General features: G+C 36.7%; 1 long non-coding RNA gene across 1 annotated transcript; it reads left to right on the forward strand.

Annotated features, from left to right (window-relative positions):
• Nucleotides 1-29,604: 29,604 nt before the first annotated feature.
• On the forward strand, nt 29,605-47,174 carry LOC125406576 (uncharacterized). Its single transcript, XR_015739120.1, has 5 exons — nt 29,605-29,698; nt 31,614-31,741; nt 36,914-37,015; nt 42,204-42,304; nt 45,077-47,174. It is a non-coding gene; the product is annotated as an uncharacterized LOC125406576 (long non-coding RNA).
• Nucleotides 47,175-67,542: the final 20,368 nt, after the last annotated feature.

Here is a 67,542-nt window from a genome sequence, read left to right on the forward strand (position 1 = left end):
TCTATCTATCTATCTATCTATCTATCTATCTATCTATCTATCTATCTATCTATCTATCTATTTTAGGGCCACCTTATTACTTTGCTTCTCTAGGATCATGAACTATAGGCTTAATATCCTTAGTTTATAACTAGTATCTACTTATGAGTGAGTACATACCATTTTCATCTTTTTGGGCCTGGGTTACCTCTCTCAGGATAGTGTTTTTTAATTCCATCTATTTGCATGCAAAATTCAATGTCATTGTGTTTTGCTGCTGAGTAGTACTCTACTGTGTAGATGTGCTACATTATCTTTTTTCATTTTTTGGTTGAGGGACATCTAGGTTATTTCCAGGTTCTGGCTATTGCAAATAATTTTGCTATGCACATAGTTGAACAATTGCCTTTGTAGTATGATTGAGCATTTTTTGGGTATATGCCCAAGAGTGGTATTGCTGGATCCTGAGGTAGGTTGATTCCCAATTTTCTAAGAAAGTGCTATACTGATTTCCAAAGTAGTTTACAAGTTTGCATTCATACCAGCAATGGAAGAGTGTTCCCCTTACTACACTTCCTCTTCAGCATAAGCATAATTGGTGTTTTTGATTTTAGCCATTCTGACAGTTGGAAGATGGTATCTCAGAGTTGCTTTAATTTGCATTTCCCTGATGGCTAAGGATGTTGAACATTTCTATAAGTATCTTTTGGCCATTTGAGATTCTTCTGTTGAGAATTCTCTGTTTAATTCTGCACCCTATTTTTTGATTGGGTTATTTGGAATTTTGATGTCTAATTTCTTGAGTTCTTTATATATTTTGGAAATCAGTCCTTTAATTGTAGTTGACAGTTGCATGCCTGGGGCAGACTGAGGGGACACTGACAATGGCACCATGATTTATCCCTACTGCATGTACTGTCTTTTTGGGAAACTATTCTCTTTGGATATATACCTTTCTCAGCCTAGATATAGTAGGGAGGACTTTGGACTTTCCCCAAAGCAATGTTCCTTACCCTTTTGAGGAATTGACGGGGGTGGGGTGTGAGGGTATGTGTGGAAGGAATCTAAACAAAGAAAAAATGTTAAACTTTTGATGCTATTTAAATTAGAAGTTACCTTTGCAATTTAAGTTATTTAGATTTTTCTGGTGGCCCCAATTTTTATGCCTGGTGGGATTTTTGAAGATATGTAACACAAACACACACACACACACATGCATGCATGTGTGCACGTGCCCCCATATATATAATCTTTTCCTCTCAAGTCTAGTGTCTAGTTCAGTCACAAATGAATTTTGGTTTTTATATAACTTGAATTAGTTTTCTAAGCCAGTATCTTTTCTTGATCGCTTCTATCTAAAACTTTACAAAAGAGGACTGCACTCCCAATTTAATTCAATTATTTCTTTTTCACTTTTTTCCTCTTAATTGTAGCTTGGGGGTGCATTTTAATATGTGGGGATTCCTACCTGCCAAGATCAGCGTAATAACTTATTGCCTGAGCTCAGAATTGGGAGGACCAGCAAACATATTCTAGACATACTTGTTTTCACCGCCTTTTCAGACTCCACACTATGCAGATTCTGCATGTATATTTTATGTCTACATATATATATTGTTTAATAATTGATAGAACCAGATACACTTGCTACAAGGCAATGTGATGTTCTCATTTGGTCTAGTTTGGTAGAATCATTTTCTGTCCAGGAATTTACTGCAGCAATGTGCATGGTAAATATTTAATGGCAATAGCAGCATCGGAGTCTATTTTTCTTTGAAGAGTACTTAATTATGTCAATTTCCACATGATGAAATGCTAAAGTAAAGTATCATTTGAATTTGGAACAACTAGGTGAAGGTGTAGAGGTCCTTGTATATGCCTTCCCAAACAAAATGCAAATACGTGCATCTAACGAGACATCGGAGCAGAATGTCAGCCTAATTTATTGAACAATACTCATGAAATGACAATCTAAGTAATATTTTCATTGAACCTAATTTAAAATATATTTAGCCCTTTCAATGAATTAAGGATTTTTTTTGAGTTAAACATGTATAAAATTGATATAAGATTTAAAAATCATGTTCTACAAACTTTGGTATCTGTGTATGGGGGTGCATAGCATGGAGATGGACGACAGATATCAACCTCAGTGCCATTTCTCAGGAGTGTAATCCACCTTGCTTTTGCTGTTTGTTTGTATCTTTATTTTATTTTTTGAGACGAAGTCTCTCATTGGTCTGAATCTGAGCAGGTAGTTGAGTTTGAGGACCAATTAGCTCCAGGGACCTTCCTATTTCTGCCTCCCTGACATTGGGGTTACAAGTGAACATCACCATCGACAGACTTTTGACATGTATTATGGGGATTAAATCAAAGCCCCCATACTTGAGTCACAAGCATTATACTGACTGAGCTAACACTCAGTCCTTGTTTCTGGCCTGCATGTTAAATAGAATTGGATGTTGATATTTGACAATTTTGACCTAAAAATGGCAATATGCTTATCAACTCTGATTCTATTAGCACAGAAATACTGATGATATAGGAACTATAGTTCTGTTAATTCTTTCTTGTGAATGATAGATCGTTCTATATTCTGGACATTTTTCTTACATTATCTCTACAGCATTATACACCAAGACCTTGAGAAATAGAAAATCAGACAAGATATGCAACAAAGTTCTGCATGGCTTTTGCCTTAGTATACTTGTGTCCTTGTAAAATGGTTACTTCTTACTGTCCATATGTAGAAATAAAATTCTGGATTTATAGTTAGCATTTAACTAAGCAAAGATGTGAAACCTTGTTGACAGTATTTCTGTCCCACCTAATCCTACAGTAATTCAATCCCAAAGAAACACACAGACGTCTACATTATTTATAAACTGCTTGGTCTATTAGCTCAGGCTTCACATTAATTAATTCTTGTAATATTAGACCATAATTCTTGTCTGTATTAGCCAACTGGCTTGGTACCTTTATAAGTGGCATTCTTATCTTGCTTCCACTGCATCTGGGTAATGACTGCAGACTGACTTTTCCTCTTCCCAGAATTCTCTTGTTCTCATGGCCCCACCTCTATTTCCTCTCTGGTTGCCCTGCCTCTATTTCCTGCCTGGTTGCCCCACCTATACTTCCTGCCTGGCTACTGGACAATCAGCATTTAAGTAAAATAGAGGTGACAGGAAGTAGAGGCAGGGCTGTGAGAACAGGAGTATTCTGGGAAGCAGGAAGCTCCCTCTGTAGTTCTGCCCAGATCACCAAAGAAGCAAGATGTGAGCTGCCCTACTGAGAAAGGTACCGAGCCATGTGGCTAACATAGATAAGAATAACGGGTTAATATAAGCTACAAGAGCTAATAAGTAGCCTGAGCTAATGGGCCAATCAGTTTTATAGCTTATGGAAATCTCTGCGTGATTTTCTTGGGGGCTTGCCAGCTGTGGGTAACTGGGCAGGACATAAACCCCAACAAGCAGGCCCCTTCATGTTACAAGTGGGCCAGGGCAGCTCCTTCAAGATAGTGTCTTCTATAAATGACAGGAAAGCTTCATTCATGAAATATCAATAACATGGTTGCATAAGAAGATGTGCATGATGAACATACTCCATTAACATGCCAACATGGCCGTGGAAAATTTCTCAAGTTTCCACAGCTAGATAATGAGCTACAGATGGTAGATGAATACTGAGCTGTATTCATTGACCTGGAAAAACATTGTTCTCTGGGTCAATTCTTAAGATACTATTTAAGCTGGTGCAGTGATAAGCATGTAATCAGTTCCAGGCAATTTATGGGGGCTTAATTTGGGGATGTTTTCTGGTGGTTCTGAGAGCAATTTCCAAAATTTCCAAAGTTTTAAGAATTATTTGTAAATACTTCTTCTGATGAAGCTCCATTAATTCAACTAGAAAGTTTCCCAGCAAGAAAGCTAAGTAAACATCAGGACCTGATGATTTAGAGTGTTAGAACCCTCATTAGACAAAAGCTGCTACTAATGTTCATGTTGTGCCTTCCCAGTTTACAGTGGTCTGTTGTCAGGGCAACAGAGAAGGCATGTGAATAAAAGAAAAGTCTATTTTAAGGATAACTTTTTTCTTTTCAAGTATTATTCAGACACTGCTCTTGTGTTGAGAATCTAATTTATTTATTTATGTTGTGTGGGAGACTTCTTCTGGATATATAACAAACATGTTTACACCCCCCACAAAGGAACCCACGACAGAACAAAATTATCAGTTAGAGCATAGTCCAACTTGGTGAACCAATGCATTTTTGTCAGGTTTAGGAATAGAGTATAGGTGAAGTTACTTATAGGAGCAAGGGTGATTCACAGGTGAGGATATAACTGAAAGGCTACCTCAAATGCAGGCAGCAACTCCCAAAACTACAACTCTGGAACTCTCTTCACAACTTTCAGGATGTTTTGATAGTTCTGAGAAATCTTCTGTAGGCAGCTGGGCTGGTTATTCTCTACAAACAGTAGTTTTCTGTTTCTATAACTCCAAAGAGTAGTCTCAAAGAATCTTACATATTTCAACAATCCTAGACATGAAGTTTGTTTATTCTTGTCTTTCATGAGCCACCTCAATGAGTTAGTAACTGCTATGCAATAATTTCTAGGGAAATAAGTCTTAGTAATCACATCAAAATTCAATTAACATTTAAAATTCAATTCTTGGTATACAAAGACATATAATAGTGCCATACAGCCACACATCCATGATACACACATACATAAAGCACATTCATGTTACATACCCATGTACGGAGATGCAAATATGAATTTATAAAATTTAAATAATTCAATCAATTATTTCTGCCCCCAAATTAGTACAAAACACCAACATATTTTAGTGTATACACGCACACGCACACACATGAGCACATATACACACACACTATTGCTGTATTTAAAAATTTCTGAAATTTCATAGCATGAAATACTCCATAGTTGTTAAAAGAGAAAAGGGAATATGAAAGTAATTTGTGACATAAATTAGCCAATTGATCACCAGAGTTATTCAGCTGACCACGTGTCCCTGTTTTCTGTGAACTACCCATGTACACATCTCCCAAACTTTCATGTTCTGTCAAGAAGCATAACCTTTCCTGACGGAGAAAGATAAACAGGTGGCCCATTGCTTCTACCATAACCTCCAAATAAGCTCATCATATGAGAAAGGGCAAAAGATGCGCATTTTCACTGATTATTTTATCAGTGATTGAAGCCTAAATACTAGCATTGCTTCTATATTCCATGACTTTTAAATATAGGATATATATCCTATATTTTAAGTTTATTTTACACATATATATTAATTTAATATATATGGTATAATTTTAAATACACATACATATATGAGTAATTATGAAAGCAAGAATGTATGCACAAACCCAAATGGTCCAAGAAATTATATTTGTATCTTTTGTCAATGATTACTAATGACTTATGTGATTAAGCTACTTAATTTATATTTTAGTGGCCAGACAATCCAAAAAGCCTGGTCTCTGGACACAAAACTTCATTGGCCACTGGACAATAACTGTCAAGTCTCACGTGTTGTGTTTTCTGATTCTTTATCCTGTATCTAATTCTTCGATGTTCATTGCACCAGCATTATTCAGAAATCGATGTCCTATGAAGCCATTTGTAAAATAAGTGCAGAAGAGAAAGGTATAAAATACTTGGCTAAGATCAGAGCCTTTCTCTTTTGATTTGATGCATGTCAGTTTTTCTTGATCCTACCTTGTTACTAGATTCTGAGTCTTACTCAGACTCCTCGTGAAGTGGTCATGATTTGAATATATGCTGAAAACCTTGTAAATAGGTCCTGGTTCATTTAATATTTTTAACTGACAAGTAACAGTATTTTTACATTTGTGTAGTACAGCATGATGTTTAGTTACATGTGCATTTTACTGAGATATTTTTTCAACCACACTAATAAGTCTCTAAACTCACTTATTATTTTTGTATGATGCATTTCAAAATATTAAGAATTATTTTGAAATATGTAATAAATTTTAATTGAGTTTAATAATCATGTGAAAAAATTGTAAATTTCAACCTTATAACAGATCCTGCAGATAAGTGGTTGCCAGGAATTGAACTCAGGACGTTTGGAAGAGAAGGCATTGCTCTTAACCACTGAGCCATCTCTCCAGTCCACTGAGCCATCTCTCCAGCACTATTTGTAATAGCCAGAACCTGGAAACAACCTAGGTGCCCCTCAATAGAAGAATGGTTAAAAAAAAGTGTGGAACATATACACATTAGAGTTTTTCTCAGTGGTAAAAAACAATGACATCTTGAATTTTGCATGCAAATGGATGGAAATAGAAAATGCTTTACTGAGTTAGGTAACCCAGAAGCAAAAAGAGGAATATGGTATGTATTCACTCATAAGTGGATTCTAGCCATAATTAAAGGACATTAATCCTATAAATCGTGACCCTAGAGAAGCTAAATAAGAAGGTGAACCCAAAGAAAATCATATAGTTATCCTCCTGAATATTAGAAGTAGACAAGATTGCCAGGCAAAAGTTGGGTGCACAGGAGTGGAGGGGTGGATTAAGGGGAGATGGGTAGAGAGAAGGGAGAGGGGAGGATTCGGGAGAGCTTTGGGGGAATGGGATGGGTGGGATGGAGTATTGGTGGATATGGGAGCAGGGAAGTAAATATCTTAATTAAGGAAGCCATTTAGTGTTTGCAAGAGACTTAACTCTAGAGGTGTTCCCAGGTCCAAGGAGAGGTTCCCAGATTGTTCCTTGGGCAGCAGAGGAAAGGGTGCCTGAACTGGCCTTGTCCCATAGCCACACTGATGAATATTTTGCATATCACCATAAAACCTTCATCTGGTGATGGATGGAGATAGAGACAGAGAACCACATTGGAGCACTGGACTGAGCTCCCAAGGTCCAAATGAGGAACAGAAAGAGGGAGAACGTTAACAAGGAAGTCAGGACCACGAGTGGTGCGTTCACTCACTGAGATAGTGGAACTGATTTTACGGGAGCTCACCAAGGCCAGCTGGACTGGTAGTGATGGAGCATGTGATCAAACTGGACACTCTGAATGTGGCTGGCAATGAAGGCTGACTGAGAAGCCAAGGACAGTGGCACTGGGTTTTGATTCTACTGCATGGACTGACTTTGTGGGAGCCTGGTTTGTTTGTATGCTCACCTTTATAGACCGGCATGGAGGGGGGAGGACCTTGGACTTCCCGTGGGGCAGGCAACCCTGACTGCTCTTAGGACTAGAGAGGGAGGGGAAGGTGGGGAGGGGGAGGAAAAAGGGAAGAGGGGAGGAGGTGGAAATTTTTAATAAATAAATAATACAAAAATTATAAAAACCCATTCCTATTTTCTAGATGAAAATTATTTGGATACATGATTCTCATTGTTTTTTTTCTTTTTTCTCTTCCTTCCATTTTTCTTTCTTCCTTTCTTTCTTCTCTCTATTCATTTTGTATGCATGAATGTTTCCCCTGTGTAACATGAGGGCTGGCTTGTTGGGGTTTCTGTCCCGCCCAGTACCCCAACAAGCCAGCAAGTCCCAAGGAAAATCACACGGAGTCTACATTAGGTTATAAACTGATTGGCCCATTGGGTCAGGCTTCTTATTAGTCCTTGTAACTTATATTAATCCATTATCATTATCTATGTTAGCCATAATGGCTCAGTACCTTTTCCAGCGGAGGCAGCTTACATGTTGCTTCTTCAGAGGTTTGCGCAGGAGTGGCTGAGAGAGAGCTTCTGCTTCCAGAATACTCCCAGTCTCTTTGCTCCACCCTACTTCCTGTCTGGCTTTCCCGCCTATACTGCCTGCCTGGCCAATCAGCGTTTTATTAAAATATGATTGACAGAATACAGATAATTCTCCCGCACCATTTCCCTCTCTTTTTTTTTTAAACAAAGGAAAATACCCATAATCCATTTGTTGGGAATGTGGGCATAGTATTTCAGGCTACTTCCTGCTGGTTGGGGGCGCTGATAGTCTTAAGGGGACCTAAAGAAAATTTAGAGTTATAATCAAGTCATGACTGGAGTATCCTGTGAGTCTCGATCATCTCAGGCAGCAGTCTTGGATCAGTTCTGGATGTAGACCTCTGTCATCTGGGCCATCTGTTCCTATCGGAGATTTTTCAGGTGGCCTCCCTTGGTCAAAGGTGATTATTCTTAACTCTGAATAAATCCAGAGTCTCTCGTTTTCTGTGGAAACAAAAGCAAAATCTCTTCTCCAAAGTAACATACCTTTTGACTTCAGTTTTGAAGCCAAGGTATTTTCAAAATTCCTATCTTGAGTTAGTTCAGCAGCATTTATAAACAAAAGTCTTTTAGCAGTTGTTGCTCCTTCCTCAGCAATCAAACAATTTAAAGAGAGCATAATAGCATACAGTATGAAGATTCTCTGCGCATTTTCCATCTTTATGTGGCTTTATTTTAACCTCTATTTCTTTTATTTTTACTTTTACTTTTTGAGACAGGATCTTTGTATATCTTTGTCCTGGAATAACACTGTAGACCAGGCTGTCTTTGAACTCACAGAGATCCTCCTGTCTCTGCCTCCCCAGTGCTGGGATTAAAGGTGTATGCTACCACACCTTGAACTCAGAGATCTGTCTCTGCCTCCCAGGCATTGGGATTAAAGGCGTGTACTACCACACCTTGAGGTCACAGAGGTCAATCAACCTCTACCCCTTGAAGTCACAGAGGTCAATATGCCTCTGCCTCCCAGGCATTGGGATTAAAGGTGTGTACCACCACACCCAACTACTCTCTTTCTTTCATTTTAACTTTAAGAACTTTAACTTTTAGCCTGCATATACACACTGTAAACCATTTAGAGGTTTTCTTCCTCTTTGAATCTCTCTTTACTGTATATTTTTCTTTTTCTGACCACATGAGCCATTAATTTACTAAGCAATATGGAGAGCCGTGGCTTTGACGGCTAGATCCAGCTCATTCCTTAGCTTTTCAGCCTCAAGGCTGAGGTACCAGCCAGAGCTGTGTTCACTGCCACAACTCTATGGCGTTTCAAGGTCCTTGCCAGCAAGCAAGCTGCAGCATTCTACTCACAGACCACACTCAGTCGGACTGCCTGCCTGAAAGAGTCAGAGTTTGCTCTGGCAGGACAGCCCAGAAAGTCGGCATTTTAAAACAGCGCAGCTTTTTTCCTGCTACGGCTGAAAACCGAAAAGCATACGTTCAGCTTTTGATAAACACCATTTAAGTGTTTCGTGGCAGGACCTCTTAATGAGCTGCAAGGTTTTGCAGCTAAAGCTGAGTCAGGAAGCCTCTCTTATATGAGAGCCTTGCTTGCCTCTAGCAAGCAAAGTAGACCCGAGAAATTGCTGCTACCAACAAAACATGCTTTACTCTATTCTATCCAAAGCTTTCTCAAGCTTTCTGTGGATTCAGTTATCCACGTCTGGGCGCCATATGTAGTGATGGGCTGCGGGCAGGCCTGCTTTTCGTCCTGCCCGGCTCCCGCACGGCTAGCTTAGTCCCAGAAATAACAACACACAAATTGTATTCATTTAAGCACTGCCTGGCCCGTTATCTCTAGAGAGTTAGTTACTGACTAACTCTCATATCTTGATATTAACCCATTTCTAATAATCTGTAGCACCACGAGGTGGTGGCTTACCGGAAAAGATTCAGCATGTCTGACCTGGTGGCTGGCTCCATGGCTCCATGGCATCTCCATGGCATCTCAGCCACTCCTGCGCAAACCTCTGAAGAAGCAACATGTAAGCTGCCTCCGCTGGAAAAGGTACTGAGCCATTATGGCTAACATAGATAATGATAATGGATTAATATAAGTTACAAGGACTAATAAGAAGCCTGACCCAATGGGCCAATCAGTTTATAACCTAATGTAGACTCCGTGTGATTTTCTTTGTTGCTTGCCGGCTGTTGGGGTACTGGGCTGCACAGAAACCCCAACAAGCCGGCCCTCATGTTACACCCCTGCATATATGTACCACATGCATGCCTAGTGCTTGCAGAGGTCAGAAGGTTCATAATATCTCCTGCAACTGGAGTTACAGACGATTGCGAGCTGCCATCTGGATACTGAGAACTGAATCTGGGTCTTCTGAAAAAGTAGTTCGTGTTCTTAACTACTGAGCCATTTATCTAGCCTGTCTTCATGCTCTTGATCACTCCCCACCTCCATGCATACCTACTACATTCTCTTTGCTTTAACTAAATGTTTTATTTTCTCATGTTAGACCACCTGCCTGATTCAGTTTTTCATTGCTATGGCAACACAACTTATAGAAATAACTAAAGAAAGGAAAAGTTTATTTCAGCTTAAACTTTCATAAGTTGCAATTTGAAGACACATGGCAACATGTTCCTGACCTGGAGCAAAGAACAATGTCATGGAAGTGGGAGCATGTGACAACAGATAGTCATTCATTTCATGCCATGTAGAAAGCAGAGAAAGCAAGAAAGTCAGGGGCTATGGTAGTACATAGATTCTAAGGTCACATGAGGTTTATACATTTTTTTTTAGTCTATTAATGTGTATATTCAAAGAATTTCACTTTTAGAGCAGCAAAGAAAGGCTGATGCAATAAACACTTTGTTTCAAAAATATTTCTGTCACTAAGATATTATGCTATAAAGGCAAATTTTTATTCCGTCTATGCATACGGTTTTAAGTACTTCCAAGAAATTTAAATTTTCATTTCTCATATGACACATAAGCAACTCCAATAGCATCTAGTTTAAAAGCACTCCTTAATCTGAATTACCGTCTGGTCTCTCTTGTGTAAAAGATTGGATTACTCAACCAGTACCTAAACATCTCTACTTAGAAGGGTGCTCCCCACTTGTCTCCTCAGCATGTGCTGCACTCACGCTGTCCCTGATCTCCATTACGTCCCAACCTTGCCTGTGCTCTACTCTCTAAGTGGTGTCTTCCCATTGATTCTGCGACACAGCCTCTGATCCTGAAGCAATCCTTTTCCCTCACAGCCCTGTATGTGAAACCCTGCTGGTTAACCTCTCTTCACCATTGCAAGCCAAATTCACACAGCCCTCCTCTTTTTCCTCTAATTTTGAGATCACCATACTTCACTAGACATTTGTCAGTGTTCCTCTTTTCTCTGTTTACACTCTGTGTTGTCACCAAAGAATCAAAAACAAGAGAACTTACATTCCTGTCAGCTCAAAATCACTTAGCAGCTAGTCAATTCCAAATTAAGTAGACTATAAATTCTTTTAGAATTAATATACCACGAATTAAAGATATAAGGCTAAATATTCCCAGAATATGTCGTTATTTACAAATCAATTCTTCACTGTTACACACACACACACAATGTATAAAGATATAAATAAATTGCATAAATATATAGTCGACTAAATTCATTTCTTCCTTCTCAATACCATTGTATCCTGGCCGCTTTTCTCTTAAAGACTGTCCTGATTTCTTGTGACTTATAGTTTATATATGACAGAGAAAGGTCTTAAACAATACTACTATTTGGTTTATGGTTAGGTTTAAAATATATAAATATATAAAGATATCTATATATTTATAATATACATTTAATAATTACACACAATTTATGGAGTCAAAATATGTATGCATGTATATGCACGTATATTCGTATGTGTTTATATGTAACAAAATAATGAAAAGCAAGTCATGAATATGGGAAGGAAATGGAGGATTTAGAAGGAATTGGAGTGGGAAAGGAGTGAGTTAAATATGTAGATGCAGGGCTCTCAGATGAAGTTGTCAAAGAACTATAATTTAAAAACATTTGGTTTCTAACAGATGTTTCTAATACTATATATGTATTAACTAACTAAATGCATCATAGTTATCAGTGGAATTGATTTGTAAGAATCTGAAGGTAGGAATATTTGGAATTTAGTCAGTTCATCTAAAAATGCACTTTTAAAACAAAACACACAAACAAACAAAAACTGGAAATTCTTTGCAATTCGACTTGATGGTGTAGATTCTGAGTGAGCCCAAAGAGTTTCATTTTCATTTTTTATGCTCTTAAGTTTCTATAAAATCTTTGCTGACATGAATTATTGTTTCTATCTTTTCAGTCGTTTAAATCTCTTGAGTTAGGGATTTTGAAGGACCAGAAAGTGCATTCTTGTTGGTTTCTTGGTCACATTTCTTTTATCTCAGTGCTTACTATTTAAGTGTCTCTACAGATGATAAATAAGCCTTTTCAACCCCTATTTCAGCTATGATTCTGTGAAAAGCACACAGTAACTTTGTAATTTTGGAACTGATGTTGCTGCAACATCTGGAAATGTCCTGCAGCAATTTAGAAAAAAAATATGTCAAGATAGAGGTAAGATCTCACTATTGTGCTTCTTAAAAATTGACTTAAAGAATGAAAAGTATGTTCATTATGTACCAAAAATGGAATATGGTTTGGAAAATACCATTAATATAGTACTACTTTAAAATATTCCATTTACATTTATTCTCTCTCTCCCCCTCTCTCTCTTTCTCTTTCTTTTTCTCTTTTCCCATTAATGTGTGTGTGTGTGTGTGTGTGTGCACCTGTGTGTGCATGATTGTATGTGTGCACCTGTGTGTGTATGGTGTATGTATACACATGCAGCTGTGCATATGTGGAGGTCTGAGGACAACTCACAGAAATCAATTCTTTTTTTTATATCAATAAAGTTCCCGGGGTCAGACTCACATCATTGTTAGGCTTGGTGGCAAGCTCCTTTATCCTCTGAGCAAAGTCAACATCCCATAGGAATATATATATATATATATATATATATATATATACATATATTTCATATATATATACATACATACATATATATATGAAACTAAGCCCAATGAGCTCAGATATGAGTTATTTACTTCCCTTCCTGGAAGATATCCACTTATTCCTTTGTCAAATATCTCCAGAGAAGAAGTCTTTGTGCTTAGTATTAACCCTAGAAACCGAGGACATGCTTTCATTTCATCTCTAGCTTCCATCAGCTAGGTTCCTCAGTTTGTCATCCTGGCTGTATTGTAAGCCATAGTTAATTTTATCAGACTTCTTAAATGAATTGGAGTTACTAATATTAATAGCAACTAACCCAGGGATTTTTCTTTCCACCAAGGTCAATGCAAACATGCTCTAACTCTAGCAGTTCAGAAAAACAAAGCTTTGTTCTTCAGAACTTTATATAGGAAGGCATGGCATTTGTTTAATCATCACGTTGTTTCTTGCCCATTGGAGAATTTTGATACTATACAGATGAAATATATAAGAAAGGCTCAAAGAGGGTATAATTATTCCAAAGTGAGAAAAGGGGGATTAAAGGCACAATGAAATAAAGTTGATAAGGATTTTAAAGGATGGGTATAATTTCAGGAAATGGAGTTGGAGGATGAGAAGATGTTTCCATACAAAGGAGTAGGTGACTTGTTTGGCTGAGGGTAAAAACGGTGTGGGGTTGTGAAGCAGAGTGGGTAAGACTGGGAAAGAGAGGTCTGTCTAAACTGTGTTAGCCTCTGCATTCCAGCAAGTGAAAGTAGGACAGCATGCAGTGAGAGATGCTAGGAGTCCTTAAATGTGTTTTAGCACAGGAGTAACAGGATCAGATTTTCTGCACTGCTGACAGCTTTCTGCTAAAAGCAGAGTTTTACAGTGTTGAGAAATGTTGAGGCTTCATGTTAATATGAAATTCTCCTTCCTAAGGGCTGTGAAGAAATTCCTACTGAGGTGTAGTACAGATGTATTGCACTGTGCCCCAGAGTCAGGAAGAAGGTCCATTAGGGGTTTCATTTGAGACCCTCTGTCTATAATGAGTGAGATGGTGTGTTAGCTCTGTCTGGAAGCTTTTTGGATGACTGATGGTGCCAAGGCATCTAATTTAAACTTAGTTGGATTTATCTGGCCTGAGGGAGTTACTGAAATATTTTAACAGACAAGGTGGGGATTAACTATTAAAGAGTGATAGAAAAATCAGTCAGGTGTCTTGCCTAAAAGGCATCCAGGGCATTAAGCAGGTGAAAGAAAAGCACCACCAAGGACTCTTGGGATGCATTACTTAATGTTTCTGTCCTTCCTGTGGTCTAACCAGAAAGGCTACATCTATTCCATCTAGGGGCTCGGAAAAACTCACTACAGAGGTCAATGAACAGAACACTGTGTGTTGACAGCTTTGTTATCGAGCTCCTCCCAGTGCCCCTTTATAAAGTTTTGGGCACTGGCCACTGGAAATGAGAGCTACAAGTCTTATCAAGGCCTGTTCAGTGCTGTTGGGAAATATCTGGTCTGCCCATCTATTATCTGACTATCATGAGCTTGATTGATGCCAGTTTCTACTTTAACATCTTCCAACATCTGCCCCTTACATTTTACTGCATCTACTTTTCTAGCTGAGAGATCCAGCAAGTATAGTTCTGGTCCTTCTATTTAGACTGCTTTCTCTATGAAGGAAACCCAGCTTACAACTCAGGCCTGCCTCCTACTGAAGAGATTTTTATTCATGTGTAATGTATATGTATGCACTGGTACATGCTCATTTGCATGCACATACATTTGGTGGCCAGAGTTCAACCTTTAACATCTTACCTCATGAGTATCCCAACATATTTTAAGACAGTGTCTTTTACATGGTTGCCTGGCCAAGAGCTTACCAAATAGGCTATTCTTTGCTGAGTGCTGAGCCTCAGGGACCTATCTGTCTCTATCTCTCTAGTTCTGTTATAAGCACATACAAATCGACCTAGATTTGGGTCTGTGTGGTAGGAGGGGTAGGCAGGTTCTGGGAGTCTACCTCAGTTCTTCATGCTTGCAAGACAACACTTTGCAATCTAAATTATATTCTCAGCTTAGAATTCTACATTTTTGACAAACCTTTTAACTAATCCAAATAAGACATGCATAGGTAAACGCCCCTAGATGTTAAGTTATTCAAAAACACCAAATTGATTTTGCTTACAAAATTATGTTAAGTACTTAAGAGAGAACTCTTACAAAGAAACAACTTCACATATATGTATTGAAAAGTCAACAATGTGTTCACATTTTATCATTATAACATTTTGCTACGTACTTACACAAAAGAGAAATGTCACCATGCATTCAACAGTTAAGCAATTTGAAAGAACACAGGGACTGCAAAGTTCTTTGCCACCCCTCAGGTTATATGTTTAGAGAACCTGACCTGGCAGTCATTATAACTACAGACCTGCTAAGTGCATCTATTTATGTTAATGATTTTTCTGGTACAAGTTTGCCAACATGAGAAGAAAGTACTGGTCAATTAGAAAGAAGTGGAGGGCAACACATCATGCCATGATCATGACTACACAAGGAACATGAACAAAATAGAGAAACTAACATGATTTCTATAACAAAACTGCAGAACATGTTGGGTTTTCTTCAACAGTAAAAGGTATATATATTAGACATTATGAACTTTGGGTCACTTTGGCAACAATGACCACAGAAGCAATGTGACACTCAGTGACAAAAGAGTCCAGGGTAATTGCACTAGAGATGAATAAAAACCACAGAAAAATATCCCAGGAGATTGTGAAGCCTCTTTGCTTGGTGATTTGTGGTGAAATTGTGTTAGCCATGGGGCAATGGCATCATACTCTGATTTAGGGGTAACTTTAGCATTCAGATGACCTGTGGTATGTGAATACCATAAACAGGGGGTATCATCTTTCTGGTTTTTCTAGACTTCTCTAGTTATGACTTCAACATTCCCTCACTAGAAGTTCAGCTTAATGTAGGTAGCAAATAATCTAACTCAGTTATTATTATTTTACTCAAAACTCACTTCTTATTCAAATCCATATATGTATATGTGTATATAAATGTGTGTCATACTCCAAATTCACATATGTAATGTATATTTGCTTATAAATTCAAAAGATTTGTTGAGGAAATTAAAGTTCTAGGTCAGCTCCCCCAACAGTCTTTGGAGATGATAATTTACAAATCCTGTAATAATCTGCTAATTTGTTTGAATGCTATAGACATTTTTTTTGTTTTTTTTGTTTTATTTGTAATTTTATTAAATTATAAAAGTTTCCATTTCCGCCCCTCCTCCCAACACCCTCCCACTCCCCCCACTCCCTCTTCTCCTCCCTCTCCATCCCTAAGAGCAGTCAGGGTTTCCTGCCCTGTGGGAAGTTCAAGTTCCTCCCCCCTCCCTCCAGGTCCAGGAAGGTGAGTGTCCAGACAGACTGGATCCACAAAATCCAGTATATGCAGAGAAAACAAGTCCCAGTGCCATTGTCAATGGCTTTTCAGAAAGACTCTGGGTCAGCCACATTCAGAGAATCCGGCCACATTCAGAGAATCTGGCTGGATTGCGTCCTCGTTCAGTCCCAGTCCAACTGGCCTTGGTAAACTCTCATTAGATCAGTCCCCTTGTATCAGTGGGTGATCGCATCCCTCGCAGTCCTCATTTCCTTTTTCATTTTCTTCATCCTTCTGCTCCTCATTTGGACCTTGGGCGGCTCAGTCCAGTGCTCCAATGTGGGTCTCCGTCTGTATCATCATCCATCGTCGGATGAAGGTTCTCTCTGATCTTGCCTTCTTTGCTCACTATCATACTACAAAAGCATTTGTTCAACTATGTTCATAGCAGCACTATTTGTAATAGCCAGAACCTGGAAACAACCTAGGTGCCCCTCAATAGAAGAATGGTTAAAAAAGGTGTGGAACATACACACATTAGAGTTTTACTCAGCGGTAAAAAACAATGACATCTTGAACTTTGCATGCAAATCGATGGAAATAGAAAACGCTTTACTGAGTGAGGTAAGCCAGACCCAAAAAGAGGAATATTGTATATATTCACTCATAAGTGTATTCTAACCATAATTAAAGGTCTTTGAGCCTATTATTCGTGATCCTAGAGAAGCTAAATAAGAAGGTGAACCTGATGAAAATCATGTAGCTATCTGCCAGGAGATTGGAAATAGACAAGAGACCCAGGTAACCTCGGGTGCATGGGGAGGGTGGGAGGGTTGTTGGAAGGGGAGAGGGTTAGACAGAAGGGAGTAGGGGAGGAATGGGGAAAGCTAGGTGGACTGGGATGGGGGGGAGGGAGGAAGGATGGATATGGGATCAGGGAAGAATATATTTCAACTAAGGGAGTCATTTTAGGGTTTACAGGAGACTTGATTATAAATGGGATCCCAGGTCCAAGGAGAGATCCCCAGATTGTTCTCTGGACAGAAGAGAGGGTGCCTGAAACGGCCTAGGCCCAGAACCATACTGATGAATATTTTGCTTATCACCGTAGAACCTTCATCTGGCGATGGATGGAGATAGTGACAGAGACCCACATCGGAACACTGGACTTAACTCCGCAGGTCCAAACGAGATGCAGAAGGATAGACAATTTTTTTGTAAGCTGCAGTATTGTATTGTTCTCTTGGATGGAATTAAGCATCATAGCATTGTGAATATTTGAAGTTTAAGTCTATAATGACTACATTAATCAGCCTCAGTGCTATAGTCTATAGATTTTCTTTTTTTCTAAATTGAAGATTTGTAATAATCACAAGAATAGTACACTGAGTATAATTAATAATAGCATTTCCCATTCAACTATTAGACACTTTTGATATAAGTTTGTTTGATTGTCTCCTGTTACTATTAGAGGGAAGGCTATGAGTCTGGCCTGTGACTCAGGGGAGAGACAGTCAATTTAGTAGGCACAAAACTCAGAGCCTAGGCCGTGAGGAGTCTGCATACCATGCAATGACACACACACACAAGATGAATAGAAAAACATACTGGAGGTTCAGGGGCTATAGCAGACAGACTTTGAGGTAACAAGATAATGAGGTGGCCTTCCAAGTCAAGAGAATATGGTAAGCTGTTTCAAAGACGGCAGGCAGGAAAACTCTGCTCAGGCATAAGAAGGCGCCACTCCCAGGCACTAGGGCAAAGAGAGTAATTTGAATGCTGGATCTTATCTACAGGAATACCTTACCCCTCCTGCTTTAGATTTTAAAGGAGAATATAATGCCGAATCCTCTCCAGGCCTTCCACTAAACAACTGGCACACTGAATGCTCACTATGTGTTACATGGTAGGGAACAATGCATTGAGTAGATTTCTCATTTTACTTCTTTTTAATTGTGTTTTTTGAGCTATATATTTTTCTTCACTCCTCTCCCTTCCTCCCCCCATCCTCTTCCACCCTCTCACATCCCCACTCTCCCAATTTACTCAAGAGATCTTTTCTTTTTCTGCTTCCTATGTAGATTAGAACCATGTATGTCTCTCTTAGGGTCCTCTTTGTCATCTATATTCTCTGGGATTGTGAATTGTAGCCTGTTTTTCTTTGCTTTATGTCTAAAAGCAACTTATGAGTGAGTACATATGATATTTGTATTTTGTGTCTGTGTTATCTCACTCAATTTGATATTTTCTATATCCATCCATTTGCCTACAAATTTCAAGATGTCCTTATTTTTTTCTGCTGTGCAGTAATCCATTGTATAAATGTACCACATTTTCTTAGAAGTTCAGCTTATTTTATTTCTAAATATGTCCCTATAAACATCCTTATCCATAAAAAGAACTGAGAATAGTCCTCCTTTATCATCGGTGGATATGGGTTTACCTTCTGTATGAAGAAGAGTGGCTATAATTTGAAGTCTCCCTCAATATCATGAGTACTGCTTTCCCTTTCTGTTATGATACAAAGCTGCCTTTAGCTGCTTACATAAATTCAATTGCAGAACACTTTAACTTTATTTTATTTATTTTATTTCTTTGAACATTTCTATATACTCCAAGTAAATTAAATCATAATTACTTTAAAAAGATAAAATAGGACAACAGAGAAAAAGCAATTATAAACCAAAATTGAACTATCACTAAGAATTCAAAAGTATTTTTAAAGTTTATTTTTTAAAAATCTATCTTTTCTCATTTTACATATCAATCCCAGTTTCTACTCCCACCCCTCCTCCCATCCCCTTCCCCCAATATTATCCCCTTATCCACTCCTCAGAGAGGTTAAAGCTTTCTATGGGGAGTCAACAAAGTCTAGCACATTGCTTTCAGGGAGGGCAACGGTCCAGCCCACTAGATCTAGCCAGTAAAAGCAGTGGGGGTAAATCCTGGTCTCACTGGCTGTGGCCCCTCCGTCTGCCCCAGTCATCCAACTGTGACTCACATTCAGAGGACTTAGTTTGAGCCTATGCTGGTTCCCTTCCCTCAGGCTGGAGTTGGTGGGCTCCCATTAGCTCAGGTCAGGTATTTCAGTTGAGTATACTCATCATGGTCTTGACCTCTTTGCTTGTGTTCTCACTTTTCCTGCTCTTTGAATTGACTTTGGGAACTCGGCCAAGTGTTCCACTGTGGATCTCTGCATTTACTTTCATCAGTTACTGGATGAAAGTTCTATGTTAACATTTAAGCTAGTCATCAATCTGACTACAGGACAAGGAGAGTTCAGGCACCCTCTCCACTACTGCTCCACTACTGCATACCTGAGGTCATCCTTGTGGATTCCTGGGGATTTCTCTAGTGCCAGGTTTCTTGATAGTCCCATTTGGCTTGCTCAATCAAGATATCTCTTTCTTTGCTCTCTGGCACTGTCCTGCCCACATCTCTACCATTCAGATCCCTCAAATTCTCCTCCCCCATCACCTCCTCCCCTTCTCCTTCCTTTCCTCCTACCCTCCATTTTCCCCAAACCCCACATTTCCAATTTTCTCAGGAGATCTTGTCTATTTCCCCTTCTCAAGGGGATCTAAGTATGTCTCCCAAGATATTACTTAGGAGTTGTTTCAAACGTTCTCATGAGCCAGTAGTTTACTGGAATAGTTAATGTAGTACCCCCTATCCTCTAATTCTACCTAGCTGAGTTATTCTGTATCCAGTCTCCAGTCATCTTTCCTTCTGTCAGCTATGTCAGCATCATCTTGCTGAGCATCTCTGGCTTCTGCTGTCTCCATGAGCAGTGTATAGATGATTCTGTAGTGCAAAGGCCACCCTCGCAGGCATACAATAAATATACTCCAAGTAAATTAAATCATAATTATTTTAAAAAGATAAAATACGACAACAGAGAAAAAGCAATTATAAACCAAAATTGAACTATCACTAAGAATTCAAAAGTATTTTTAAAGTTTATTTTTTAAAAATCTATCTTTTCACATTTTACATATCAATCCCAGTTTCTACTCCCACCTCTCCTCCCATTCCCTCTACCTTCTCCCAATAATAATAATAATAATAATAAGAAGAAGGTTCGTGATTATCCCAGAAGCCCTAGTCACTTTGCTACATCATCATTGTTTTTTCCTATTGAATATAACACATAAATTCATTCACCTTGTGTGTTACAAGTCATTGCTAAAATATTATTTCAGGTTCATTTATTTAGAATGATTCTAGGGTGCTTGTGTTTCTTCAGTTTTGTCAGGAAGTGGCTCTAGTGCTTGTTTTGATTTCTGGAGGGAGTCAATGCTACTTTTATGTGGTCCCTTTGTATTCAAAAACAAGTGAGTCCCTTGTGGGCATCTTGTACGAATGGGTAACTCTGTTACTTTGTTCTGTGAATTTTAATCCCATCTCTCTTTCTCCCACATCCAACTCTTCCCATATTCCCCTACACCCTCTTTTATTCATTACCTTTTCTTATTTAATTATTATGCATGCATATATATGTAGTGATTTCTGGAAAATACAGATTCCTTCCCTTGCAGCAGCTATTACTTCCTACTTTTAAAACATAATTCATCCTTTCTACTGGACAAATGGAGAGAGAGAAACCACAGAAAGGATTTCGGGCTTCTGCAGTCTAACCAAGGATCTGCAAGGAAAAATACAAATGTTCCTTCCATTACATCAAATCCACTTTTGGGCACAAAGTACTAAATGTTTTGACAAGAACATAACACATCTAGGGGCAACGGCCCCAACCACAGTTTTAAAAAATTCCATTATTTCCCAAAATGTTCTTTGTTCCTTTATATCCAAAACATCACCCAACATTCTGCCTTTGCCAACTGCTCATCTGTATCTTGTCCCTATATTATTTCTTTTTTAAAATGTTGTAGAATTGTGCCATCCTGTTCTAACAAAGCAAAACAGATTCTCATGATGGTGAAGGTGAATAGGACATCTACTTGCTTGGGATGAAGAGCTTGTGCAGAGTCTTGAATAACATCAATATTCAATTTCAAAATTACCTAATCTAGGTGATAAACTAGAGTACTTATCTCTTGATAGTAAAGTGTAGGCACACATAGACACACACACACACACACACACACACACACAAACTCTCTCTCTCTTCTCTCTCTTTCATAGAAAAACTGATTTAGTACCATGAGTGAGAAAAAAATTCCACACTCTGCTCAATTATCTCCTAATTCCATCACTTGAATTATCATCATCAGCAGTACAATAATCTTCATCACCATTAGCAGCAACAGCATTACAAAGTCAACTTGAGGAGGTTTAAATACTTGCATTTTGGATTCAGTTATTCCAAGTTCATATTGGAGTTCAATTTGATACTCATATGTAGGACCCACTAAATTTGGAGAGTCAGCTACCGATAATATGATTAAGAAGGTTTGTGATTATCGCAGGAGCCCTAGTCACTTTGCTACATAATCACTGTTTTTTTCCTATTGAATATAACACATAAATTCATTCACCTTGTGTGTTACAAGTCATTGCTGCAAAATGCTAATGTTCTTAATGCATGAATAGTTAAAGTGCTTGTCACTGGAACTTTCCTAACACAGAAAACCAACTTAGTTGGGTTATGAAAAACTACTATTTAGAGTTCAAAGGGAGCATAAAAGATGCTTTCCTTATACCTAAGATATATTCTTACTTAAGGGAGTTATACATCACTGCTGACAATAATGTTACTTTAGACTTGGATAGAGATACATTTTGATTCCATATGTACTGCTTCATTCCTTAGCTTGTGATTTTTCATCTGTCAAATGGGAATAATGTTGAAATTAACATTATTATGTTTAATAATTGAAATAAATTAAATATTAAATAGATTAAAGCATGTAGTGGGTCTACACAATACCTTGCACATACTAATGTTGTTTTGCAAGCTATAATTAAATTAAACAAGAGATTTTATTAGTTTCTTTTTAGAGTTAATTGGTACTTGGGGTGATATAAACAGAAATGGTCCATTGAATAAGGTTTAGTGAAATATAGCAATTGACTTTTTACTTTGTTTAATGTAAGCTGTCTCTTTTAAGCTTCTGCTTTATTTAAAAGCATGCAAAATGGACATAAAATTACATGCTGTCTTTTGTGGCATCAGTGGCTAGATTCCTACATAAGAACATTAATATTTCTAAAATCTATAGTAAGTGTACTGTTAGAGGCCACATAATAGACATCTTTACTTTAAGAATTAATCACGTATCATAAATTCTATAGACAACTTGGTATAGAAAATATATTCTATTTCTCCTTTTATTGTTGAATATATTCATAATGTTGTGAAACAGGGGGCTTTATTTTCCAATTCATAGTTAATCAGTACTCTGTGTTAAAACAGTACCAGCAAGTGAAGGTGAAGACTGAGGGACTTGAATTCCCTAGCCCACTCTGCCAGCCTTTTACTTTGGCTTCCTCTGTCATACAGCACCCTAAGTGTTGTCTTGAACTGAGGGGCATTCTGCCTGTTCATGAGAGCTTCACTCAAATAACTAACAACACTTTGTCACCATCAACTCATAAAATGTAGAAAAAGAAAAAAAAGTCAGTCTTTAAGAGGAAGAACCCAGCCCTGAGTCATTTCAAAAATGGCCATAAATTCATTGTGTTTAAACAGAGAATTCTAGTTTCACAGGCATTCTTCAGTGTTGACCTCGTACTTTCATTTCTTAGAGTTTACCTGGATAAATTCCTAGGAGTCTCTATCTAAATGATCAGGCCCAGACCAGTTATGTCTCTTGTTTAGGGTCTCAGGGCCTTACTTACCTTTTATCTACAAAAGCACCTAACTAAACCAAAAGACAAATATGTTCTCAAAGCCCCTAACTAGCAGAGTTCTGCATAGTAGGAGGTGGAAGAAGTAGAGGAGTGCCATTTCTAGAAATGTTCTTTACACACGTTTATTATATTCTTCTTTCTCTTCATTTGTCAGTTCAGCAATGGTCAGGATAAAGCAAAACACTCTCTTGGATGTATGGATAGTTGCAGGAATTATTTTATAGGGAGGAACCACTTCCTTCAGTATCTGCATTCAACATATTTTTCTCCTATAAGCAGTCTTTACTATGCTCAGTGGTATACGTGATGGTTTAGCATCTTAAAAGTTCTTGATTATTGTCCCAAGAGCACAAGCACATAAAAAACACTAAAAATAGTGAATAAACTCTGGTAGAAAATGAGGGGCTTAACTTTTGATTTATTATGGTGTAGATGTATGTGTTAGCAGTTAGATAGCATTTGCTGCTCAATATTTCCACTGACCTTCAGATTTATCCTGAATACATTTCTTGCCTACATGTTCTTATCTACTTCCAATTCTATATTGTTTCAATAAATAAATGATCACCTAGCATGAATGAAGGGATGAGCATATGAATGAATGAATATTAGGAGAGAGATAACATGGAATGAATTAATCAACCATTGAATAATTAGCTACTCTTCCAGATAGATAGCCTGAAGTGAGGCTCAAATAAATATTTTTTAACATCAATTAAATTATTTAGCTTTGTTCCTAAATATTTCTCCCCATGTTCTACTGATTTCTACTGATTTTCACATCAGCAGAAATATGGATATTTACTGCCTTATTTTTGTCTCCCTCTCTCCCCAAGCTTTCATTCTCAAGGAATCTTTCTGACGTTTTTCCACACTCACTCCTCCTCGTTATCTACGCAACTGAAACTAGAGCAGCAATGACTTTCCAGCTTGACTCTGATGCCCATGCTCAGCCCATAGGCAACAGAGAGAGAGAGAGAGAGAGAGAGAGAGAGAGAGAGAGAGAGAGAGAGAGAGAGAGAGAAGATGCCCCAGAATCAAAGTTTTCCTTGTAACTTTAACAATCAAACAATGAGAGTCTCCATATCTCTAAATAGGAAAGTCATCAAAGCTACTTTCTGTACAAGCTTCTACAACAAACTGCTATATAGTGGACAGCTCATAAATGACTGAAATTTATTTCTCAGAGCTTGGGAAGCTGGAGGTCTAAGATCAAAGTCTTGGCAGATTTGAAATCTTCTCCATAAATGCAGACTTTTGCTGTCTTAGAATGGTAGAATGCTTATGGTAATTTTCTGGTATAAGTGCTCTGGTCCTTAATTACCTTTTAAATACTACCCAAGATGTCATTACTTAATACCATTATCCTATGAACTAACATGTCAATGCTTGACTCATTGAGGCTCACAAATGTTCAAACTATAGCTCTGAATTTGTATGTATAGTCATATTCTATCAGAACATGGAAAGCATAACCAAGAAAGAATAAAGAAAACCAAAACCACAATAACATTGATGCCAAATGAATTGTGTCCTACTTCTCAATAGCTTTCCTGATTATTTTTCTTCTGGAAAGATCAGTGCAAGCCTGTCATGATTCTCTATCATCAGCATACTTTTGAGGTACATTTTAATCTGTCTTATCTAAAGTTCTTGAAAACAACTTCTACTTTCATGAAATAATATCTCTTTTGAAGCAGCAAAATGTATATATTGTACATAACCAGAAACCAAAATGAGACTAAGAACAGAGACAAGAGTACAGGACAACTGAAGGGACTGAAGCAATTCCCAATTCAGACTCTCTCTAGATGAGCCCCAGTCCCATGTCTTCAAATCACCTTGAAACTAATAAAGCATTCGTCTCTTTTGTCAAAGACAAGAAAGCAAGATCACTTCATCTTTGAAGTCACTCTGCCTTTACTATTAGAAAAAAAAAATGCATCTACTGAAGACTTTTTTTCAATACAGCAACACAATAAAAGAGTAAGTGACTTTGTAGTGAACAAGAATATAGAAAGATAATTAAATCTCAGGGGCATTTTGGGGTCTAATGCAGGAAGAAAAACAAGCATCAAGACTTCTCTCAAAGACCCTTCCAAATGGTCATTACTACTAACACAAAGCTGAGAAATTAAAATTCTGTGCTTGATTTGTTCTTTCTTTTCAGGAAAAGGAGGTTGACTATTCATTGGGGTGGGAAAGTAGGAGGAAAACATCTCTGCTATTAATTTTTAGGTGCTGAAAGCTTGTTCATACCACCGAAGGTATTCATTTTTATAAAGATAGTTGCTAGGGAGCCAGACTATTGGAGTGAATATTTTTGTGTGTTTATAAAACTGAAGTATGCCATCATTCACCATGCTTTTATCAGCAGAATAGAGCCAATTAACTGGCACTGTTAAAATGACTGCAAAACTGTCAATTTCACCAGGGCACAAATATATAATGATGTAGATTGCTGAAGATTTTCTTCCCCTCAACTACAGATATTCAGTCTTAGAAAAAGACAATTCTATACTCTTCCTAATTCTAGAAAATTTGCACATTCAAGATTTAGGTCATAAGCAATTCTAACACATTCTATACTCTTCCTTGCATAAAATAAATCATAGGATCAAGGCCAGAAGTGGGCTTCAAAAACATGAGCTGTGTGGGTGGTCCTTCTGCTATGTGTTGCTTTTATGGGTTAATGAATAAAGAACTGCTTTGAAATTTCCTGCTTGATGGAAAAGTCTGCTGGATGTTATGTTCTTGTAGGCTGAAGATGGATGTCCCAATGGTACAGAAGAACTTTGGGTGACTGTCCAGGTAGTGAGATGTCTATGCCAATTTTAGAATTTTGGAAGTTGCTTACAATGTACTTCCTGTTTAATTAGGTAATATTATATTCTTCTGGAGTCTTTGATGGAGTTGAAAAATTTATAGTTATAGTTTTCCTTAGTTAAGATAAAATATAAAGTAAATATAAATATTATAACTATAATTATTGCTTGATAACTGTTTTGTTATATGTAATTTTACTATGTTAAAGTTAAAGTCTTCTTTTTTGTTTAAACAGAAAAGGGGAAATGGTATGGGAGGTCCCTCTGTCTATGTGTTGCTTCTGTTGGTTAATGAATAAAGAACTGCTTTGAGCCTATTACAGGGAAGAACAGAACTAGGTGGGAAAAGCTAGGCTGTATGCTGAGAGAAAGGTGGTGGAGTTGGAGAGATACCCTGGAGCTGCCACTGGATATTGACATGGTAAAATTTTGCTGGTAGGCCACGACCTCATGGTGATATACAGATTAATAGAAATGGATTAAATTATTATGTGAGAGTAAGTCAATGAGAAGCTAGACTAATGCTAGCTTGCTAATGGGCTAAGCAGTGATTGAATTAATACAATCTCTGTGTGATAATGTTGGGTCTAAGATAGCCGGGCAGTGGGAAGCCAACAAGCGGCCCTCTCCTTCTCCAACACTTGAGAAGGCCTAACGTATATATTTTACTACAATTCTGATTTTAGTTTCCTTCACCTGATTCTTTTCTGTCTCCAAATTTAAAAATATGCTTAACATGACTCATTATTAACAACATTATTTATACAGTTAATACGAATTAAAGAACAAAACAGACAAATCACTTCTAGGCAAAGACAGACCAATAAACAACTAAAACAGATCATGAAAATTTCCTAGTATGCAATATGGTGCTCATTGAATCCTGCTGATTATCTGCCTTTTTATATACTTTCTTACTACATTTTATGAATCTCCTTTTAGCGTTCCATAGTTTCAAACAAAACAAGACAAAATGTGCCATCAACAAGAATCACTGGGTTCTCAAAGACACAGACTGATTCAGAGCAAGGAAAAAAAAATTAGTGCCATGAAATATTAGGTATATCACTAAGGGCCAATGGCCATTGTGTAGATCTTTGAAAGCAGAATCAGACATGTGATAATAAGTTTGATCTATAGGGAAAGGATTTACCTGCCTTGTCAGAGCAAATAAATACAGATTAGTCTATAGGGTCAGGGATGCTAAAGGGAGATAAGTTTCATGGGTAAAGCTGTACAAAACCACAGAAGGCAACACATTCTTCCCTGAAAATATTGGATTCCATTCATGCTGGCATGACCTCAGCATGAAAGTTATACTATGGAGAGTTGTCACAAATTAACCTGACAGAGAAATAAAATAGTCAATTATAGAAAGATAAGAAAATAAATTGTATCTTCTTCATTTTACTTCCCAAATGAAAAAGTGAAATTTATGAAGTTCTATGACCCATTCAATGGAATGGAAACTCAAAGAAGTATCATAAAACAAGACCTGCAGTGCCACAGGACAGAGAAGCTGAGGAGCTGGGGATTGACCCAACATCTGGTCTATGCTTCCCCTTTCACCACCGCCCCACACTTTTAGGATATTAGGAAGATTGTTCAGAAAACAAGAAATTGTTTGACTAGAATTTGAAGAAATTGTTTGACTAGAATCCATGCTTTCCCATGAAGGACTGATACCCTGTGTTCAGACCCTCACAGTCTACATAAAAGCCACACTCAGGCCATACTCAGTGCTTACCAGCACATCCCTACCAGTAGATGGGAAACTAAGGATCCCACTGAAATTTCATAAAGCAATTCCTTTGGTGTGCACAACAATGAAGAACAAGAACGATTCTTCATACAACCAGGACAAACAACTACAGTTGTTTGACCTCCAGAATTGCAACCCTGGCACATTTGTTCACCATCATGTCACACAAAATCATGCACATAACACCAAATCTATGCATGCGTGCATGCACACACAAACACACATTCGTTTTCTCTTAGGAAAAACACTTCTAAGGATAATGTTAGGAGCAATAACTGATACCTTAGAAAGCATTTCTTATTATTTATTTATTAAGCTACCTCTTACTGACTGCATGATTGGAAAGTCTATCTGTAACTTAGTTTTCTCACTGACTTTTTAGGCTGGATATTGCTGTTACTAATAAGTGCCTTTTTGTAATACATTACTAAATAAATAAACTTTTAATAATACGTTAGAAGTCCTGTAACCAGTGACTAGAATAAGAGTTTAATGCATATTAATTCCTTATCACATATTATTCATATTTCAGGATGTGTGTGTTTCACTTTTCAGTTTCATAAAGTAGGATATGCTCAGGATGTTTCTTGCAGGTAAATTTTCCCCTTGTGACAATTCCTTGCAACCTTGATGATAATGCCTCCACCCCCAACAATTATTGTTTAGTAAGTGACAACTGACTGATATTCATGGGCTTTCTTAAGGTAAATTTAATTTTTATTTTACAAAATTCAAGTATTTGGGTTTGTTTTGTTTTTCTGTAATCCCACACACTGGTTTATCAGTCTGTGGAAGAAGCAGAAAGATAACCTCAGGGGATATCAGCTGGTCCTAGCTTAGACATTAAAGAACACTGTGAATGTGTAAAATTGCCTTTGGCAAATACTATTTACAGACCCTCTGGCACAGTTATGCTGAAATGATAAGAAATGTCACAGTAGCCTACCACAATGAATAATAAACACTCCCTGCCTTTAGTATCAATGACCTACTTACTCAGAGCCCAGGCTGCTTATGGTCACAATAATAGAAAAGAGAAAGGTTTTTTTTTTTGCTTATTCTTTCATTAATATGCTGCAACTCTTCCTATTAATTAGAACAGCGGTAGAGTCAGAGGTAGACCTTAGTGAGATTACCTACATTTTACATTTACAATATAGTTTATTCATTTTAATTAAGTGAGTTCTAAGTATAACCACTTATAATTCTTCCACCCCATGAAAATAATTAAAAATGAGATTAGTTAGCACATTTCTGTGACATCATTAAAAATTGTTCATATAAGAATAAAATTTTCCTATTGTCTATTTTGTATTTACTTGGACCTTCTGTGATGAGCGAGACTTAAGTAATAAAATATTACATGACTACTGACCTCAAGAAAGATTCTATTTTTCTTAAATTTTTTTCCACATCTACAGATTTCTCTACTCTTCATTGATGCTGGTTATCTTCTGGACACTCATTACAATGCCTGAAAGCATATTATAAACTATCTCTCTGAATGTGCTAGTTCCTTCAGACTTCATGGTAGGCTGATATAAATGGAGCTACCTTATTCTTCACTTCCTTATAAATTGTGTGTTTTTGATCCTCCTCTGAGGGCTAAAGAGATTTCAATGGTAATAAATTAATCATTAATAATAATCTTATTAATAAGATATCAACACAGAAACCAACATAAAAGCCTGTAATGAGGAAGAAAATCATGAACTAAAATTGATGGATTGGTGAGTCTCAGTTTGTGAATCAGTCAGACTCACAACTGGAGAAGAACTCAATCTTGTAAGTTTTGCCCTAGGAACTCTGCCAGGCTACCACTGGAAACACCAGAAGAAAATCTCAGGATATTGCTGCAAACAGAAGACAAAGGATTTTTTTTCTAATAACGCTATAGATTGCTGTAAGGATTTTTTCATATTTATGTGGGTTTTGTTGATCTTCTCCCATATTCTCCTTTTGCTCATCTCTTTATCTCCTTTACGGTTTAAACATTTGCCACCAGTAGTTCCCTTTCTGCTTACAGAGTAAACATGCCCTACCGCCCTTGCTCTGGCCTGTAAGAAACCTTTTACCCTCTTTTCTAGTTCCCTGGCCCCTGCACACACACATGAATAAAAACTGGAAGCTAAGATTTGCAAATTAGAGGAAATATAAGGTATGCGTTTCTTTTTTTCTTTCTTTTTTTTTTTTAATTGCTGCTCCCCCCAACCCCACAACGTAGTAATGCAAGTTTTAATGAAATACAGACCAGGAAGGATTCTGGTGATGTCCACGCTCTGGAATTCCAGCAAGAGGCCACAAAACATGTCATAGGGGCTTTTTACAGACAAAATCATAGGCCAACATATTTCCGATGTGGCTTTGTTAGTTTTCAAGAACTACAAGTTCCAGCATGCCAGGAATTTACCTGGTCCTTAGGCAGGTGGGGCTTACAAGTTGACTTTTACTCTTACCCAGGGAAAGGTGATATCATGGAGAAAAAGGGACACTGCTTCTTTTCTTTCTGATTCTGTTCTATCTTCGCTGTCAGAATATTGAATAATGGCTGTCTTTACTGGGGCTACCAACTGCTTTACTGTGCTCACTTTCTGAACACAAAATCATGCCTTGAAATAATATATTATACAATGTCAAAACATTCATAATGCAGTTCACTGGATACACAGAAGTAATCGTTGTATATACCATGCTTTAATAATCAATGCAACTACATTTATGTGGTGTTTTCTGAAGTGTTAACTATTCTCAGCACTGTCAATAATAAATATAAAGGTCTGTCACAGTGCTACCTGTCCACAACACTGCTCCCTCCCTCAGACCACAATTAGAATGTATTGAGCTATGGCCCTAGTGGGAGTGAAGAGAAATGGATTAATGTTAAGACTTAGAAAAGTTTTAAAATGAGGTAATCCATGTGTACCTAACAGCAATAATTATTTTTTGTTTTCTGGGTTTTTTTGTTTTTTTTTTTTTTTTTTTAGGTATGTGTTTTACCAGCCCTAGTTACCCTTAGGAGAGGCCATTCAGTCCAATTAACAAGGTAGTCTTACTGGCTAACTTTTTATTCTAGCCTAACTGTCCTGCAAAAATGTAAATACCAACTACAGTCTATCTGCATACCTCCCAACTAAAAAGTGAGGACTGAGCAGTCATTGTGAAAGTAACAGTTCAGAACCACAGAACCCTAAAATACAAAAAATTAATCACAGGTTAGTAGAATGCTCTGTCCATACCACAACATTCTACCTAGTGCTTCTGTATGAAAAGATCATTTTGCATGAGGCACCATCTCAAACTACAAGGGAAAATGTGGTACATAGTAAAAGTCATAGAACAGAATATGAGGAGAGAGAACAGCGTTAGAAACAGATAAAATAATTATAGGAACTTTATATACCATTTTTACAATAGAGTGAATAACAGACAGGAATGCAGGAGCAATAAATAGGAACATAGAAGAATGGATAAAGAAGGTATGGCACATATACACTTTAGAGTTCTACTCAGTGGTAAAAAACAATGACATTTTGAATTTTGCATGCAAATGGATGGAAATAGAAAACGCTTTACTGAGTGAGGTAACCTAGACACAAAAAGAGGAATATGTTATGTACTCACTCATAAGTGGATTCTAGCCATAAATAAAAGACATCGAGCCTATAATTCATGATCCTAGAGAAGCTAAATAAGAAGGTGAACCTAAAGAAAAACATATAGTTATCCTCCTGGATATTGGAAGTTGACAAAATTGCGGGGCAGGGGTTGGAAGCATGGGGGTGGGGGTGAGGTGAGGATAGGGGGAGATGGGGGAAGAGAAGGGAGAAGGGGAGGATGGGGAGAGCATGAGGGAATGGGATGGTTGGGATAAAGGAGGGGTGGATGTGGGAGCAGGGAAGTATATATCTTAATTAAGGGAGCCATTTTAGGGTTGGCAAGAGACTTGACTCTAGAGGGGTTCCCAGGTGTCCAAAGAGAGGTCCCCAGCTTGTTCCTTGAACAACAGAGGAGAGGGTGCCTGAACTGGCCTTGTCCTATAGTCACACTGATGAATATCTTGCATATCACCATAGAACCTTCATCTGGCGATGGATGGAGATAGAGACGGAGACCCACATTGGAACACTGGACAGAGCTCCCAAGGTCCTAATGAGGAACAGAAGGAGGGACAACATGAGCAAGGAAGTCTGGACCGCGAGTGGTGCGTTCACCCACTGACATGGTGGGACTGATCTAATGGGAGATCACCAAGGCCAGTTGGAATGGGATTGAGGGAGCATGTGATCAAACCGGACTCTCTGAATGTGGCTGAAGGTGGAGACTGACTGAGAAGTCAAGGACAATGGCACTGGGCTTTGATTCTACTGCATGGACGGGCTTTGTGGGAGCTTTGTCTGTTTGGTCCTGGGGGGAGTGGAGAGGACCTTGGACTTCCCATAGGGTAGGGAACCCTGACTGCTCTTTGGCCTGGAGAAGGAGAGGAAGGGAGAGTGGGGGGAGGGGAGGGAAGTGGGAGGAGGGGAGGAGGTGGAAATTTTTAATTAAAAAAAAGATGCGAGGGATGCGAGCACCCACTGATACAAGGGGACTGATATAATGAGAGTTCACCAAGGCCTGTTGGACTGGGACTGAACGAGGACATGATCCAACCAGATTCTCTGAATGTGGCTGGCCTGGAGCCTTTCTGAAGAGCCATTGACAATGACACTGGGACTTGCTTCCTCTGCATAAACTGGATTTTGGCGATCCAGTCTGTTTGAACTCTCACCTTCCCCGGACCTGGAGGGAGGGGGGAGGAACTTGAACTTCCCACAGGGCAGGAAACCCTGACTGCTCTAGGGGATGGAGAGGGAGGAGGAGAGGGAGTGGGGGGAGTGGGAGAGTGTTGGGAGGAGGGGCTGAAAAGGAAACTTTTATAATTTAATAATAAAAAAAGAAACAAAAGTATTCATATAAAAAACAAAAGCTTAATACAAACATTTAAGTGACAAATGCCCCTGACAAACTTCTAAATAGAAGGATTACTGGAACTAGTGTTATATTAGTAGATGTTTCCCAAACAAAAAATCAGATAGTAGAGAAGAAATAGGTTAGAACAGAATTTTCAGAAACCACAAGACAATAACAAAATGAGCAAAATATGAACAAGAAAGATATTGGTATATGACTATTTTATAGGCAAAAACCTACTGAGTTCCATAGCTTGTCTAAGAGTAATGACTTAAAAAGTGAGGAATACAAAATTTGGGTTAATTTTTAATCGACTTAGAACCTGGAGCTTAAGTTTTTGGAACTATGGCAATGCTTTAAAATATGGAATAAATAGAAATAAAGAGAATATTTAAGTAATAGTAGGATTTTTTTTAAATCCAAATCACCACTCCACTGGATAGCCCATAGGCTTGACACCATATTACAATGCAAAACACAATTAAGTCCAATTTCAGAAGTCCCATAGTCTATAAAGGTCTCACAACTGTTTATAGGTTCAAAGTCTCCTCTGAGACTCATGGCAATTTCTTAACTATAATATCTTATGAAATCAAAATAAAAAGCAAATCCCAGACTCCTGACATACAATGGCATGATATATACATTACGGTTTCAGAAAAGAACACATGATGAGTAAACAATGTGCCAAAACAAGACCAGAACCAGAGCTGGGACAACTCCAAACTCTATATCTCCATGTCTACTGTCAAAGCGCTCTTCAGATATCTAACTCCCTTTCTGCTTTGTTGACAGCAACACACCTCTTTCTCATGGGCTGTTCCTCTTAGCAGCCTTTCTTGGCAGGTATCACATGACTTTGTAATCTCCAACACTTTGGGGTCAACAAGGCAATCTAGGCTTCACTTTTACATTTTCATGCAATGACCTTTCTAGACCTCAATTCAGGGATACCCACAACACATGCCTGGCCTCAGCAACCTTTCTTAGTCACAGAAAGAGTTTACATAAGTTCTTTCTTGTATTCTTGGCTCTAAAGTCAGAACCACATGGCCAAAGCTGCCAAGGTCTGCTACTTGCTGAGGTTGGAACATGGTTCCCTTGTTCAAAGATGTTTTTACCTATTTTTGATGTTTTCTTCACTCTCTAAGCTTGTCAGTTCTTGAGCATCCTCTATAGACCAGGCTGGCCTTGAACTCAGAGATTTGCCAGCTTCTGTCTTCTTAGTTCAAGGATTAAAGTTGTTAACCACCATACCTGGTCCTAAACCTTTCTTTAATTTCTTTTTCCTTTGCACAGGTTGGAAGTTTAGCTAGGCAGGGTCTTGCTCTGAGGTCACCACTCCCTTAGCATCAGGCTTTTCTGTAATCTGTTTACACTTCCTGGTGCTCCTTCTCTCCTCCAACTGCACATTTTATATTTTTCCTTGCTCAGCTTGCTCCTTTTCATTATAGATCTTCGAAAGTCTGTCCACCAATAACCAGACAACACAGTTGGTGCAAGGTTGTTTGGAAACAGCCTCTGCCAAAACTGTTAATCTATAACTCTTCAGTTTAGCTTCAGGTAAATATCTTTTGTACAAGAGCAAAAGGCAGCCACCTTGTTCACCAAAATATAACCAGAAATGATTTCTAGGCCACATATTAATATTCTGCTCTGTAACCTCATGAGCTGGGCCCCAACAGTTCAAATCACCGTCACTACCATTGTCTTCCATGTTCCTGCTATTAGGGCCCATTAAGGTCTGTTGAAAGTTTCCAATCACTTTTCTAGTCCAAAACCCTAAAGTGTTCCACATTCCTCCGAACAATAGCATGGTCTGGCCTATCACAGCAATACCACTGTCCGTATTACCATCTGTCTTTGTTAGGGTTTCTATTGCTGTGAAGGGACACTATGACCATGGCAACTCATATAAAAGAAATCACTTAGTAGGGGATTGGTTACAATTCAGAGGCTTAGTCCTTTCTCATTAGTAATGGAGAAAAGCATAGAGGAACACAGGCAGATATGGTGCTGGAGAGGGCCTGAGAGTGCTAAATCTGGCTCATCAGGCAGCAGAAAGGATGAGGGAGTCACTGAGCCTAAGCTGAACTTCTGAAAGCTCAGTTCTGGTGACACACTTCCTCAAACAACAAGGCCACACCTCCTAATGGTGCCATTCCCTGTAAGACTATGGGGGCCATTTTCATTCAAACCACTTCAAATATATCCTCAGCAATGTCAAAGCGGTTCTAGGAATAAATACATTCCTAAATGCCCAATTCCTTTACCTTTGCTATTCACTAATTCATTCACATGGTTTTAAATACGTTTAAAAGATTATGCTATGTGTATTTTCAATAACTATCTAATAAACTGTTTCCTAATACTATTACTCTATTTGTAGTGGTCTTTAATCTTCTACTCAGTTCTACCACAAATTCAGATCACCGCTGTCTGCAGTCTTTGTTGTCTTTGAAGTTTTTATTAAAAGAAATTCATTTTGAAGTCATCTATTTTCTCAATCAATATTTATTTTTTTTAAAAAATTGATTTCTATTTTTATTTATGTGTGTCTCTATGTGGGTGTGTATAAGTGAGTGGAAGTCTCGGGTAGTCCAGAAGAGAGTATCAGACACCCCTGTAACTAGAGTTATGAGGCATTGTGATTCACCTTATTTGAGTGCTGGGAACTGAACTCAGAGCTTCTGCAAGAATAATACAGACTTTTATCCACTAAGCCATTTTTTCCAGCAGCAACAAATATTTGATAAGCACCTATTATGTATCAATTATTATATTAGATACTGGAAACAAACTTTTATGACAAGCAAGCATTTCTGAGCTCATGTGGTCTTTAATCTATTTGGTAAGAAATAAATATATAATCAAAGCCTTTCAGTTACATCATTTATTGAGAATTAAGCTCAAAATGGATGCATGCAAACTGAGTGGTGTGTGACTTTCAGTAGGCTATCCTAAAGGTTTCCCCAAGTTTTGTGATTTGAGCAAAGGCTTGAAGTTGATGAGAAAGCAAATCCAATAAATGACTAGAAAATGGATATCAGCCAGAAGGAGAGGAATAGGCTCAGACGGTGGGGGTATGTCCACTACAGAAAATAAATAAGCAAATAAAACCAAGCTTAATGGAGCTGAAGGTGCTCAGGCAGGAAATGGGCTCAGTGACGTGACTGGAAACCAACACCTAAGAAAATCAATAGTAATGTATGCAAGATAAAGATGTGGAGGTACTTGCTTAGAACTAGAGGGATAGACAGAAGTAGAAACTGGGCAAGACTAATACTGATTAGAGAAATATGTGATAAACCTTGAATCAGATATCTAGGCATTATATTAAATGGTTATTAAGATTCACACATATATAATTGCTCTAGCCTATTAATTTGTGATGATCTGTATAAAAAATTGCACCCCGTCCCAATTTTAGATATTTGAAAATTTGATCTCCAGTTGATGGTGCTATATTGGGAGGCCATGGAATCTTTTTGTTTTATTTATAGAGCTTAAGAAATAGCCCAAGTCATGGAGAACACAGTTCACTGTTTGAAATCAGAACTCTGTAATCTGAACTTGTGGTGTTTTGATGACTTCATCCTTCAGCAAAGTTTCAGGGAAAGTGGCATGAGATCTCTTCAGTGTTCTCTTGGATTGTGGTCATCATCCATTCTTAAATTCATTAACAGCCCACAGAAGTATTCTTTATAAAATAAAACCCTAAACCATACAAACACAATAAATATGTGTGTGCATGTATACACAATAAATATGTGTGTGCATGTATATATATTATACATACATACATACATATACATATATGAATTTGTGGGCACACATTGTGCCTGTGTTTGTGCACATATGCACTTGTAACTCCCTGTCTTTTTGATAGGACTCAAATAAATTTCATTTCAAATAAGATGTTGTAAAATTGCCAAAAAATAATGTGCTTTGGCTTTGGATGACTTCTCATATCTCATGATTTCTCAGCTATGCAGGGCTTTGGACTCCATTCTGAGATTTACTAGTTTCTCTTACTAATAATTTGTGTCTTATGGAGTTCTAATAAAAATATAAATTAAATACCAAATAGAGAGCACCCATTTCAGTCCTGATATGTGTAAAGTAAATAATAGTCATCTTAATTTTTATTTGCTAACTCATTGTAAGAGATTTTCATCTTCTGGAATCAGGAGAGTCATTGGCAGTCAACTCAATTGAATCTATTGGTTGTTGCTAATATGTATTCAAGTTTTTAGAGAGTAAGCTCTAGTGTAATCAGGGTTGCTGTGATAAACTATTCTGACATAAAATGACTTGAGAAATAAAGAGGCTATCTTAGCTTAAAATTGTAGGTTATTGTCCATCACAGCAGGAAAGTCAAGACAACAGGGTCTAGAATTGATTACTTACATTTTACCCACAGTCATGAGAAGAGAGAACTGACTGCATAAGGCTGATTTACCTACCCTCAGCCTCGTCTCTCCAGATCCAGTGACCCTGCCTTCTGTACTGTGCAGCCCATATGGTATGTATCTTCTTACTTCAATTAACTTATTTAGACAATCCTTCACAAATTGTGTCCAGAATACAACCCAATGCACAGAATATTTCATTGGGATTTCCTTCCAAGGTCACTCTAGGTTGAGTGAAGTCGGCAAGTCTAATGGTTACAGAGCCCTATGCACCTGAACCCATGGTGAAGGGCAAAACTTTTCCACCAATGAGATTGTAGCCCATTATATACTGTGAAAGAATACCTCAGTCCACTTTCAGAAGTACTGCTTAGAATGTAACATAATTTAAATAAGGGAACAATCAACAACCAGAATGTTAGAATAAACCAGGGAAATTAAGAAACAAAACTGAGCAGCAGCATAAGTATCACTGAAGGCTTCTTAACGGTTTAAGTAGTGTCGGAGTTGAAGTACCACAGAAGAACTAATGGAGAAAGGTGTGTCTACAGGTATTCACTGCTCATGGTCATATAACTCAAAGAACCTATACCCATGATGTTTTCTTAAAATGCATCAGCTCAGATAATATTAAGGCCTGGTTTCCAGAAAGTTCTAAAGATCAGTTTATATTTCTTTCTATGCTTACCTATGTAAGCTATGGATCTAAGGCTGCATCACCCTACTTTTGAAAAATATGGTCCCTGTAAAAATAAGCCATACATTCTTCCCAAAGTCTACTTACATCAAACCATACAGTGTGACAGAGGGGGTAAAAAGAGGCTTAAACTGTTCCTAATAGCAGGAAGAGTCATATATGAACAATCCTGGAAAGTAAGTCCACACACAAACCCTTTGGAAAGCCATCTTTCCGATGTTGGAGTTCTAGAAAATAGTTCAACTAGTACAGCAATGCGAAAGATGCTGCCAATCAGTGTGTAGAATATGAAGTCTCTTAAGCTTCACAGCAAATTAGATATTCATTCCCTAAATTTGAAATCTGGGGAGATCACAAGTTTAGTGCTCTGCATGCTGATTAAACAGGTCAATGTTATTGGGATATTTCCGTTGCTTGAATCAAAATCTTAAGCTAAAATTTAGTGCCTTGAAATTGGTTTGTTTTTTGGTCTCAGACACTCCCTTGGATCCCTGTCAGCGGAAGCAGTGGGGAGACTGGTGAGGACTAGGAGCGCCTGGATCCTGGAGGGTGCTCACACGGGGAAAGGACATGGTTCAGTGTGAAAGGCCCCTAAGCTTCTTTGTTACTTAATAGGCAACATATAAAATTTTTGGTTATTTAACATTTTTATGAGACACAAGATTGAGATGTCTAGTAATCATTAAACATAAGAATTTACAAGATGAGGAAGATGCCTTTGGCTTATTATCCTAGACACGTGCTTATTGTAGTACATTAAAAACATGTCTAAGAAGGCTTTGTATGCCTAATTACTTTCCGTTGGTTCAAAGAGTTATGAACTATTACTCTTTAAAATACCGTGTGTGTGTGTGTTATATGTTCACATATTTGCAAAAAACGCCCCTTGGAAGGATTTATACTCTTACTTGTTTTCTTACTCTCAAAGATTATAAATAATTACTATTTGAAGTACCATTTACATATATGTATTTGTGTCATGTGTTAATATATATTTGCACATGTCTTGGTTGATAGAAACTAGAGAAAGATACCCAACATTCAATATTCAATATTCAATTCTTTATATTTAGCATTCTACCTTTCACCATCTACTTTTCTTTTATTGAAAATAGATTTTTTTTATATAATGTATTCTGATTGTGGTTCCCCTCCCCCAACTCCTCTGAGATTCTCCCCACCTCCACTACCATCCAAATACACACCATTTCTGTCTCTCCTTGGAATAAGAAAAACAGGTATCTTAAAAACAATCATAATAAAATGACAACAAATAAACTGGAAAAGGACAAAACTAACAAAAAATAAACAAAAGACAGAAGAAAAGTATCCAAAGGAAAAACATAGGAAAACATATAAACACAGAGACACACAGATTCATATACATAGGAATCCCATAAAGACATAACCCAAGAGTTCTTCATTGAACCTGGAGCTCACTCATACAGCTAGGTTGGTTGACCAGTGGTCCCCAGAATTGTTCCTGTCTTCCTCCCAACATTGAGATTATATACATGCAGCACTGAACCCCAGCTTTTGATATTGGTGATAGAGAGTCCAATTAATGTCCTCATGGGAAGGAAACACCACCAACTGAGGCATCTTTCAGGTGCCTAAAAGTAGCATTTACTAAAAATCAAGAGAATAACAAAGTTAAGCAACTGGAATTTTGATAAATTCTCCCTCATAGGCAGTATAGGCTTCTCTCCCCAAACTAACAGGAGATGTATCTTTTTTTATTGATTTTATTGAGCTATACTTTTTTTCTCTGCTCGCCTCCCTTTCGTTGCCCTCCTGCACATCCCAATGCTTCCAATTTACTCAGGAGGTCGTGTCTTTTTCTATTTCCCATGCAGATTAGACCTATGTTTATGTCTCTTAAGGTCCTCATTGTTGTTTAGGTTCTCTGGGATTGGGAATTGTAGGCTTGTTTTCTTTGCTTTTTGTCTAAAACCCACTTAATGAGTGAGTATATATGCTATTTGCCTTTTTGGGTGTGGGTTACCTCACTCAGTAAGATGTATTCTAGATTTATACATTTGCCTAGAAATTTCAAGATGTCATTATTTTTTCTGCTATTTTACAAAATAAAACTTACTATATAAATTGTTCATGCATTTGAGTATTAGAGTTGCCTTATTCTCAACTCATAGGTCAGTACTGTTATGTTGGCGAAATTCTTGTCCATTGAGTTTTCAGAGACTAAAATAAACTTCTGTTTGTACCGTGCTCACCAAAGGGCTAATAAAGCTGGCACGATGCTGACAGTAGAGAAAAAATTGCATTCTCATCCTGTAGGCCCAGTGAGCAATGAGCTGAGCTCAGATATTTGTGAGTCATGCTAATTAGACAGTAGGGTCTCAAGAGACTGCTAAATCATGACCCTACCTAAACTGCTTGTCCTCAAGCACCGGGTAATAGCATAATGGTTCGTGAGAGAAAGGAATTTCTGATCAAATCAGCCTTCTTTTTAAACTTTAGTCTCTCTGCACATTGCAAGTGACTTTGTCAGCTCCAGTTTTAGAAGTTGAGCTTCCAAAGATATTACAATATGAAAGTCCACTGTAATTGATTCCAGTTGTCTTAGCCACAAAAATTGCTTTGCTTTAACAACAACAACAACAAAAAAAAGGTTTATGGATTTGGACACATTCTGTTGTCTGCTGCTTTCGCTTATTACACATTCAGTTTTTTTTCCCTGTTTCCAAACACAAGGGTTGGCAAATAATATAGCTCTATCAATTCATTAGATAAAGAAAAAGTTCTCCACAGGGTGGCTTAAATAACCATTTTCATTTTCTTTACTCTTAGCAGTAAAACATTTTAGATTGTAAACATACTTAAAACTACAGAAAGAAAGAATAGTTGAAAAAATCCCTCATAATCATTCAACATAATGGCAAGCACAAAGAATGAAATCGTGAAATTTGCAGGAAACATACAGAACTGGAAGCCATTATGTTGGATGAGGTAACCTAGACCCTGAAAGTCAAACCCTGCATGTTTTCTCTTATATGTGGGTCTTAGTTACTATTTTAATTTTTTATTCAAGTTTTCTTTCTGTATAACCATCTGCCTTTTTAAAATAAATATGTTCATTGTGTGTGTGGTATTTGTGTGTGTATGTGTGTGCATGTCTGAGTGTGTATGTTTGCAAGTCTGCAAGGGTATGTGTGAGGGGGGTGTATATGCATGTCTGCATGTGTGTTTGTGTGTGTGTGTGTTTTTGAATGAGTATGTGTATGTGTGTATGTCTGCACTTGTGTGGGTATGTGTGTATGTATATCTGCATATGTGTGCAGTTTGTGTGTGTGTGTACCTGTCAGTGCCCAAGTGTCATGGCATGTGTGCAAAGCAGACACCTTACAGGGTTAGCTCTCTACTGAGTTTCCACCAGGTGAGGTGTGAAGAGAAAAATCAGGTTGTCAGTCTTGATAGCAGGGCCTTTGCCTATTAAGCCATATTTCTGACATACTTTTGTTTTTTTTAATAAAATAAGAATCAGAAATTTTTGGTTTCTGATTTTTTTCTTCTATATTCATTAACCTCTTTCAAAACCATGTCTTGAAATATTCAGTTAAATACATTGTAATATCTCATTGAACCTTTGTAACATATCTAATGTTTAGCTAGTTTCTTCGGGGCATTTCAAAAATAATTTTCTATACTTAACTAATTATAGTTATTATACAATCATACTCTAATAATTTCTAAGTTTTATCTAGAATCTCTAAAATTGAAAATTTTCTTTTAGGAATGAAGAAGAAAGAAAAACATTGACTCATAGAATTTGGTTCCCAAAACACCAATGTTCACAGTAGAATCTTATTTTTCCAAAAGTTGGGTGGCTTAAGAAGTGGGTTTTACACTCTTCCTGCTGAGCTTCATCTTGCTGTAGGAAGGACATGTGCTAGTAGACATTTGTATAAAATGACCACGTGAAGGCTTTCCCACAGGGAAGCTTGCAAGCATCATAAATAGTTTAATATTTCTGTTTTGTTCCTTTTTGCAAATGATGAGAGCAAAGAATGCATAGCCTAATATGGTCCAGTATTTTTATTTCTTCCTTCAATTGTTCATTCGTATTAACTCATTAAATTAACTTATCTGTGTTCATATTATATGAAAGTATAAGACCAGAAGCTTTATTTCTTAAAATTTAAGACACACAATCGTGGTTCTGGTAAGTGTAGAAGAGAAACTGACTCAGTTAAGGGTCACTATATGAATATGTGAGGTCTTTCAGAGCCATAATCATCGTTACCTAAGCTAACACTGGTTTTAATGTCATCTCACACAACAATGGTTTTAAAATCTTTTCTCTGTGTTTTCTCTCTTTTATTTTCTAGATAGTGCTCCATGAAGACACAAAAAATCTTTTTTTTTTGGTGTGTATGTGTGGGAGGGTTGTTGGGGTGATAATTTCCGGAATTTGTCATCAATCTTAGGTTCATAGTTGAGAGTTACAGTATAACAATACTGAAGATTTTTATTTAGTATGATCATTAATATGGACTTAATTCATGGAGACTTACAGTCATTAGGAAGTAGTAAGTGTGATAAATATAAAAATACAACTTCTTCTCCATTCCTTTTCCTAATAGTGCTAATCCTGAGCCAATGAGAATGGATCCTCAAATCCCTAGAGTGATTGGAAAGACCCAACTCCAGCAAGTGCTTCTCTCACCCCTACATGTGAGCCATGGTAAATACTTTTAAAAAGAGATAATCTTATCTTTGTTAGACATTTCTTTTCCATATACAATGTTGGAAGTAAATGCAAAGTTAAATTCATAATTTTGGTTAGCAGAAGCATAATACTATAAAAGAAGAGATGGTTTTGGGCATTGAAAAAACTGATCATCAGCCTGGTAAGTCAAAGCAATGGAAAACTTTAGAGTTTAGAGGCTCCAAGTTGCTATGGAGAAAGTTTTTTTTTCTTTAAACACATTTAAGAAGGGATTTTGTTTTTAACTTAGTCCTACTGAAATGTTGGACTAGATGATTTTTTTTTATTGTAAGGGGACATTCTGAACACCGTTTGGATATAGTAGCTTTCCTGACTGCTTCCCAAATGGTGTCCATAGCAACTCTACTGCAGTAATGCTCCAAATTAAAATAGACTCTAGTCATCACCAATGTTTACTGTGGGATTCATTACATTCAGCAGGAATGTCTCTGACTGAGACCTACTGCTTAAAAATGTCTTCTCTTTCTTCTGATCACCATGCCTTCGCTGTATCCATCACTCTCACATTTTCTTCAAAGACGAAGTAAGCATTAGAATTGTCAAACCTGTAGTTTCCTAAAACTGCTTTTCTTTTGGATTGACTCTGTGAGCTGGATATTATCAGATACCATTTGTACTTAGTAGATGGATATGTTGAATTGCCTTTATAACCTTGAATTTCTAGTTAGTAAGCTCATAGACAATATGTATCTCAATATTGATTGATCAAGCAGAACCCCCCCAAAAGAAATGTTTGATATTTTTCCTGAACTTATTAAAATGTGGATGAGCAGTGGATTTTGATGTCTCTAAAATGTGATAATCACACATTAGTTTTCATCCAACTTCAGTACAAGAGTTGAGAGTCACTTTGGTGAATCCCATATGAATAATACTCTCTACAAACTGGCTTTTAAACTCTAACCCATTGAAGTTTCCTTTGTGTTTACCTCCATCTTGTCATGAAACATTAATTAAGTCAACTGTAATCTTTCAGTTTTAGTTAATTAGTTAATTTCTATAAACATAATTAAAATAAGAACATGATTCTATTTATTGATTTCTAGATATAAGAACCTTTATTTCCATACAAAAAGAATTGTGCATTTCTGTGTTGGGGAAAACGTCTAATGTCCAGGTATTAGACATAAGCTATAGGGGGCTTTCTATCTCTTTATAGCTAGAGTCAGAATCCATGCTTAAAGAGTGATGGATGTCCTTGTTCTCTTGTTTATTTGTCACCAAATAATGGCAGCAGATTGAACAACTGGGCCGCAAACTTCATGTGCACTTTAAAAGCTACTTTGTCACTCAAGGATTTGGGGGAAGAAAAAGCATGTGCAATTGCATGATCTGGAAAAAGGAAAGTGGTCTGAATTCACAAGGGATGGATGTTATGGAATGTCACTGTGAGATGTAGGCTCTTTCGGACATCCTGCTTGAAAGCTTTTTTTTTTTTTTGCTTCATGAAAAATGCATGTTTTTTATCCATTAGTTATCTGTCACTGGGAGGTGTGTGAAGATGGGACCCTGACCCTTCTTTGGTTTTTCTAATAATGGCAAACTTTGAAAGATGGGGCTATAACAAATCAGAAAATTTTCTTTATCATTTTACAAACACAGAAGACAGTAAAGTCTTAAAATTTAACTTGCAATTTGGAAAATAATTGAATTGAAATGATTTCCTTTCTTTTCTAGTAACTTTAGTATTTCATGTTTTACCTCTGTTTTTAAGATATTAAAAACAGGATATTGTGTGGTTTTTCAAACATGTTCTTGGTCAAGGGAATAACAACTGTTTTTTGATTAGAGCATTAGTGACTCAGAGCTTTGTAATCATTCAGGAACAGTACAGGATTAGTAAGATATGAATTCAATAGAGGATTAAGCAGAAGCCCAATCATTTGCGAGAGTTGAATGAATTCTGAATCATGGTGAAGGTTGAAAACTATTTGATTAACTCATGTTTATTGAAATTATATTTGGTCGTTGCTGATGTTTCCCATTTGGATGTATTATTATTTAGTTACATGCATGACCCTTCCACTTAAGCAATCCTGTTTTGTTATTTTGTTAGCCAGGTACCAAGTATCTCAGGATTTAAATCTTACCTGTTAGTAAGACTGGATACTAATAACAAACTATCTAAATCCCAATGACCAATATATCTGGGGAGAAGAATTAACAGATTAAATCATGATTACTAGCAAAAAGCACTTTTTTATTTCAATTTTATTTCCCCAAATTCAAAGAGTTTATTAATATTATTTAATTATTGAATTATTTTTACAGTACTAAAGATCGAACCCTGGTTTTCCTTCATGGCAGCCAAGAACTCTACAACTGAGAAATATTACCCACTCCCATCATTTTAATTATTGCTTTGTCAGGGTCTCACTAAAGTGCCTAAGTTAGTCTTTAATGTATTGTGTAGCCTATGTGGGCTTTGAGATTACAATTCGCGACGTCAACTTTACAGTAGCTGAGATTATAGAACTCCACCACCAGGGCTTTTTTATTCAGGAAAGAATTTTATGATCATCATACTAATTATTTCTTTACAAAATAAAATTTAAAAAATGAGGACGATAAAACTGACTCATGTTAATTTCACAAAGTCATGCGTAGCAAATTGTTCTACATTAATGTATAAATCGCAATTATAAATTCAAACTCCAAATGGTGTTCTCAGTCTACAACTCTATTTGTTACCTTCTTTTTAAAAATAATATTTCTTTAATACCACAGATTCTTTCATCTATGGCTTCCAGTACCAGGTATGGAGAGGACCTTAAATACAACAAGGCACCATCTTCCTGACATCTAAGATAAAGGTGTCACCATGCCACCGCTGGGAATGCGTTGACAGGACAGGCATGATTATAATTTATGGAGTTCACACCTGGGTAAAGCATCAGTTGACTCCCTTGTGCACCTGCTTCCAGTAGCCTGCATGGCACCTTCTAACACTGTGAAAACTAACTCTGAATGTAATGCAGTCAGGCAATTCTAAGTGAAATAAATTCTAACAACTACCATAATTCCTATTCAAGTAATTAAATGATATTGATGTTTTTTCAGTTCTTGCCAGGCATAAATGATAATGTTATAAAATATAATCTAAGTTTTATACTCTTAGGCTGCAGTATTAGTGCAATCCCAGGAATAAAAATACGATGTGGTTTTGGTAAACGAGAAGGAAAAATTTATCTGAAGACGAGGAATTTGCAGAAGAAGCCGTATGCAGGTATATAGAACTGACTAACGTATCCTTGAGATATGGATATCCTGCTTCACACACTCTAACTCCCATGGCTCATATTTAGCATGACAAAAAAAGGCTTTGGGAATGTGATTAAGTTAAGAAACATGAGATAGGAGTGTTAGTCTATATTATTTGCTGGGTGGTATGAAACTAATTTTATTTTTCTTGAAAAAAAGAAGTAGGTGCGTTAGTTAGAAGAGTTAATGTGATCAAAGTAACACTGGGGAGAAATGGCAATCCCATGTTGTTTGGCTTGATGATGGAGTAAGTGGTCAACAACCAAGAGATGCACATGGCATCTGCAAGTTGGAAGAAGGAGGACCTGAGCTCTGCTCTGGATCTTCATAGATATCCTCTACCTATGAAGGTGACTACTCCTTCATCAAAACTCTGATGGTGGTGAGTTTGGATTTATCCCACCTAGAGTTGTAAACAACAAATTCGTGTCCTTCTAAGCCACTAAATAATGGTAGCATGTCAAAGTGGGTAATGGAAGCTAACAATAGATCTTATATCGTGCAAGCAAGTTAAATTTGAGAGAAGTTGGGTGGAGGTCTCATTTTCTGAAAATGGGTGAAAAAATGACAGCTATAAAATAGGCAGAGAAAGAAAGAAATGGATTTTGGGAAAAACATGTATTCAAGTTCAACCTGTTCTTCAAACTCCTCAGGCAATTGAGCATTCTATTTTGTAAGTTAAGTAAAATTTAACTTAGTATTCTACTGTTCCAGAAAATGAGCAAGAACTTCCCACATGTTAAAACCACAGTACTGTGAGTTATGCTTAAGTTGTCTGGATAAATAACCCACTCTGTGGATCTGATTATGCTACTAACCTTTTTAATATTGTTTCCATATTGTTAAAATGAGCTTAGTGTTGTGCCTCCTTAATATGTCTATTTGGAAAAATTCTATATCTATAATGCAATATCATATATGTGATACAACAAGTAAATGTGTATATTAAATCAATTCCTAACATATGGGAATCCCCATTCCTCAAGAATATGTTTCACTATCTTGTTACAGGCTCTTTCACATTCCTGCAGTTGAGTACATTGGGACAAAGTTCCACTTCCCCAGGAGCGTTCATCCAGACTCCTCCATTTTTACTGAAAATGAGTCAAACTTTTAGAAATTTTCAATAAGTTCACCATTCTAATGACTTTCATTGTGCAAAACTTCTAAGAGATATTCCACTTGCAATTTATGAATTTTGTAATGGCAACATGCTCCCTTCCAGGATGCATTGCTTCCCATGACATATTAGCAAATATGGCCCATGATATATTTGCAAAAATGACTTCAAGAATTTCTTGCTGATGATGTAAGAACTAATGTGTACCCTTTGCTTAAAGGTATGGTAATTCTTTAAAGAACTGCATAGTTAACCATGTTTTAACATGAAACTTAGAAAAGCACAAGTATTGATTTTTCTCTCCCTGTAAGACTTAAAGAGGTAGTGACTGAGCTGGGCTGAGGAGCTCATACTGTTATAATGAAAGGAGGCTCAACTAGTAGGGGGTGTAATGAATGTAAGCCTGAAATAAATGAATTATTATAAAATATACTGTCTTTCTGCAATGAGTCTGCTATATTAAAATATTCTCTGGCACAATGTTGTCTTCTCTCAGGTATCTCCTACTGTGAACCTATCCATGATTCCAACATCACAAATCTTATCCCTGAAGACAGATTCCTAATGAGAGTTAAGGATTTGATTATTTGCTTTTAATAACTGTGCCACCCAAATTAAACTTAATGCAGTAGAGACTCTATATGGAAGAATACACCAGAATTATTGGAGGATCAATCAATATTGTAAATTAATTATAATCACAGTTGGCAATCATAGCTGCAATTACTGATTGATTAATTAGGACAGCTCTTGAAATGCCAGTAAAAATTTAATATCATGCTATATTCAACCTGATAACCATAAACTTCTATAATTACTTTTCAGATTCCCATTATTTATTGTCATATTTCTCTCTACTATTATCAGATAAATTTATTTATTTATAATTTTGTTTTAGCAAGACAAACTATTCCATTGTCTTTTGATGAAGGCACTCTATTAAAATATGTTCAAGTTATGGTGCTAAAGAAATCTAATGTCAGTTCCAAGCAAATATTTGCAAATTTAGAGCATCTATTTGTATTGCATCTCAGCCCAAGAATAGTTTTTTTGTTAAAAAAATAGAATATGTGCATATTCTACACTTTGAAAGGTAAGTAATGTTGGTGTACTAGATTTATGTGTGTAAAATTTAGGGTTTATTAACCCATTTCTGAAAGCTTCACACAAGATATTCTCTCCAACCTTCTTTGTTTAATAGCAGCAAGAGCCTAATAATATTGGAATCCATCATACAAATCCACACCTTATTGAAATTAGGAGAAGACTGATGCAAATGCAGAAAAGGATCTGATTAACAATCAAGTCTGTGTCTTGTTTATGAATCAACAATTAGGTACAGCAGATACAAATCATGACCATTGAACTTACAATTCACTCTGCAGTTTTTGAATATTGTGCAAAGTTGTTCGCTACACAGTGAAGGCAATAAGGAGATTCAGGGGCTTTTTTAGGATTTGCATAAGTTCAATAAGGGTCATAGACATTAACACAAATATAAGAAATATAAGCTTTATGTATGCAGATGATCAGAAAGAGTAGAATTTCAAAAATAAAAAAACAGTTTATAAAGTTTACAAGATTTTTGGGGAAATTCTGCTGTGTCAAGTTTGTTTTCAAAATATAAGTCCATCAAAATTCCAGTGGCAATAGTCTAAAGTTTTGGCTCATAAGTTAAGATAGTGGTGTGCTTTTCTAGGGGACTAGAGTTCACTCCTAGCATCCTGATATATGACTCATAACCTCCTGAAACTGCAGTTCTGAGGCACTTAATGTCTCTTTCTCCATGACACCTCATGCACATGTGCAAAGTAACAGATAAAAATTCAAAGTAAAAGGTAAATTTATAAACATTTCAATGATGTTCATCACAATACAAGAAGCAACCTCCAAAAATTCATAGTAAATCACAGAAGACTCCAGACAGTCATAATAGTCCTAAGCAGAAAGAATAATGCTAAAAAATAAATAAATAAAAATCACAGTGCATGATATCAAATTTCCTACAGAACTATAGAAACACAAACAACATGGACCTGAAACAAAATATGTATAAAAACAGTAAAAATAAAAGAGAATGCCAGAAATAAAACCATGCAGCTATCAAATTTTCTATGAAGAAGCTAAATTTATATTTGAAGAAAACAAATACTGATGAAACTGCTTTTCTTCTTGGAGAAGAAAGAAACTCCATTCCTAACTGCCATCCTGTATAAAAGTCAATACAGAATGTATCATAGATTTTGTTTAAGATGCAAAGTTTGAATCTTCTAAAGGAAAGCACAAAGATAGCACTATAATATCAACACAAGTAATGGATATTTGAATTCAAGTTATAATAAGGAAATAATTCATTCAGGAAGCACTAAGAAATAACAAATGGGGCTGCATAAAATTAAGTATCTTCTGCTCTTTAAAGGGAACAACTGGCAGAGAGAAAACCTAGCCTACAGAATAGGAAAAAAATGTACAAGCTAGTTACTTGACAAGAGTCAGTACCCAGAATATGTAAGAAATATATTGTATATCTAAATAGCAGGCAAATCAACAAACAGATGACAGTTCACAAAAGAATCCCAACACGCAATGAGTACATGAAAAAATGTACACCTTGATGAAATACAAATCAAAACTACTTCAATAGTTAAATCTCACCACAATGAGAGTGACTTTCATAAAGAAATAAAAAAAATATATTGGTGAGTATACTGTGAAACAGAATCTTTATACGCTCTTGAAGGTAGTAGGAATTACTACAGCCAGTTAGAAAATCAGTATCCAAGTTCCTCATAAACATGAGCCTATTTATGATCGAGATGTACAATTCCTGGAACTCTAAACAAGGAATCCCAATCATCACACAATAAAGATGCCAGTGTATTAAAGTCACTACAACACTATTCAGAACAATCTTGTTATCAAATCTGACATGATACCCATCGAAGGATGGGCGAATAAAGAAAGTGTAACATTTTTATATTCATGGAGTTTTATTTATAATATTTTTGTATAAAAATGAGATCACTGTGTTAAGTAATATAAAATAGCCCTATGTGATAGTTTGAAAGAAATTAGTACCCAAAAGGTATAGCACTATTAAGAGATCTTCAGACAGTCTTTATTTATTAAAATACAATTGAAATGTCACTACATTTCCCATTTTTATCTAAAATGAAAAGAAGGCTATAATTAATACAAGAAAACTATAATATGTACAATGACCATATACAATATATACAAGCAATAAATACATCAGCAATGTCTAAAAAAAGAGGTGTGGCTTTGTTGGAGTGGGTGTGGTCTTATTACAGGAAGTGTGTCAGTGTGGAGGCAGGCTTTTAGGTTGACTATCTTCTCAAGTGACACCCAGTAAGTCAGTTCACTTTCCTATTGTCTACAAGCTACCATATAGGACAACCGGTTACCTCTCTAGCACCACGTCTGCCCTCATGCTACCATGTCACACCAAGATGACAATAGAACAAACCTTTGAAAATGTAAGCCACCCCTACTTATGGCTTTTCCTTTATAAGATTTCCCATGGTCATAGTGTCTCTTTACAACAACAGAGTAACTAAAACACCAAATAAATACAACTATTAATCCTATTCTCTCATATGAAGAATATAGATTTTAAAAAAAAAGAAGCAGGTGGTGCTCTTAACCGCTGAGCCATCTCCAAGTAATTTTTATGCATGTATGATGACATCGCAATTAATCCATTATATTTTACAGCACAATAAGTACAGCACAGTAAAAGATATGAAAGTAGAAAAGAGAACGTTAATAGAAAAGGGGTTTGGGGTAGGAGGTAAGGGTGGTGACTGATAGGGCAGTGAATATTGTGGAATATGTTAGATTCCTTTATGAAAGAATCACAGTACAGCCTATTGTTTTGTAAAATTAATATATGATAATAAAATCATTTTTAATTACCTGCATTTAAAATTGTTTTCAGATGACAACGGATTCGTTATTAAACTGGTCCTGTATGTCTAATACCGCAAATTCTTGACTTCTAATTGCAAATATTAATGGAACAAATGTTTCTATCCATCCATGGTCCAAAAAACAGGAACATCTCATAATTTATATCTAGTATGTTAGCATAACTAAAACAGAGTCTATAATAAACAAAGCATTGAGTCCATCTGTGCACATATGTGATTAAGGCAGGGTCAGTATTAAGTAATTAATTGTCTCTTGGCCCCCAGTGTATTTTCAGCTTTGCTGTGTTGGTCTGTGTAGAAATATTCTTTCTCTTTTTCAAAGAGGTTAATTCAGACCATGAAACAAAAGCTGCTGAAAGGCAATAGACATTTATGAAGGCTGCATTACAGTAGAAATTTTGATATCATTGTACATTACATTCATATTAATAGCAAATTACCTTAGCATGAATAATAGCAGTTCACAATGAACACCAAAGGAATTAAGCATGATTAGCATTGTCTTCAAAAGCACTGCCTGCCTCTCAAGAGCTGAATTCTGAAATATGAAGTCTCTAGGCCTAGTACATCCTTAGACATCCCTGAGCTGCCAGATCACTTTTAGCCCTATCATTAAAAGCTCCAGTCTGCTAAGCCATGCAAATTCCTATGCTCCTGAGAGCATAGTAATAGGAGCTATACATTGAGCAAGTTCTGCTGATTCAACTCCCATTTCCCTTAATACAAGCTTGGGTAATGTCCATTCAGTGAAGATGTCTTTCAAAAAGAAAAGAAGAGGCTGTTTGGAAACATTATCTTTCTAACAAAAAAGTCACAAGCTCCCTGAAAGTGAAGATTTTAGTAACATAATACTTTAATTTACAATAGTTATGAAACAGTTATTCCTAAGATAGACTTAATTACATGAAATAAGCAGTTTGGAAAAACTAAGTTATATCTTGAAACTTTGGTTTTCATAAAAGAAAGGAGTTTTAAGTAACTCTATACCGCCAAATTGCCTGTTGGTGGTTCCACAACTCTTTCTTGATGACATAACTTTAAAGTCAAACAATGATACAACTTGGCATTGAATGATCTGGGCAGAGATAATTTTGTGACTATGTTTTTGTCACAAAAAAAACTATATGTTTTTGATACACAAAAACAAATTATTTCAAAGTTTGTTGAATAAGTTGTAAAGCCCTGTCAATAGTCTATCTATCCCAAGGGCCATAGGTAACTATGTTAAATATTTTCACGTTGTGATAAACTAAAATGACTTACAGGATTGCTTTACTGTCAAAATATACTAATGGTTTTTAAGGGTGGTGATGATGGTGATAATGTAGACAATAGGCAAGATGATGAGGGTGTGTGGGGTGAGGAGGGACACATTTGAGTAAAACAAGTTACACTAAAGATTGTATGATTTGAGCCTTAATACATTCGATTAATGAGGCTTCATTCCCCAGAAAGAAACATACATAGCAGATCTTATTTCTTTTTCTGCCTGGGTGAAAGAAGTAGTTAGTCTGTCTGTCCAGAAATGTATAAAGGTATATTCTGCTTTCTCCGTCTGAGAGTTGAAGAGCAGGACAAGGAAAGATTATATGGAGAAAGAGGAAGTCGTTAACTAGGACCAGAAGGAGGGGGAAGAGGAAGATGAGGAAGAGAAGAGAAAGGAGTTTCCTTTGTTACAATTTTAATTCTTTTATGACTATAAGGTCTTTCTTACCTACCCCTATCTTGCTTTGTTGTAACCTAGTTGTAACAGATTAAATGGAGGTCTACAAAAATGGTCTTTGGGGGTCATTGTTAACTTTTACAGTGCTAAGAGAAGGAGCAAGACAAAACACAGTGGACAGTGGGTACATAACTAAATAATATTATTTTTCAAACCCATAATACAAAATCATAATCACTGCGATATTAAATTGGCATTATTTTTCCATTAGTAGTTGTATTGTGGAATGAGGGCAAATTAAAAATTTTTTATAAGAAATAGTAGTGTCTACATTAACTTTAAAGTTAAAAACACCAAAGTGTGTTAGAACCACTACAATTAAATAAGGTTTGTGACCTCCTTGGTGGATGGATATAAACGCCACATACAAGGATTCCAAATTATTCAAATGTCTTGTTCACCTTCAAGATAACCATTAGAAGTCTCTAACTCCTCATTTTTTGTTTCATTTCATTTATAAACATTTTACTAATTTATCAACCTACTACCCTCTAGATGACTTAGTGATATCCCTTACTTCTAAATAGACTGCTGTAGAGTAAAAGAACAAGTGTTCTTGTTTGACCTGTGTATTCTGTCATACTCACTGAGGAACAAATCTACTTTTAAGTGAAATTTTCAATGACAGTGTTGTACTTGACATTACTAATAGATAAGGTTGGCATTTATCTTTTAAACAACAGATCTACTCACTCTAATTCTCCCATTTTTTTCTTTTTAAAACTTTTTTTTGGGGGGTCAATAATTCATTTTTCCTTGCCTCTTGTTATCTAAAATCTTAAAAGTTAGTAGCAGATTGATGATAGCTTCAAAGTCAAGTCTGCTCTCATCACTTCCTCTTTCTCTTTTCCAGTGAAGGAAGAATGTTTCTGTAGAGAAGCAGAGTGGAGCAGGGGGAAGAAGTGATTCCCTAAAGAGACGGTTTAGTAATCAAGTGTTTCCTGGTTTATATCTCTGAATACATATAGCATGTATGAAAAACAATTTATTCTTTAACTGTTGTGTGCACCACTGTATACTGTAATAGTCAGAGTGTGTTAGATTGTCGTGTCACAAAGACATACAATCTAATAGCCCCTGTGACTATTTTTCACATAAAAATCCAGCAACTGTTGAAATGAATGAGGGTAAGAGCAAAAGGTTAGAAATTCAGAAACCCCAGCACCCTCCGCAGTTCAGGAAACTATCATTGTTACTCTGTTTTTCTCTGCATTTGGCATCTAAGTTGTCTATGGCAATCATCACTACGAATGTAGACCCAGGCTACATGCCTGAAAGGGGCATCTTTAGCTTCCTGTCACAAAAAAGTCAGTTACAGAGTCACATCTCATGCATATATTGAGAATTTTAAATAATGCAATATAATTGTTCAATTTCTTTCCAAAGAAAGTCATTAGTGAAAAGGAGGATTTATGTTTTATAGAAAATTGTCAAGTGGCAAAACATTGAATATTTCTTCATTATAATAAAGTCATGCAACAACTAGGTATAGGAAAAATTATGGAAGTTGTACCCGGCCTCATTTTATCACTTCTGTTTTACTTTCTCCCTCTTCTCTCTCACTTCCCATTTTATCTCTATGTGCATAACACACACATACAGACATCTATTAAAAGATAAATTTTCCTAAGATCATAAAAAATACTGTATTTTTCTGTTAATTTGTTAAAATTTATTGATCTATTGACTGTTCTTTAACAATTTTATATTATTGTATAAATAATTATTGTATAAATAATATTATTGTATAAATGTATTCTGAATTGCATCATTTTCATCCCCCTTTCTCATTCTCCTCTGTCTCTCCAGATAAAACTCAGCTTGCTAATAATACCTAACCTATATTTATGTCCTTTTTTAAAAAAAATTACTAAATTTTGGTTGCTAGTATGAACATGAGCTACAACAATGACCTCCCTGACAAGATATATCAACAGGTATAATAATAGCTTGAATAGTAATTATGAGATTAACTATTACATTCATATTGGATTTGAGGTTCACTTCATAGGAATGAACTAAAGTGTGGTACTCTAAGTCTGGTAAAGAGTGCAAGGCTGAGGTTCTACTTAGGAAGTGGTCTCCTGTGTGTATGTCTTGTAGACTACCTCCTACTTTCTCTTCTATCAGGTTCAAAGTGGTCAGATTAATGTTGAGGTCTTTAATCCATTTGGACTTGATTTTTGTGCATAGTGATAGATATGGATCTACTTTCATTCTTCTACAGGTTGACATCCAGTTATGCCAGCACCATTTGTTAAAGATGTTTTCCTTCTTCCATTGTATACCTTTAGCTCCCTTGTCGAAAATCAAGTGTTCATAGGTTTGTGGGTTAATATCTGGGTCTTCTATTCAATTCCATAGGTCGACTTCTCTGTTCTTATGCCAGTACCAAGCTGTTTTCAATACTATAGCTGTGTAATAGAGTTTGAAGTCAGGGATGGTTATACCTCCAGAAGTTCCTTTATTATATAAGATTGTTTTGGCTATCCTGGGTTTTTTGTTTTTCCATATAAAATTGATTATTATTCTCTCACGGTCTGTGAAGAAGTTTGATGGGATTTTGATGGGGATTGCATTGAATCTATAGATTGCTTTTGGTAGAATTGCCATTTTTACTATGTTGATCCTTCCAATCCAAGAGCAGGGGAGATCTTTCCATTTTCTAGCATCCTCCTCAATTTCTTTCTTCAAAGATTTAAAGTTCTTGTCAAATAGGTCTTTCACTTCCTTGGTCAGAGTTATCCCAAGATATTTTATGCTATTTGTGGCTATCGTGAAACACCTTTCTCGATATGTGATTATCGTGAAAATCAACGAAGTTTCTCGGATTTCGCTCCCTGCTTCTTTATCCTTTGTGTTTAGGAGGGCAACTGATTTTTTTGGAGATGATCTTGTACCCTGCCACATTACTAAAGGTGTTTATCAGCTGTAGGAGTTCTTTGGTAGAGTTTTTGGGGTCGCTCATGTATACTATCATATCGTCTGCAGCAATAAGAGAATCAATGAATAAATGGGACCTCCTGAAACTGACAAGCTTCTATAAAGCAAAGGATACCTTCAGTAAGACAAAAAGGCTACCTTCTGACTGGGAGAAGATCTTCACCAACCCCTTATCAGACAAAGGCCTGATCTCCAAAATATACAAAGAACTCAAGAAACTAGACACTAAAACCCTAATTAACCCAATTAAAAAATGGGGTGCTGATCTGAACAGAGAATTCTCATCAAAAGAACTTCGAATGGCCAAAATACACTTAAGGTCATGCTCAACATCCTTAGCGATCAGGGAAATGCAAATCAAAACAACTATGAGATACCATTTTACACCGGTCAGATTAGCTAAAGTCAAAAACACCAATGATAGCCTATGCTGGAGAGGATGTGGAATGAGGGGAACACTCATCCATTGTTGGTGGGAATGCAAACTTGTGCAGCCACTGTGGAAATCAGTGTGGCGGTTTCTCAGGAAACTGGGAGTCAATTTCCCTCAAGACCCAGCAATTCTACTATTGGGAATATACCCAAGAGATGCTCTATCATACCACAAAAGCATTTGTTCAACTATGTTCATAACAGCACTATTTGTAATAGCCAGAACCTGGAAACAACCTAGGTGCCCCTCAGTAGAAGAATGGTTAAAAACGGTGTGGAACATATACACACATTAGAGTTTTACTCAGCGGTAAAAAACAATGACATCTTGAATTTTGCATGCAAATCGATGGACATAGAAAACGCTTTACTGAGTGAGGTAAGCCAGACCCAAAAAGAGGAATATTGTATGTATTCACTCATAAGTGGATTCTAGCAGTAATTAAAGGTCTTTGAGCCTATTATTCGTGATCCTAGAGAAGCTAAATAAGAAGGTGAACCTGAAGAAAATCATGTAGTTATCCTCCTGGAGTTTGGAAGTAGACAAGAGTGCCAGGCAACCTCGGGTGCATGGGGGTGGTGGGGGGATTGTTGGAAGGGGAGAGGGTTCGAGAGAAGGGAGTAGGGGAGGGATGGGGAAAGCTCGGGGGATTGGGATGGGGGGGGAGGGAGGAATGATGGATATGGGAGCAGGGAAGTATATATCTCAACTAAGGGAGTCATTTTAGGGTTTACAAGAGACTTGATTCTAGACGGGATCCCAGGTCCAAGGAGAGATCCCCAGATTGTTCTCTGGACAGAGGAGAGGGTGCCTGAACCGGCCTTGGCCCATAACCATACTGATGAATATTTTGCATATCACCATAGAACCTTCATCTGGCGATGAATGTAGATAGAGACAGAGACCCACATTGGAACACTGGACTTAACTCCCTAGGTCCAAACGAGAAGCAGAAGGAAAGAGAACGTGAGCAAAGAAGGCAAGATCAGAAGGAACCCTCACCCGTTGATGGATGGAGATTGAGACAGAGACCCACATTGGAGCACTGGACTGAGCCTCCAAGGTCTAAATGAGGAGTAGAAGGACGAAGAAAATGAAAAAGGAAATAAGGACTGCGAGGGATGCTATCACCCACTGTTACAAGGGGACTGGTCTAATGAGAGTTCACCAAGGCCAGTTGGACTGGGTGATCCAACCAGATCCTCTGAATGTGGCCAGATTCTTTGAATGTGGTTGGCACGGGGTCTTTCTGAAAAGCCATTGACAATGACACTGGGACTTGTTTCCTCTGCATATACTGAATTTTTGGGATCCAGTCTCTTTGGATGCTCACCTTCCTGGACCTGGAGGGAGGGGGGAGGAACTTGAACATCCCACAGGGCAGGAAAACCTGACTGCTCTTAGGGATGGAGAGGGAGGAGGAGAGGGAGTGGGGAGACAGGGAGGGTGTTGGGAGGAGGGGCGGAAATGGAAACTTTTATAAATTAATAAACTTTTATAAATTAAAAAAAGAGTGCAAGGCTGAAGAATTCAGAGGTCTTAGGAGGGAACCTAATACTGTGTGAATACTAAGTGAACATGGTGTCACACTTTCTTCTACATACATGCTTACACCCACAGATTGTTGTGGTTCTTAGCCTTCTTCTTCTGTAGTGGGTGACAGTTAATAGAGATATTCACAATTCATCAGAATGTGGATAATATATGGTTATGGAGTTCTTGGCCCTAAATGGAACATAAACTATACACAAAATACATCCTAAAGCTCAAAGAACACCCAGAATATTGAGATGAAAGAATGTAAGATTCAGAGGTTGGTGAAACATACTACTGGAAAGCAGTTTCTTCTAGTATGAGATGGCCATTCCACCGTTTTCAAGTATAGGGGTCATTGCTAATGGACTCCTCTTTAAATCTTTGGCAGAAGATAAATATGCAAGAACTAGATCTTTTAAAAAACAATTAAAGCTACTGTAATTTCTGCCTTCTGTCATCCTATATAACCACACTTTCCACACTGTATCATGATAGGCAACGATTCACATGACATCACTGAGCATTAAGTTTAAGAAGATGCACAGTAGCACAGTATTTTTTATTTCACCTAAAATAGATTTCAGAAATGAATAACTGTAAATAACCAGGAGATAAATTTTATTTACTACTTTTGTTTGAAATAAAATTTGCTCACTTGAGATTTGAATAGTGTCTGTGTTTGACAACCAGCTCTAATAATCCTGAAAATTATTAATCAGTTATAAAATACAAATATAGATTGACCCCAAAACAACTTATCTTTATTTATCCTCTTAATTTCTAGTTTACCCCCTCATTCCCAAATCTCTTCCTGTAAATATACTTTCTCAAGATATTATTCTCTAATATCCAGATAAATTGAATAATTTCTATTCTATAGATAGAAATTTTCTCCAAATTATGAATTTTTGTATTTTATATTATGAATTTATTACTCATACAACCCAAATTATCACTCTAAAATTTCAGAGCTAATTGTAGATATTGAATAACATTTTAAATATGCATATGCATCCTGGGAATGATAATATCCAGGTATAATCCTAATATTTACCTTAAACATCTCTCCTGCACCAAGAAAATAAAGGTCAGCTGTGGTTCTTCAAAATAACCACTACGTTTTTCCTCAGCAGAAGGCAACATGGCCAGAGAAAGATGTCACATAATTTTTGAAATTAAAAAAGGAGGTAGTAGTGCTGGTCTTTGCCTCAGTGTTAAAACACTCATTTACTAAATTGTAAATCCAGGGTTGGATGTGATGAAATGAAGGTGTGGAGTACTAAAACATGAGTGAGATATTATTTCAATATTTACACAAAATTGAATCATAGCACAATTCAAGAAATTAAAACAGAAACCAGTATGAAACTGAACTCTGAAAGAACACATTCCAAGATGAAGGCTTAGTTTATTGTGTAGAGTGTGTTTAAATAAGATCATCTTTCATCTATGATGAAGATAAAGGTTAAATGATGTTCCTTAGATTTGCACATAATCTTTTAAGGAAACAAACATAAGTGCATCCAAAAAATTGTCATTATCTCTCCAGAGACTCATTTGCCAACAATTTCTATTGAGATAACTTACACATGAAAGTGGAATTTAAGTTTATTGAGCCAATGCTTGCTGGAAACATCATAGACGCTAAGGGGAAACCTTACTACTATTGCTTAGCCAAACTTATACAATCCAAATTGTCCTATAGGCATAAGTACTCAGACTTAATTAATCAGATGAGCCTGTCTTTGCAGTAATGCAGAGAATCATGACAGTTAAGTGTCAAGAAAACAAGACATCTTGGGATTTCACCCTACATAAGACTTTTGGGTATATACCTAATGGATGCACAACCGGAAGAACATGTGCTCAACTATGTTTATAGTAGCAGTATTTATCTTATCTAGATAATGCTCCTCGAACATAGAATGGATAAGGAAATTGTAGTACATTTGCACAACAGAGTACTACACAGTGGAAAAAAAATAATAAAACTTGAAATTTGTGGGCAAATGAAAGGATCTAGAAAACATCAGTGAGGTAAATCAGACCCACAAAGACAAATATCATATGTACTCACTCATAAGTGACTTTTAGACATAAAGCAAAAAGAAAGCAGTCTATCTACAGTTCACAATCCCAGAGAACCTAGAAAACAAAGAGGACCCTAAGAGAGACATATGTGGATCTAATCTACATGGGAAGTAGAAAACAACAAGATCTCCTGAGTAAATTTGCATCATGGGAATCATAGGAGAGGGTAGAAAGGGAGAAGAGAGGAAGGGGAGCAGAGAAATATATATAGCTCAGTAAAAACAATTTTACAAAAGACTTGCTCCACTTTCTTCAAGTCTTAAAACACATGGTGGAGTTTTAAGGTAGAGAAAGGAGTTATGACATGAAGTCTTCTAGGATTCTTTCAAACAATTCAAATGAACTGATAGTACCTGTGTCAGCCCTGTACAAGTCTGGCCCTGTCAATAGTCAAGTATCATAAGGCTTTACCCTATCTTGCTAAACTATACTTTCTACTAATAGATTTTGGGAGAAAGGGAGTAATTATCTTTAATTGTGTAACCATTGATGATACCACTTGTCTCCTATTGATACTTCCAAACAAATGTCACAGAGATGATCCTGAGTAATTACAGAGGCTCATAAAATAAAATAAAAAGGCATGATTAAAAAAGAGATTCATGATACAGGTGGGTGATGTGGTGGAAAGGAAACAGATGAATGTAGAGCAAAAAATATCCAGAATGTATTATACATGTATATGAAATTTCCAAATTCCTAATTTAATTAATTAAAATGTTAACACTGTTACATGCATATTGCATAATGATATTTGAAGATGAGTAGAAACTATCATTAAAGATGGTCCAGATAGATGCGGGATAAACACCACTAATAATCAAAGAACAGGATCAATGCATGTTATAATCAACCTATCTAATACACCCATCTCTATCTCTTAATTGTTGATAGTTGATCTCATTATTCTAGAAAATTCTAATGTGATTTCTTTAGTTAAAGTCAAAGATTTAATTTTCTCTGATTAGAAAACATATTTGAATGTTTAAGAAATTAACAGACTATTTTTATTTGTTAAGATCTCAAATTGCCAATAGTTGAACTTTCATTACTGTTATTTTCGTGGGACATTACCTCCTACTTCAAGCTGTTTTTTTTTAAGAAGAAAAATACATGAAATAACTAAAGGAACTACAGCAATATTAACTTTCTGTGAAATAAATTCTATTTTTTACATTATTATCTTTAATTATTTATGTGTGTAGATTTTCAGAAAAACTTTTGTGTGAACAAGTTTTTAAATCTAAAGGTGAAGAGTCATTATATAAAATTTTCAACTTCTAATATGACATAGCTTTCCAACTCACAGAACTCAAACACATCATGTGTGAATTGCACAGAGGAAACCGAGTACGGATAAGTGGTTACTCTTTCATTTTTTAGGCCTTCATGGATTAATCATGGTGATTCTCTGCAGTGATTCAGGTGTTACATGAAAAGCAATACCAAAAGAGAGATATAAAGGTCTGTCAACTGGAAACTGAAGACACAGTGCACCTTAAGGCAAAAAAATAAAAAAATGTGCAAAGCATTAAAAATAACCTAACTTCAACTATTGCCTACGATTTGAACATCAGAGATTAACAATCTTTCTTTCCATAAATTAACAATGTTATGAATTTCATGAACTCATATAGTTTCTGAGCATATCCCATCACATGGTGATTTTGCAATATCTTAAGTCTTTCTCAAGCCATACATTCATCTGTTCAAAAACAATAAAAGAATTAGATAACTGTAATTTGACTCAAACCTATAGGTATAAAGGTCCCAAAACAGATAGACGTTGAGTACGGGGACCAGAGATGAGAAATAAAGATAATAACAAATAAAGCAAACAAAAACAATAGCTGGAACCAAAAGTCCTTGCTTAAGCTAATGAGTCACGCCAAGCAACTTTATTAAGTACAACATCCTGTATACTATTTGGATTGGTGGGTTCTATAAGAAAGCAGGTTGAACAAGCTGTGGAAAGCAAGCAAATAAGCAGCACCCCTGAATAACCTCGGTGTCAGTGCCTGTCTCCAGGATCCTGCCCTGTTTGAGTTTCTGTCCTGACTTGCTTCAATGATGGACAGGGGTTTTGAAGAAAGTAAGTCAAACCAACTCTTTCCTCCCCAAGTTGTTTTGGTCATGGTGCATCCTCTCACCGGTAGTAACCCAAAATAGGACACCCTACTAGCTTCCTTTATCTTCAACCCCACCGTTGATCCCATTTGCCCCTAGATAGGTTTACCTTTATTTTCATGGTATATGTAGTACATTTGTAACTATATATAATCTAAGTGACATTAATTATAATCCCAATGTATAGAGACACTACCAAATATGCCCAAAAATTTCCATCATTTCACATAGAAATTCACTAAACATTAGCATTTTTCTCTTATCCTATATCCTATATCACTTTTTGTTGTGGATATTTCATAGTACAAAAAGAGCAATAAAGGTTCATTAATGGAAAAGTCCCTCTGATCAGTAGTAGAATTCCTACCTAAGTGGAGACCTAATATTCCAATGAATTGTGTCAATAATCTGGCCAAGGGAGTAAGGTGGGACCACCCCTTGGAAGGCAGGCTCACCTTAAGCTTAGCTAAGCAGCTAGGTAGCAAAATTATTGCTCTAATGGGATGCTGTGCATTTCTTTCTCAAATATCCATCCTGCCACTCAAGCTCCTTGTAACAACACTGTTAGGTTGGACTGGTTCTCTATATATTTTGGAAAGAAGCATTTCTTTTTTCTTTTTTTTTAAACCTCTTTCTTTCCTGTGGATGCTGGGCAAATCTAAGTGTGCATTTCTCTGATCATTTTGGCACCCTTACTCACTCCTTAAAGGCACCCACCCTATCTGATGGACATGCAGTGGCTATGCAAACCAGTACACAGCACATGATTTTCCCATCAGCTTCACTCTGTTTTCTAATCTGGATAGCTGCTGAGATGTACAATATGAATTCTCTGATTTTGTCCTGTTTCTTGTAAACTCTGATAAAATTGTCCTCAAGCTTCCCTTTAAGTTCATTATTCTTATTATTTTCTAAATGAAACTAAGAACCCCAAGAAAAGACCTTTTTTTTCCCAAGCACCATCCTTCAACAACAAAGGGATTTCCCTAAATTCTGTTACAATAGAAATAGAATTGTGCAATGTTTGATGCAATATACCTGGCTTTTGGCATTTAGCAATTCATTTTAAGATTGGTCTTTTGTATAGTATACCTCTGATATACTTCACCACTTTTCAGTTAAGGAACATTCCATTGCTTGTATTTGCCAGAGTATTCACCTTTTCTTCTACTGATGGACACTGAGGTTGTTTCCAGCTTGTGGATTGTGATTACTATCTAAGGGTCCATCTGCAAACATGCATCTGTTTGCATCTCTGAATTTGGCCCTAGTGGTTTCAAAACTGGGGACTGGGATCTATGCATTGCATGATATTCCTGCGTTTAGCATCTCCAGGTGCTGGCAAGTTCTTTTTTTGGAGCCCTTGCATTTTTATTGTCTTTACCAGAAATAAATAAGGGTTCCATTTTTTTCACATCCTCATGGTGCTAAATGCTTTAATAGCTATAAATCTTACCATAAAGACTAGACTCTTTTGTTTATGATTCCAATCTGTACCCTAGAAATATCAAGAGTTCAAATCTCTACCCTTTAAAAGAAACAAATATTTCATATATATGTACATATATATGTATGTGTGTGTTCACACATATACTATTATCATTTATTTGTATGTTTTTCAGAAACCTAATAATATTTTCATTAGTGATAATGGTATTGATAGTAGTCAGCAAAGGTCTACTCCAATCAGAAACTTAAAAGAAAAAGGTGCTTTGGATTTTTTAAAAGGCACCAAGACTAAGTAATTCCTTGATGAGCTTTCCTGGATCCATTCCAACAAATGCATCAAGCAACTGATCTTAATTTGCTTTGTCCAAATGGATTTCCTGCCAAGGGAAACGATATTCATTCACAACACATCATTAAATGAGCTCTGTGGTATGAATGATCACCTAGCGGGTGAGGCAGTGCTCTGTGTCTCTATTTTCCAGAGCTTGTTCTCTCTAGATGGAAGGCCCACAGATATGAGAAGAAGAAATGGAGGAGAATTCACATTGATTGAACTTCTACTAGAATAAGTTTCTCATCTCATTTACAATGACTTTGCACTGGAAGGTAGTCAGCAGACATTTAAATACATAGGCAGCAGGATCAGACTGCTCATGTTTAACCCCTAAGCCCAGTCTTTAATATGGCCATCACCTTCAGTAACACTTTAGCATGCATGCACTCATTCTTTCATTCAGTACATATTTATTAAGCAATGTATGTTGTCAGTGTCTGCTGTGCCTGAAGGTAAGATAATTTCTGCTTCTAGAAATTGTTCAGTAGTTGAGAATAAAAATATATAAATGAGAATTATATAGAAAACAAAACACTAAACTGTAGACAGACGTTAGAGAACAATCCATTTTATCATCCCAAATACTACTGTTTACCCACAATGGATTGTTGTAGCAAAGAGAGTTGAAATACATGCTCTGTTCAACAGGGTGATTAAACAGTAAGAAGTGTTACAATATCATGAAGATATAAGGGTTCTGGTAAGTATGAGATTCAGGGAGGATAATAACTTTTCCTGAGTCACTTTCATACATGAAGTAAAAAAATTAAATAAGCCAAAACATAATTCTTAAGTTAAATGCTTCATGTGTGGAATGTGCAAAATTCATCCTCTGCAGCAAAAATGTATTGCTGCCTTTTCAATTTCACGTAACATTATGTATCCATGGATTTCAAACTTCTCCCTTGGCTGGTAAGAATTATGCCAGAGATGCTTACAATCCTTGCCCAGCTTTATTTCCAACATTTCAGGAACTGGCAGAAGTTGGAAGCAGCACTACTGGAGCTACGGATGAGTCAAGGCAGCACATTTGAACCTCAGTTTGTTTGGATTCCCATGTAAGGGTAGCAGCTTGTCTCACAATGTCTGGGGAAGTTGGTGGACATTCTGATGTCTCAGTGTTAATGATACACTCCTCTATGTTGTCAGAACATTTCTCTGGGGACCATAAGTCTCATCCTCTCCTAATGAGCACCTTGAAATGTGAGTGGGTAGAAGATGTTAGTGTTGCAACCATGATTTTGATAATTCCACTGCAGTCCAGAAAGCATCCAATATTCACCCATCTGAGTATGCTAGCTTCATATGCAATTCAACTTGAGATTTTATAGCTGCTATCTACAGTGAGGCTACAAATAGTCCTTTTCTGCTTCTGTATGACTACTAGGTTGATATCTAAATAAAAAGAAGGGAAGAGGAATGCTCACATATAATATTTCAGGTTATTAGTCAAAACTTTTGAAATAAGTACTTTTTGCTCTTTCTTACTAGAGACATGAAGGAAAAAAGAAAACAAACTTGTTCTGTAGAAGAAATGCAGATCTGAATCAGTAGTTTCTATGCTTCTAGACTTCACCAAGGCTTCAGTTGTTGTTTTCTAATTACAAATTAATAAGTAAATCACAAACTCATGACAGATGCCCTTGACTGTAAGAAAATATTGCAAAGGAGCCTCTGTTTATGCTATCCAAATAACCATCAAAAATGTGTATCTTTGTAAGGACTGTCCAAACAAAATTACGTATTTTGACATTGTCCAAAATTCTCTTTTTGGACAAAAATTCAGTTTTAGAAACTGAAACTTGGAACTTTGAACATTGTTAAACATCTTAACATGGAATTATAGCCCACAGCTTAGAATTCCATGAAGGTTTTATCTTTTAGCTTTTTTCTTTGCTAGAACTCAAACTACTCACTATAAATATAATGGTGGCTATAACACAGTCCTTTCAAGACTGCTAACCATAGCAAATTAATGATATTTATTTTAATAGAATATAGCAGATTTAATAAACTATTTATTGTAATATTTTCAATGACTCATACTCATGGTCATCATAGACATAAAATCTAGATTTTTCTTACATCCTTTTACTTATCTGGAGGTAACTGTCACTTTTTTAAAAGCTATCTACACCTGTGTCTAGTCTACTGACCATCCTTGACTTCACAACAAAGCTTAGGTTCCTTTCTTGAATATACTGAGTTACTAGGACAGGCACCCCTGTCCCAGGTACATATGAAGTTTAACATATAATTGTGTTAGCAAATTCTGAAATTTTTATTGGAATTTCTGTCTTTGACTTCTTCTATTTTCTGCCTAGATTTAACAGCATACTGCTATGATGTGGGAAGTCCCTTTGTATATGTGCTGCTTTTATCGGATAATGAATAAAGCTGTTTCAGCCAGTGGCTTAGAATAATACAACCATATGAGAGAGAAAGAGAGAGAGAGAGAGAGAGAGAGAGAGAGAGAGAGAGAGAGAGAGAGAGAAAGGGGGAGAGGGAGAGGGAGAGGGAGAGGGAGAGGGAGAGGGAGAGGGAGAGGGAGAGGGAGAGAGTAGGCAGAGTCTGGTAGATGCCATGCAGCTGCCAAAAGAGGAAGATACCTACCAGTAGGCCACAGCCTTGTAGTGATACATAGATTGATAGAAATGGGTTAAGTAAAGATGTAAGTGCGCTATAGAAATAACACCTGAGCCATTGGTCAAACAGTGTTGTAATTAATACAGTTTCTATGGGATATGTTGGGTCTAAGAGACTAAGAAATGAAAGAGTAATCTCATACTACATAATGGCACCCACTATCTGGGGCATGGTTCTACATAAAACCTAAAAAATAAGAAAAAATTAAGAAACAAAAGAGGACTTCAAGACCTACAAAAATGGGAGCCAAGCACAGCTTCTTGGTAGCCACATTTTTTTTTAAGATAGGCTCTATTTGCTGACTGCAAGTATAGATTCGCCTCATTTCAAAATGCTTCCTGGTTTGTACTGGCAACATGAACAACTCTAGCTCTTTTGGAAGGTGCAACTACAGATGATTTAAATGGGGTTTGTAAGCAGAGTACTACAACTTGCTCAATGGCAACATAGACCATGTGTTGCTGGAACTGGGGCAGTGAGTAAGGCTCATAGAGGTGGTAAATATACCTCTACCATATTAGAAAGTCAAGAGAGACTGATCCAGTATCCAGAGCTGCCACAAGCACACTGCTTACCACTTTAAAATGCTATTTGTCAGAAGAGGATTGCAGATACACAATAGGACAGGTTCAGACATAAAAAGATCTTTGAATGAGTCACAGTGTTGGATACATGTACATAGGTTTGGGAGAGAAAAATAAAAAGAGTAAAGACATTTATAAAAAAGAAATAGGCAAAAAAAATTACAAAAAAGTTTTTAAAAGACAGGAAAAGTAATATAAAAGAGTAGAGACAGTCATAGATTGTTGTCTGTGTTTCTGTCCTGCCTGGTTCCAAAGCCATTAAGTCCCAAAGAAATCACACAGAGGTCTACATTAATCATAAACTGATTGGCCCATTAACTCAGGCTTCTTATGAACTCTTATAAATTACATTAGCCCATTATTCTTATCTTTGTTAGCCACATGGCTCAGTACCTTTTTCAGCAGAGTAGTCACATATTACTTCTTCTGTGTCTGGACAGGACTGCCGAGAAAGCTAAAGAAAATAGAGAAGGAAGTGGTGTGTGAGAATGGACTAGATTCTGTCAATTATATTTTAAATAAATGCTAATTGGCCAGTAGCTAGGCAGGAAATATAGATGAGACAACCAGACAGGAGGTAGAGGTGGGTCAAAGTGAACAAGAGAATTCTGGGAAGGAGGAAGCCCATTTCTCTGCAGTCTTTCCCAGACATAGAAGGATGATGTGACTGCCTCACTAAAAAAGGTAATGAACCATGTGGCTAACATAGATAAGAATAATGGATTAATATAAGTTCTAAGGGTTAGTAAGAAGCCTGAGCTAATGGGCCAATCAGTTTATGACTAATGTAGACGTCTCTGTGATTTCTTTGGGACTTAACAATTGTGGGAACTCATCAGGACAGAAATCTCAGACAATAGATTAAAGGAGTAAAAAAAAAAATAAGCCATGTAAAAATGTAGTATACACAGAGAGTCTAGATTATATATACTATTGTTATGGGTTTTTTTTTGAATTTTTGACTGTTAATAAGCTAATTGCAGAAAGAAATTTGAT

Source organism: Myodes glareolus, chromosome 10, assembly GCF_982192425.1.
Source record: "Myodes glareolus chromosome 10, mMyoGla1.1, whole genome shotgun sequence".
Lineage (NCBI taxonomy): Eukaryota > Metazoa > Chordata > Mammalia > Rodentia > Cricetidae > Myodes > Myodes glareolus.